This window comes from Coenobita brevimanus, chromosome 73 (assembly GCF_032717465.1).
Source record: "Coenobita brevimanus isolate Jiangsu-jjx chromosome 73, ASM3271746v2, whole genome shotgun sequence".
Classification (NCBI taxonomy): domain Eukaryota; kingdom Metazoa; phylum Arthropoda; class Malacostraca; order Decapoda; family Coenobitidae; genus Coenobita; species Coenobita brevimanus.
The window spans coordinates 2,428,194-2,498,173 of NC_137026.1; the positions used below are offsets into that span (position 1 = coordinate 2,428,194).

A 69,980-nucleotide genomic window follows, 5' to 3' on the forward strand; every position below is an offset into this window, starting at 1 on the left:
GCCCCTCCCTGTAAAACAATTAACTCTAAGCCCTTGGCCACCCTGTTTGGGATACATGGTATCTGGCAATGAATGAATGAAAAATATCACTTTACTGTGACATGATCAATACATCTTTAACCCTTAAAATGTGACATTCCTTCCATGAGTAATCATCAAGTAACTGCTGTATTACTTTTGGAATGTATTCTAAATTTCCTGCCATCTCATTATTGTGCAGCAGAGACATGGATACCATCAATGGTGGCACAGTCTGACAGTAAGCCATAGTATACTGGAAGCATTCCTGTACTGAAAATACACTTTTTACAGAGCCAATAGTGGGACCTTTGGGAAACTTTCTGATTCACTTTTCCCCAATACCAAAAATAAAGGGTGACTCTTAAGCCTCTTTTTGTGCAGATTCCATTTGCACAATGCAAAGTATGACTTGGGAATACTGTACATTAATCATGCAAAACAATGGTTTACAGTACAACACTTTATAAAGGCAGAGCCAGAAACATCAACATGAAGATCTGAGTCTTGGCACAAGCATTACCTTTCAGCTGGGGTCTGCAGAGTCCACATCAGCTCCTCTGATGAACTGACTGCAAGCTGCCTTGTACATGTCCAGCTGCCCTCTCACCACACACCTGAATCACAGATCACTTCATTACATACAGAACAGTAGACTATCTAGTGGACAAGTACTTAATGTTACATCAATGCAACTACAGTATGTAATACTTTTAGAAGTCAGTGGCCTGGAATCAAGAGATTAATGTGTACTTCCTAAGGAAATACAGAAACCAGTAAAGCTTAACCCGCCCCGTCCCGACCACTTTTTCACCACTGGTACCCCCCAATCCCGACCATTTTTCGACCCTTTTTCTTTTTTTGCTAAAACTTTCGCTTTTGGTCAGAAACAATGGTCAGTGACAAGGAAATTGTTCCCCGGGGTCCATAATTACCCTAAACAGGTATGCCTTTGTCCCACCTGGCCCCGTGTTCTCCGTAGGCGGTCTGAGCCTCTAACGTTTTCTATGGTATTATAAGTCTGGGAAACCAATGAAAGTAAGTAGATATGTATTTATTACAAACATAAAAACATGTGATAAAAGAGTATATTGGATTTTATACAAAAATAGAGCAGAAATAAGCATTGTACCATCGTGCGAAACGAGCAAAATCGGGCAACTTGGTCACGATGAATCGCTAACATTCGAAAATCATGATACATATCATTTTTTTTACTTACATAATACTTCTACAATAACATTATACCATTTTACATTTTATTGAACTGTTTTTACGTATTCACAGGCCTTTTGATAACATTTAGCGTAATGTTAGCGCTTATTTGCGTAGTGAGTGAACTCGCTGTGACTGTTGTTTCAACTCGTATTGTGTTTTTTCTACTTACATAATACTTTTCTAATAACATTATACACTTTTCAACTTTATAGAACTGTTTTGAGATAATTTCAGTCCTTATGTAAATATATAGCGTAATAATAGCGCATAATAACACACACGGTGAAGTCGCTATGACTACTATTTCAACTTACAACCTATTTTTGTACTTATATAATAATTCTCCACTAACATTGCACATGTTTACACTTGATATAATTGATATCACATAATTTCAGAACATACGATGCAACTGAGCGTCATATTAGCGCGTACTTACACAGGGAGTGTTATCGCGATATCATTTGTTTCATCTTACACTAGTATTCAACTTATAAAATACCTTACTACTAACATTACAACAAATTCCACTTTATATAATTCCTATCACATACTTACTGACCAGAATGTGGGTGTACTCGTGACATCAATTATTACAACTTACACTATTGTTCAACTTATACGTTTTATTCATGCTAACATTACACCCATTTCCACTTTATATTCTTGCTATCACATATTTACTGACCAGAGTGTTATACTGAGCGTCATATTTTCGCAGATTTACACAGTGGGTGTGCTCATGACATCAATTATTACAACTTACACTATTTTTCAACTTATACGTTTTATTCATGCTAACATTACACCCGTTTTCACTTTATATTCTTGCCATCACATATTTACTGACCAGAGTGTTATACTGAGCGTCATATTTTCGCAGATTTATACAGTGGGTGTAGTTTTCATATCACTTCGTTCAACTTACACTATTTCTCAAATTATACATTACTTTCCTGCAAACATTACACCCGTTTCAAGTTTATATAAGACTTGGCACATACTGACTAGCCTTACCATTATACTGAGCATCATATCGCCATCCCACACAGTTTCAGTAGTGTAGGAAGTTATGGTACTCTCTGAAACATGGCTGAAGGCACAACGCAACATTGGTGGTGGTGGGGGAGGTGGAGAGCGGCGCCTTTCATCACTCGCACTTCTCTTCCCTCTCCCTTTTCCTTTACCCTTTCCCTTCCCTTTCCTTCCTTTCCCCACATCCTGGGGCTGTGTGGAGGAAGTTTGGGAATATTGTATGGCGAAAGACGTGCTGGGGAGTGGCTCCACCTCCTCTCCCCTAGGCCTACGTGCACCACGTGCTCGTGCTGCCTCCCTCACACCACTTCCCTTTCACCCCGCACTCCCACCACACCACTTCCCTTTCACCCCGCACTCCCACCACACCACTTCCCTTTCACCCCGCACTCCCACCACACCACTTCCCTTTCACCCCGCACTCCCACCACACCACTTCCCTTTCACCCCGCACTCCCACCACACCACTTTCGCCTTTCCCAGACAGAACACTAGGCCATACTTTATTTGCCTTCTCGCCCCACCTTCTGATCCTCGGGATGAGATTTTTTTCCTTCCCCAACCACGAGGCAACATCACGTCCTAAGCCGCCGTCATCGTCATCGTCCTCATCCTCGTCCTCATCAGAATCTCTCTCTAGGGGATGAAGAGAGGTCCATGCAGGTGTTTTGGGTGCAGGCTGGCCTTCCCTTGCCTTACGATACGTGACACACCGCTTTTTCCGGGGCGAAGGGACCTCCTCATCACTGCTTGTTATTTCCTCCTCAGGCTGCACATAATCTCGATCCACCACATCATCATCAAGTGGAGAATCACTATCTCCAGTGAAGGCATCCAGGGCGGATTGTATTTCGTCGTCTGAGAGACCTTTACGCGCCATGTCTGACCTGGGTCACTGCTAACAGGTGAGTGACCGAGACAAGGGTGAGCGCAGGTCACGCGGGGTCTGGGACGCTGCCCGCCTGGGGGCAGGTAGGGGAGGCTTGGGTACGTGGGCGAATCGAAAATCTCGCGCGAATTTTGAAAATTGTGGAAATTATGAACCTTGCAATTGCAGGACGTTGAAGTACGTCAACGGGATTGGCAGTGATATAATGTGAGGACGTGGAAGTACGTCGACGGGACGCCGCGGGTTAAATGTAAAGCATGCCTAAAAACAAAGATACATACAGCAACTGTAGTTACATAATTTAAACAATGAAAGTAGTAGGTGGTGGCAACCATCATCCACTCACTTCATGTATGGTAGTACTGAAGTTTTCCCTTCCCCCTTCTCATTTTATTTCTGTGTCTGCCTTCCTCTCATCTTACCTGTCCCTTACCTTTCTGCTACTTTTTATTACTCTTCTTTCCGTATCAGGTGGCTCTATGCTCAGTGACAAACCTACTAGTTTCCTATAACCCTGGAACCCATAACATCTCCGGTTGGTAACAATATAACCAAATTACAGGGTGAAATGAAGCCTGCTATGGTGCCCCTATTAGCTGGGTGGAAAGATGCAGATGTGGCATTCATCCAGGAACCAAACCTCACTATTCCACGCTCCTTGCGTGGGTTAGGCACTGTCAGCCATAAAGGAACATCTGGTCATTACATGGGACAACCCTGTAGTGTTGCTTGTCTGTAGCTGATGGGTCTGCTTGGCAAGACTGTCACGAATTGGCGCGAGTGTGTTTATAAGTTCGTAACATTTTATTCAGAGTGAAAACCGCGAATTCTAGTGAAATTCTCATTGTGTATCGCTCAGTTTAACTGTCCACGTAATCACTCGATTGGGACGGTTTTCAGAACATTTTTCACTGTTTCATAAGTGACCGTCTTTGCGCGCGACATTAGCGTCTTTGCTGAGTGATTTATTGTGAGTGTGTATCGCTCACTTTATTTTCGTTGACCGTTGGAGCAAGTATGGCCATTCCTCGCCCCCTTCCATAATTCGAACTTAGTCAGGCTTGGATCATCGTAAGAGAAGGTTCGTTGTACAGCGAGTTCCTGAAATCTCAACCTAGTGTGAATCGGTGAAGAGCGTTCAGCGTATTGCAGCGTCCGTCCTACGTATCAACACCCAGTCATTCCGCTTAGCCCCCCCACTGACCAGTATTTCTTTTCGTTTTACCTAGGTTTAAGTTTAACTTCTGAGTGAGCGAGTGTACTCTCCTTGTTATTTTGAAGTCATTTTGAGACTTATGTAACGTAAAGTTATTTCATTGTAATTAATAAATTTTACAGTTCTTTTCCTTTGAGCTTAATGTATAGCTAAACTCATGTTTTATTACTCCACATTAAGCTTATTCTAGCTGCCGCTCCTAGTTTGCACAAACACTTTGCATTATTCATAACTGGTACTTAGGCCAGTCATTTTGTATTAAGCTTAAATCAGTTGTGCCAGCCAGGAGTTAATGCACTGGCAAGAACCTGTTTATTACTGTTAGTATTAGTTGTTGATTGTCAGGGATGGAGTCACTTTCTCGAGAGGCTAACAGTACCACAAACAGCACTCGTGAATAATTAGTCTCTGCTGTGTACTGTTGAGAAAGTTTATAAATTCTCGTCCTTAGAGAATCGGCGAAGTAAGCTGACATAAAGTAAACTTACTGCTTGATTTCACAGGTCAATTCATTGTCTATACTTTCAAGCAAAACATTATAACCTTTATTTAATATACCAATTCTCAAAAACCCCTAGACATCTGGCGACCTCATTCCAGGATATTAACTCCTAGCTCTAAAGTTATTAACGAGATAATACTCACTCACTCATATTTAATTATTTATCATTAATGTCTACAGGCACTACAGTATCTTACAGGTGATTAATGATTCATTTCTATTAATTTTATATAATAGTTCCCACAATTTTTTTTTTTTTTTTTCTTTACCAGTTTAACTAGATAAAATTGGTCACCACTAACCTGTGTTTATATTCTTTACTCTTGATTATTGGCTTTTCTCTGCAAAATAGCAGTCAGTACTTAGTCTTTAGTTCATTCAGACTGAGTTAGCATCATGGCTGCCAACGTCTATGTACAGGAAGCTAGAGATATGGGGCTTAGCGACCCCGAAAAAATCCAAGACTACGTCCTCTCACGGTTTAGTTATGAGCAACAACTTGAGAAAGATGCTCGTGAAGAACGCGAAAGAGAATGTGAACACGAGCGAAAACAATGCAAGGAATGCGAAAGAGAACGTGAACATGAGTGAAAACAATGCAAGGAACGTGAGAACGTGAACACGAGCGAAAACAACATGAACTCGAGTTAGAACAAGAGCGAGAACAATGCAAATACGAGCAAAAACAACACGAACTCGAGTTAGAACAAGAGCGAGAACAACTTGAGAGAGAACATCAACTCGAGTTAGAACAACGAGAAAGAACGTGAATACGAGCGAGAACAACGAGAACACGAACGTGCCGAGCATGAGGCACGTGAAAAACATGAACTTGAGACGCTGAGGCTCAAGCGAGACTCCTTGGCTTCAGACACATCTGGTGCAGCTTACCCAAGCTCCACAAGCACTCTCTCTCCCTGCACATGTTTTGGCGACCCCACACATCAAGCTTCCTCCATACAAGGAAGGCGACCGAATCGAGCCATTCATAGCTCGTTTCGAAGACATGGCTCAGCTGTACCAGGTGGATGATGCAGCTAAGCAGCTCCACTTCCTCAGCTTGTTTGAGGGCCCTGCTCTCGCTATTCTCCACAGAATTTGTGAAGACAATCGAGCGTATGAGATGACGAAGGCCGCACTCGTCAAAGCGTACGGTCTCACAGTTGACGACATTAAGAGTCAGTTTATGAGGGCGCGTTTACAAGAAAAAGAGACTGCCGTTCAGTTTCTTGATCAGCTTACTGCTTACTTAGATGAGTGGATGGAGAAAAATGAAACTCCTTCCACGCGTGAGGGGATAATTGACCTTATGCTGAACATGCAGCTAGAAAAGTTGTGGCCTGCTGAACTTATGGCTCAGCTTACGATCTGCCAGGTAAGGGATGCCAGCCAAATGGTGGAGAAGGTTGATGCATTCTTCACTGCATATGAGTATCAAACTTGTAAGCAGCACACCTGGAACAGGAAAGCTGACAAATCTGGGAAACCGTCTCAGACTGAACCCCAGCAACAAGGCCATTCTCAGAATAATGGCCAAGGTCCAAACAAGAAGGATCAGGGGCAAAACACTCAGCAACCTGTCTGGCAGATGTACAAGAAGTACCCTAACCAGCAGCAGTATCAGCCACGCAACCAACCGTCGGGACTGTCCTTTTCAGCACCAGCCCCAGTGTATCGGAGGCAGGAGGCAAACGCAGCCTTCATTCCTCAGCAGCAGCACGGTGGTGTCATCCCTAGAAGTATGGGTACTTTCCCACAGTTCACTAGTCCCACGGTGACAGTGAACCCTCCGCCACAGATGGTCAGTGCTCCATCTCCCCAGACAGTGAGTACGACCCCTCAAGTATCTAGTTCTCAGGGCACCATGTTTGCCGCATCATTTATTCAGCAGCCTCAACAGTGGCTGGCTGCTTCCTCCACAGGCCCTCCCACAGTTGTTCAGTCAGGGTTTGTGGGAGGCATTCCTGTGAATGTCCTGAGAGACAACGGTTCCTCAGGTTGCTCTGTCAGGCAGTCTAGTTCGGCCTGAGGAGTACACAGGTCAACAGATCCAAGCTAGCCTTATTGATGGATCAGTGAGATTGTTCCCTGAGGCACGTATCCAGGTGGCATCTCCATTTTACACTGGTACGACAGTCGCGGTTGCCATGTCAGAACCTTTGTTTGACCTTATCATAGGCAATATTCCAGGTGCCAAGCATAGTTGCACTGAAGATGACACTATTCAGACTTCGGCTGCAGAAACACGAGCCATGCCTGAGGCTCCAAACTGTGTCACCCTGGTGACCATTGAATCGCCACAAGATCTGATGTGTAGCCAAGTTGTTGTTCAAGAACAACACTCTGACCCGACACTTGATGCCGTGCGGAAGAAACAAAAGGGTAGAGTGATAAAGTATTCACAGGGAGGTCAAGCCAAGTTCCCTCCTAAACAAGGACGGCTCTACCATAAGTCACGAACACCCCAGGGCGAGGTTCAACTGCAGTTTGTCGTTCCTGCTAAGTACCGCCAAGCAGTGTTAGAATGGGGTCATTGTTCAGCCTCAGGAAGTTACATGGGCAAGAGGAAGACCCAGGGCCGTATCCGTGCTGACTTTTTCTGGCCAGGGATGGGACCGGAAATAGTTAGTTTTGTACGTTCCTGCAATGTGTGTCCACGTACCACTAATCAGGGACGTCCTTCCTGCGCCGTTTGAATCCACACCCATAATCTCAGAAGCAGTTGAGAGACAGGGCAGTGGTAATCTGGATGCAGACCTGATGTCTTGCCCGTTGGCCCCACAGGACACATCATGTCCAGGGTCTGTACATACATGTATACCATAGGTTAAGGGGAAATTTGAGACCCCTGTAAGGACAATCCGAGGCTGTGTATGAATTACCTTGTGGAACGTCTCAAGCTGTGGGCCTCTCTGAGGATTCCCAGAGAATGCACATTATCCACATGAGTGTTCACACCCACGCTGGATGTTAAAATGTGACCTGCCAGAGATTGCGTAGGGATTCTCAGCTTCCTGCCATTAATTGTAAGTGTAGAGTTAGGTTAACCAGTAAACTGTCTGTTCTGAGAGATTTGAGCAATTCAAGGACTGGCACATTTCCTGGTTAATAATACTAGGTTAACCAGTAAACTACATAGGTCCTGAGAGATTTGTGAATCCAAAGACTACGGTACGTTTCCTGGTTAATAATAAACATAAGTACTGATTGCTAGGCAGAGTGAGAAATGACACTTTTGATGCTCCACCTTGATTCCTTTCGGAGGTGCAGCTGGCGGGTGCACCATTGTTGTGCAGATCAGCTGGTCGTCCCTGTTGCATGCTGCCGCCTCTTCTCAGCCTCGTCATCATTATTTACTATTGTATTACATAATTCTGCACGTAGGCACAGTTACACCACAACTGTCACACCTACACCATGTATTACATACATCACGCTACATAACAATTAATTGTTATTGTAATTGTAGCAAAATTTCGGGCAGTTTGACCTGAGTACGGGATTTTTCACCGTCGTCTCGGAGTTTTTTCATCAAGCTTGCTTCTGGTAACGTAAATATGAGGTTTTTACGCTCATGGGCGACTGTGATTTTCTCCTGTAGCAGGGTAGGACACACACCACAGTATCAATCTTGTGTGACTGAGTTAGGATTTATATGTATGTATATCGAAAAAAAAAATTGATTTTGATAGGGCGTAATGTCACGAATTGGTGCGAGTGTGTTTATAAGTTCGTAACATTTTATTCAGAGAGAAAACCGCGAATTCTAGTGGAATTCTCATTGTGTATCGCTCAGTTTAACCGTCCACGTATCCACTCGGGACGGTTTTCAGAACATTTTTCACTGTTTCATAAGTGATCGTCATTGAGCGCGACATTAGCGCCTTCGCTGAGTGATTTATTGTGAGTGTGTATCGCTCACTTTATTTTCGTTGACCGTTGGAGCAAGTACGGCCATCCCTCGCCCCCTTCCATAAATCGAACTTTGTCAGGCTTGGATCGTCGTAAGAGAAGGTTCGTTGTACAGCGAGTTCCTGAAGTCTCCACCTAGTGTGAATCGGCGAAGAGCGTTCAGTGTAATGCAGCGTCCGTTCTACATATCAATGCCTAGTCATTCCGCTTAGCCCCTTCACTGACCAGTATTTCTTTTCGTTTTACCTAGGTTTAAGTTCAGCATTTGAGTGAGCGAGTGAGTGTATTCTCCTTGTTATTTTGAAGTCATTTTGAGACTTATGTAATGTAAATTTATTTCATTGTAATTAATAAATTTTACAGTTCTTTTCCTTTGAGCTTAATGTATAAACTCGTGTTTTATTTCTCCACATTAAGCTTATTCTAGTTGCCGCTCCTAGTTTGCATAAACGCTTTGCATTATTCATAACTGGTACTTAGGCCAATCTTTTTGTATTAAGCTTAAATCGGTTGTGCCAACCAGGAGTTAATGCACTGGCAAGAACCTGTGTATTACTATTAGTTATTGATTGTCAGGGGTGGAGTCACTTTCTTGAGAGGCTAACGGTACTACAAACAGCACTCGTGAGTAATTAGTCTCTGCTGTGTACTGTTGAGAAAGTTTATAAATTCTCGTTCTCAGAGAATCGGTGAAGTAAGCCAGAAGAAAGTAAACTTACTGCTTGATTTCACAAGTCAATTCATTGTCTCTATTTTCAAGCAAAACATATAACCTTTATTTAATATACCAATTCTCAAAAACCCCGTGACAAAGACAGTTTGGGGTTGATCAGCTACAAAACACAACCACTGACTGTATCACACACCTGGCAAGTCCTACGTGGTGAGTATGGGTGCCAAGTTACTCCACTTAGTGCCACCTCTGCACCACTAAACAACAGGTAGCTACTAATTGTTCTGACATTTGTTTCTTAATGTAGATTGGATGCTTCCAATACCAGCCTAGTGCTGTTACACTGACTTAGTCTACGTTCTGTCACCACCAAAACCCTCTAGAATCATAGGACTGACATTCTACATTCTGTCACCACCAAATCCCTTTAGAATTACAAGATGTTAAAAATGGTAACTGCACTGGAATCAGTCATACGTGGTGATAACCAAAATTTTCAGGATAGGGATCATGGCACCTAAACAGATTGTAGTAGTGCAATGCACCTCTAGATGGCAGTACTAACATGCACTGCGAGTCAGTGTGCCACGCGGTGAGGAGCTAGGCAGACGTGGGGATTTGTGGCATTCATTTGTTTGCTCGTGCATATGTCGTCAGGTGATTTTCAAGATAGACATGAAAAAGGAACAGTGAATTCCTGATGTCACTAATCAAGGAAAAACTGCCACTCTTTACCAGATTATATAATTTTCGACATCAAAGTCAGTCAACTAAACCCCGTGCATTTTATGTGCCCTCTTTGCCATTGAAAGGAAGGGAGAAAATATAACAACAACGTTTTACTCACCGTTACAAGGAAGAAAGGCTGTAATATAGTCAAATAGAATAAAAAATTGGTGGGCTGAGTCTACCATCTCTGTATTGGGACGGTTATTATTTTTTCCTTCCTTAACTATCGATAAGCTTTATTTTACATTCATTTCAGGTATTTGTTCATCAAAACAAATATAAATACAGTGTTACAAGAAACATGTAACGATTCTTCGTTAAGAAACAGTAGCATGACATGGCTGAAGAACATACGTTACGATCATAAACAATAGCAAACTCACGTGTGTCTACTGCCCCGTTGGACCTGCTGTATAAAGATCATGGAAAACCATTGCATAGGAATACCTTGCTCAGGGTACACAATACCCCAATTGGTTAGACTTTTTGTACAGTATTTTGGAGCCGTCGGCATCGTCGGATATAGGTTGGTGGTCTCGTCTCTGCATTATTTCGGCTTTAAACATTGTAAAAATTTTTGAAAAATTTTGCAGATTTTCTTCAGCATTTTGGGGATGTAGGATTGTTCTTTTAGAGCACTAAATTACATGGTTTTCAAACCAAAGATGCAGCTAGAGACTTGTAAAATATGTAATAAATGCTGCCACTCCCAGTGTGCTTTCACGGCTTCTGTAGTAACATTTTGCTGCATTTATCGCACTAAAGCATCTAGGAAATTACCTAGGAAATTAGTAAAACTACTAAGAATAATATCATGAGGAGCTTATGTACAGTATATCAATAACTATCACGGGTGAGATTTTTAAAGATACAGTATGCGATTTCTGTGGTCTCTGCATGAGTAGCCCAAGTTCCACACTGACCTAGCTGGGGATCAATGGCAACTCTTGAGTTAGTGACGGTGGGAATTTGCATCAAATTTTCTGCAAATCTCAAGAAAAATGCAAAAGAGACCCTGACAATGATTCAACAAGTCTCTGGTGAGCAATCTCTTGGTCGGACACTGGTGTTTCAGTGGCAGGCACGGTTCAAGGCCAGTCGAGTATCAGTTGACGATGACAACCACACAGGGAGGTCCTCAACCCGCATAACTCCTCAGAATGTCGCAAAAATTCAGCAGCTCATCCATGAGGATCGACGTCGGAACATTCACGATATTGGAGAGCAGATGGGAACTGGTTTTGTGACATGTCAGAGGATTCTCACTGAAGAATTGGGCAAGCACCAAATCACAAGCCAAATTTGTCCCCAGGCTCCTGACAGCTGACCACATGCAGCAATGCGTTGATGTCTGCACTGAGCTTCTTGGACTCACCTCAGAAGATGAAACCTTCTTGTCCAGGCCCTCTGTGACTTGTTTCTGTTCCCAAAAATGAAAGTTAGGCTGAGAGAGCATTGTTTTGATATCACTGAGGACATCCAGATGGAACAGCAGGCGGTGCTTGACACTCTCGTCGAAAAAGACTTCCAGGGAGCATTCCAGCAATGGAGGAAGTGCTGGGATCAGTGTATCAATGCGCAAGGGAACTACTTTGAGGGTGATGGTGGCCAATTGGAGCTATGGTGAGTTATCAAATTTATATAGCATTAGTCCAGAAAATATTGGATAGCACCTTGTATATAACCTCTCCAGTTCAGTATATTTTTCCATAAGCTGAATAAATTCGTCCTTAGATATCCAAAATAATTGAAGAGATGTCAATATGAGCCTTGTTCAGTACTCATTATTACAAGCCAAACCTTACAGCACCTATTCAAACATACATTTTACCTTACTTTAATTGTCTATCCTAACAGTATAAACAATCCCAACCAAAAATAACCTAACCTAACTTACCCAAGCCAACCCTAACCTAACCTAACACAGTCTAAACTAACTTTAACCATAAACTGGCCCAATCTAACCAAAACTAACCTATGGTAACTTATCCAAAACAAACTTGAATATCACAAATTAGATTAGGAGGTGGTGGCAACCATCATCTACTCATTTGATGTAGTGCTGCCTACTTCTTCCTTAGCCTTTATCATTCTTGTTTTGTGCCTGCCCTCCTCTGTTCCTATTACTCCCATCTTTCCTCTCAATTCTTCATGCTATTCTTTCCTTTACAGGTGGCTTTACATTGAGTGACAAGCCAAATGGTTTAGTGTAAGCCAAGAAACCATTTACAATGGAACATATTCTATCCATTTCTCCTCTCTCTGAAATCTCCATTCTAGGAGATTTCAATGTTCACCATCACCTTTGGCTCTCCTCTCCTTTCACTGATCCACCTGGTGAACAAGCCTACATCTTTTCTATCCTTAATGGCCAAGAGCAGCTTGTACAGCACCCTACCCGTATCCCAGCCCGTTTTGGAGAGAACTCCAACATACCTGACCTCTTCCTTACAACTAATCCTTCTGCTTACACTGTTAATCTTTTCTCTCTGTTGGGCTCCTCCGATCTCAATCTTATCAACTTAACCTGTCCTATCACTCCGGTACGGCCTGTGGACCCTCCAGAGAAATGTCGTCTGTGGCATTTTGGAGCCGCGGATTGGGAGGCCCTCAGGCAGTACTTCTTTGATTTTCCCTGGAATGATTATTGGTTCCATGACCGGGAGCCATCTGAGTGTGCATTGCGCATTACGGAGGTTATTTTCTCGGGCATGGAAGCATACATTCCTTTCTCATATCCTTTGACTAATCCAAGGAAGCCTTGGTTTAATCACGCTTGTTCTAATGCTATTCACAACAAGAAGAGGGCCTATAAAAGGTACCGGAACCAACCCACTCCTGAATCACATCTTTTATACGTTTCTGCCTGGAATCATGCTAAGTCTGTTCTTTGCTCTGCTAAAAATAATTTCATCTGTACTAAATGCTCTCAACTCTCCAACTCGAATTCTTCCCGCTCCTTCTGGCACCTTGCCAAAAACCTTTCTAACAACTTTACCTCATCATCCTTCCCTCCTCTTTTCTACTCTGATGGCTCTGAAGCTATTTCTTCTACTGATAAAGCAGATCTCTTCACTCAGACCTTCTCCTCCAATTCCACCTTAGACAATTCCGGTGCTGTTCCTCCATCACTTTCCCCCTCTCACTTCCACATGGCTGACATTAAAATTTCTTCAGCTGATGTATTTTCTGCCATCACAGGTCTCAATACTAATAAGGCATATGGGCATGATGGAGTCCCTCCTGTTGTTCTCAAGAACTGTGCCTCTGTGATTACACCCTGCCTAGGCAAACTCTTTAGCCTTTGTCCCCCTCCTGTTGTTCTCAAGAACTGTGCCTCCGTGCTTACACCCTGCCTAGGCAAATTTTTTAGCCTTTGTCTATCAACTTGTACCTTTCCTTCTTGCTAGAAGTTTGCTCTTATTCAGCCAGTCCCAAAGAAGGGTGACCATTCCCAACCCTCCAACTATCGTCCAATTGCTTTAACATCCTATATCTCAATAGTTTTCAAGTCAATTCTGAATAGAAAAATTTTAAAGCATCTTTCCTTTCACAACCTTCTTTCTGATCATCAGTATGGGTTCAGTCAGGGATGATCCAGTGGCGATCTTCTCACCTACCTTTCAGACTCCTGGTCATCCTCCTTTCGGGACTTTGGCGAAAGCTTTGCCATAGCACTTGATATCTGAAAGGCTTTCGATCGAGTCTGGCACAGATCTTTAATTTCCAAACTGCCCTCTTACAGTTTCTATCCTTCTATCTGTGCCTTCATCTCTAGCTTCCTTTCTGGTCGTTTTATAGCCGCTGTTGTAGACGGCCATAGTTCTTCTCTTAGATCTATTAACAGTTGTGTTCCCCAGGGCTCTGTCCTATCACCAACTCTCTTCCTTTTATTCATCAATGACCTTCTAAGCTGTACATCTAACCCTACCCACTCATAAGCTGATGACTCCACTCTTCACCTTTCCATTTGGTTTCCACAACATCCATCTCAGCAGTTACTTCAACAAACAAGGGATGAGGCTATGGCACACCTAAAGTCTGATTTGGCTCATATCTTTGACTGAGGTAAAAATAATCTGGTTGTTTTTAATGCATCAAAGACTCAGTTTTTACACCTATCAACCCGACAAAATCTTCCACAGGTATACCCACTAATGTTTAATAATATTCAGCTTAATCCAGCATCATCCTTGAACATGCTTGGGGTTTCATTTACTCGGGTCTTATCTTGGAAAGATCATATTACATCACTTGTAAAATCTGCTTCCAAGAGATTAGCTGTGCTAAGCCGACTCAGTTCCTTCTTCACCCCTGCACAACTGTTGACTCTACACAGGGGTTTTATCAGCCCCTGTGTGGAGTACAACTCTCATGTGTGGGGAGGCTCCCCACATACAGCTCTTCTCAATAGGGTGGAGTCAAAGGCTTTTCGTCTCATTAACTCTCCTTTTACTGACTCCCTTCAACCTCTGTCTCTTCGCCGCACTGTTGCATCTTTATCTCTTTCTATTGCTACTTCAATGGTCACTGCTCGTCTGAACTGTCTGCAAGCATTGCTCCACCTCTACGACGGGCACGTAGCACCCGTCTAACAGCAAACTCTCATCCCTTTTCCGCCCAACTCTCTAATGCATGAGTTAACCGTTACTCCCAGTCCTTCATTTATGCAACAGGTCAACTCTGGAACTGTCTCCCTCTGTCTGAATTTCCTACTTCCTATGATTTCCAGTCTTTCAAATGCAGTGTGTCCAGGCATCTCGAAATGATCGGATCTTGAATTTGGCTCTCTCTTGTATTTTAATTTTCTCTTGGAAGGAGCAATGTTGTGGGGTCGTGGCCCTTACTTCCTTCTTCCTCACATAAAAAAATAAAATAAAAGCAGGGCTTGCATAATTCATCACTGAATGTACAGTATACAGTGAGTCATTGAAATACAAAAACTTGAAGTACGAATTTCCGATGGTATGAAAGGGATGAATGTAGGACAAATTCCACAATACAAAAGTATCTGTCTCGATGATATGAAAAGCAATACGAGAGGAAATATGAAAAATTCAAAATGGGCGCGCTGCACAGCACCGCGCTTGTTTGCGGCGAGAACACAAACTAACCCCTCTCTGGTAAACACATTTTCGCACGCTTCCCAGTCGAGGCATGTCCGTCCTCTCCTCTCAGCTTTGCTGTACGTTGGGCAGTTTTTTGCTGTTCTTCCTGTTTTCGTACTTTCACCATGCCTCCCAAGCGCCCAGCATCATCTTCAGCATCCGGCGAACCAGCTGCCAAGAAGAAACAACACCGTACTCTGACTTTGGAGAGGAAATTGGAAATTATTAGGGTCCCACCATGTGAGTTAGCACCATATCAACGACATGAATCTCCAGCCGCAGCACAGGTCTATATTTAACTGTACAGTGTGCTAATACTACAAGAATTTGTTATATGTTTTATTTTTTAATGTCTGCATAATAGCGTAGTGCTGTATACATGTATTACATACTTCTAAATAGGAGGGGTAAAGTTTAAGTGGAGGGTCCAATGGGATCCTGGAACGCATCCCCCCCTTTATATGTAAGTAATCCCTCCAATATCCGGAAGCCCATTTTCCGGACATCCCCAATAACCGGACATTTTCATCCCGGGATCCAGCATTCCCAAAATGGGCCAAAAACTGCAAAAAGTTCGAAAAAAATCTGACTTTCTTTTCCCACTCGTAATCTGAAATTGCTGTGTGACGCCAAACAGCTGTTACACCATGGTCCCTTCACCCTTCCTTCCTCCTCCCTCCCGTGTTAGGGTTGCCATTTGGTATTTTTCATTACCAAATGTGGGCCAATTTGGTAATGAAAAATTCGTTTGGTAATGAATCAGAATAATACAATACCAAACTGATTTTTCACATGTAAGAGGATACACGGGATGGAGATGGTGGATTGTTTGCTCTCTCTGATTAATTTGGTAGCCTATATAGCGTGATAATAATCAACATGCTGTTAATTATAAGAAGAGTGATTACATGTATTTCCACTTGTGTATATAATTAGTGTAAAATAGATGCTAGCTTTACAATTTGGTAATGAAAGTTAAAAATGGTAAAGAAAATTGAGGAGTTTGGTAATGTGGCCGTTGCGATCTGGCAACTCTGTTACCCTGCCATCATCAACAGTCACAGCCTAACTCCGATCGAGAGCAGATGCTTATAGCAATGCAAGCCACAGGTGCTTGTTTTTTGTGAATAAACAGTGAATAAACTGCAATACCTCGCCACTAGAACACACGGGAAGTTACAATATTGTGCAGTGTTAAGAAATTAGAATTTAGAGTGCAAATGATTAACTGTGGACTGCAAACTGGCAGTTCAAACCAGTCCAGGAGCCAGGGACTTGTAAGTACCCAGAATGTTTCATATTGTATAAACTCACCTCTAAAACCTCATTTTATGGTTCTTTTGCATTTATTTCAGTCTTTTATGTCCCTTATTGGTGTGATTTGGGTCTTAAATAGGTGCTTTGCATGTCCAGAGGGAGTTGTATAGGTGTTTTTCTGAGTTAGGGTCCATAAGTACAAGTCCAGGGGGCTGGGGCCCAATATCCGGACAGGATCACTATCTGGACATGCATTTAGCTCTATTACATCGGACATTGGAGGGATCACTGTATTTCAATGGGGAAAATTGTTCCGATATACGAAATTTCGGATTACGAAAGTTTTTTGTCCCTATCCTTTTCGTATTTCGAGGACTCACCGTGAGTCCTCGATATACGAAATGGATAGGGAGCAAAAAAAAAAAACTTTCATAATTCGAAATTTCGTATATCGGAACGATTTTCCCCGTTGAAATACACATATAAATGGAAGGATGCATCCCAGGACCCCCTCAGACCCCCCACCTAAACTTTACCCCCTCCCCATTTTGAAGTAAGCAATACTTGTATACAGTTGTAGAGAAGTACATCTTGTACATCTCCTTTCTCTTTGTCACAGTCCCAATGGTGGAAACTGCAAGGCCTAAAGCAGGCCCAATCTCCGAGATTCCCTGCCCCTCCTCATGGGGTCTTATAATTTCCAATTTCCTTTCCAAAGTTACTGTGCTGCTTCTTCTTTGCAGCGGGCTCCCCCAATGCTGGAGATGATGCACAGTGCTTGGGAGGCATGGCGAAACAATACGAAAAGGTGAAGAGCTGCGAAAATATCCTCACATACAGCGAAGCTGCAAGGAGAGGAGGGACGTGGACTCAACTGAGAAGCGCGCGAAAATTTGTTTACCAGAGAGGGGTTAGTTCATTTTCTCTCGGCAAGCGAGCACGACGCTGTGCACCACACTCATTTAGAATTTTTCATACAGTATTCCATTAAACCCTGCATAGCTGCCGGCCATGAACAACAGTTTACTGTTTCGGTGTCAGTGATGTTGAATTGGGGCGTCCTATAAAAAACTGCGAACAATTACGGGAAGGGAATGAAGGTCACTGGTGCGTTTACATGACCCTACTCTACCATCCCAAGCAGTCAGGAGTATGTATTCGCAAATGTTTACACGCTTATGTTACATGCACCGTAATTTTGAGTAAGTTTCTTTCAGCAAGAGAACATAATTTACCACTTTCAAAATAGTGTATGTAGGTGAGGTGGAGGGAGGGAGAGGGAGGGGTAGACCGAGGATGAGGTGGAGGGATGGAGTTGAGAGGCATATGAGGGAGGGGGGGGTGAGTTGGGGGGAGGGGAGTCAAATGGTGGGTGACAGAGTGACTTGGAGGTGTTTTGTCTGCGGCCACCCTTTGCGGGATTAGGGCGTCGGGCTATAGATAGATAGATAGAAAATAGTCAGAAAAATATATAAGACAAACTAGAGGAATATGAACTGAATTGGTAAGGTCTTTAGGCTGTATGCTTACACGAAAGATTATGGGTTTTACAATTTTAAGAGACGATATAGAACAAAAATGTTTGCTAATCAGAAAAAAAATTACTTTTTCATCCCATATGTTCTCCTAGGTTAGAATTCAGTTCCATATTCTTCGTTTGGTATCGATCTTCCCAATTTATTTCAGACCGACTGAGAACAGTTATTTCTGCTCCTTAACCCGCCCCGTCCCGTCGAAGTATGGGTACATTGCAACATTTTGCATTTGCCAGTCCCGACGACGTACTGGTACGTCGTGCAATTGCAAGGTCACTAATTTGCACAATTTTCAATTTCCACGTGATTTTTCGTACGTATACACGGGACACCTTCCTCTGTTCCTCTACAAGATGCCAAGCAGGGACAATGCCTTACACCGCATAACCTCCCTCCCCCTCCCACACGCCATTATCTCAGCAATTCACCTGTTACCAGTGACCTGGCCAGTAAAGACATTCAGGGCCAGAGTGATTCCCCAATCGATGACAATGTGGAGGGCAAAGTTTACATAGCATTAGAGGAAGAAACAGTCAGAAATGATGATCAGGTAATGTGGTGAAAGAAGGTCAGGTATGGTGATGAGTTAATGAGTGAAACAATGCTTATAATGCCTATATTACTGTTTGAAAATCAATATGCTCTCGTACTACATATAAATTCGTACCAAGTAAATAAATAAATACCGTTTATGAGTGGTGTGAAATAGTTACCCTCCCATAGAACTCGTTTTCTTTGGTGCCTGCCTGTTAGAAAACCCAGTCAGGTAAGGAGGTACTGGTACCTGGATCGAGTATTTTAAACCTCAGGTGAGCGATTTTTCTATGAAATTTCGATGTTTCTCACCAAAAGTGGAGGTTTTAGCCGAAAAAAAAAAAAAAAAAAAAATTGAAAATACCTCAGGATTGGGGGGTGTCGGAGGTGCGAAATAGCTCGGGACGTGACAGGTTAAAGTTAGCGTACATTTACTGCTCATTCTTTTGTTTGTTCTTATATATATGTGTGAGACAGGACTGATACAAACAACAATGTATTCCATTATCACTTTCATAGATGCTGACCTTGAACAACGCCTTACTGTACTGGTGTCAGTGACATTGAGTTAGGGTGAGCTATAAAAAACTGTAAGCAATTATGGGAAGGAAACGAAGGTCACTGGTGTGTTAACACGACCCTACTCTACCATCCCAAGCAGTCAAGTCGTTCACAGTTCACTTCATTCCAGATGTTTTTGCCGATGTTGACATGTTTATGTAACACGCATCCTAATTTTATTAACCCTCTTGTGCACGATAAGTTTCAGTAAGTTTTCCGGTACACGATTTTTTCTGCGAGGCCGCCTGGCCCGGCTGCCCACGCACGGCAAATAACAATTATTCGCTCCTTATTTTCGTCACCCAAACATCAATATTCTCCCATGAAACCTATGTCATCTTATTCGTCGATCTTTGTTCTAGTTGATAAGCACCACGGAAAAACAGGAAAACACAAATAAAACGACATTAGGCGGCCGTGAATAAACATTTCGCTACGTCACGTTCACTTCCCAACATCACCCTTCGAATGTTTTCCATCATACAGGAAAATGTTATTAGAAGTTTTGATAGAGAATTTCATCAGCTTTCTAAACAGACAAATCCGGTTGTGATAAGATTTGTAGTTTCTGAGAAAATAGCCAAAAACTGAAAGACATTTTTTTAAAAATTCAAGGAGCTCTAATACTGAACTCTTCTCACACGTTATGTTTTTATTGCATAATATTATGCAGAATTTCACGAGCTTTCTAATGACCTAAAAATGGTTTCGATACGCCTCATAGTTTTCGAGTAAATCGACAAAAACAACTGGGAACTCATGTCCGTACGTCACTTTCGTGATGTGCACACAGCATAAGCAATATTCCCACCTCCGTAACAACGAATTCTTATCATAGATATTACATTGTTATATCTTGTACATACGTAGAATTTACTGCTCTTTGATCATGGTTCTTACAGAAAATCGATACGTCCAATAGTTTTTGAGTAATTGGCCAACAAAGCGAGGTTACTCCTCCGAGCGCTTTCGACTTTGCCAAAACAGTCTGTTCCTCCAACTTTTCCAACAGAAAATGCTCCCAAAGGCTTATACTCTGCACATGAACATACGTTGAATTTAATGCTCTTTATCATGGTTCTTACGGGAAATCGATACATCCAATAGTTTTGCAGTAATTAGACGACAAACAAATAGAATACTCACCCGCACGCGATAAAAAACATTCTTTCCCTGCCTCACCATGGCTACATATTTTCGCTTGTTACGTTTTATTATTTTCTTATATGGTCAAAGTATACACGAACAATATCATAAGGTTTTTGATAGTGCTGTCAGAAACTCGACATGACCAATAGTCTTTTTGCGAGGTTCTGATACTGAAGCTGAACTTTCTTCCATCTCATATGTGTGTATGTAAAAAAACATTACTTATTTGTGTAAAAAATATTGAACTATAGAAATAGGTCAATATACAAATCAACAAAATGTGGATAACTCACTTCCTCCAGAGGTGTTGAGATGCTGGCAGTAGCCTGAAGATGAGGAGTTATGTAGTGTTTGAGCGTGTGTGGGTGAGTGTGTGTGCGTGTCTGTGGCTGTGGCGTATCTTCTTCTCTCCTTCCGATACATTTGCCTAAAACACATGCGATGCACACAATAGATTTCTCCACAAACATTTGCTGCACGACATACGTATGTACGGTGTATGTGGCTGTGGCATATTTCTTGTCTCTTACACTTGTGCTATGTTTTAGCTAAGTCAGTCAATGCAAGAAATATTTCTCTGTGAACACTCACTGCACTATTTGTGTAAAAAATATTGAACTATAGAAATAGGTCAATATACAAATCAACAAAATGTGGATAACTCACTTCCTCCAGAGGTGTTGAGATGCTGGCAGTAGCCTGAAGATGAGGAGTTATGTAGTGTTTGAGCGTGTGTGGGTGAGTGTGTGTGCGTGTCTGTGGCTGTGGCGTATCTTCTTCTCTCCTTCCGATACATTTGCCTAAAACACATGCGATGCACACAATAGATTTCTCCACAAACATTTGCTGCACGACATACGTATGTACGGTGTATGTGGCTGTGGCATATTTCTTGTCTCTTACACTTGTGCTATGTTTTAGCTAAGTCAGTCAATGCATGAAATATTTCTCTGTGAACACTCACTGCACTATTTTATATGTACTGTATATTTCACACTAAACCATACGCAATATAAAACACTATCACATGATTCCATCCCAACCTCATCTATTATTCCCGACTCTATGGCATACGTGACCGCCTGTTTCCTTAGCGACTGTTGCATATCTCTATGGTGTGCATAATGCCTGCTATGCAAGGTCAGTTATTTCACCAATCCAGGCACAATATGTTTCACAAATATAAGTATTGGCTTCACTATATACAGGCAAAATACTCACATCGTTTATGGGCAGGGTGAAGCAGAGTGGACACCCCGTTATAACAAATCACACTCCTGCCTGTAGGCTTAACGGCTGATAACGGGCCCCAATGATTTACACAAAATATATCTATGTTCCATAGACACAATCACTTCACATTATAGTAAAAACCACGGTACAATCACAATATTTCAATAATGGCTTCTGCCTCGAGTGGGAGGGGGAAAATGGCGGGTTTAAAGGGATGCTGACAGCTGTGCTACTCTCCTGCCCGGCTGGTCGTGAGATACTGAGATATTTCTGCTACACATTGTCCCGTCAGAGCAGTCACAGTGTTGCCAAATGCTTACCTTGGAAAAGAGATGCACACACTGGAACGCACCAATTTTTTACGCAAATCCACCTTAAAACTTTTCTTTTGACGGCGTTTTTTCTGCTTAGGAACGCGATTTGAGTGACTGAACATTTTTAGAACAATCCACATGAAATGCGAATCGCGTGAGTGACTCTCAGAGGGTTAATTCTTACATGAATCATAGCAAATCACAGGATGGGTTTGGGGGGGGGGGAAAGCCAGGTGTGCCAGATGAGTCTTTCCACACATGTAAGAAAAAAAAATGATTTTTGAACATTGAAAAAATGGTCGTAAGGCCGACCATAGAAGCACGCAAATTTCTGAACCCACAGCCACTGAGGGGGTTAAACATATGATTTACTTTAAGTAGTAAAAGCACCTTTCCAAATCAGTTCTTCCTGATAGTCTGTTATATTTTTCAGATTATATCTGGGTTGGTAAATACAGTAAATGTTTCTTGTTAAATCTGTTTCCCCTTCGTTTTTAGTTGTTCTGGTGTGACAACTCTTGTTTATTTTCTTAACATAATGGCGGAAAGGACTGTTCTTCCTTAAGTATTTAAACCTGGCCTAACCGAGCTTATCTGTACCTAATAATTTAACCTATCTTAACCTCCAGTTTGGATATTGGGAAATGATATCCACTTCAGAGCACACTGAGTTTCTTCCACTGCACTGGAAACGATTGTAGGGGAAAGTGACGATAACAACAGGGAGGAAAATTTTCAGCAAGAAAAAGTAATTTACCAAACTGGAAGTTGTCAGAAAATTACAGAAACATGCTGGAGGATTATAAATCGAACTGGTAAGGTCTTTCTGCTGCTTCAAGTGTACAATGAAAAACATTTATCTTTCCAAAGTCTGACGAATATAGGGTGGAAAAATCGAACCATTTGAAACATGCACTAGTAGAAACAGGGTTTTCATTATATTTCGCCTGGTGTAAATTTTCTTCAGACGGAACTGGGACGATAGTCGTGTCTTACATTGTACATTTACCAGTAAATACATCAATCTAACAGCACTTGTGCTTTGTTTCCGCCGGATTAATCGTGATTTCAGACTATTCAGGCACTTCTTCACACCATATAGTCTGGATACTAGGGCTATCTCTGTATTTCCTTTCATATCGATTTTTGTATCATCGAAAAAAGATATTTTCGTATTGTGGAATTTGTCCTATATTCATTGCTTTCAAACCACTGAAAATTCGTACTTCAGGTTTTCGTATTTCGAAGACTTACTGTATATTGTTTGTATACTGTTGTGGTGGTTTCCTTGTTGTGTCCAAATGTTGTGTGGGGAAGTGACCTCAAGGTGCTGAGTCTTGGTGTTAATTTATCTTTCATGTTTGTGATGTGTTGTTTAAATGACATTGATGTACAGTACCGGTATTGTATGTTACACCAAGGATTTTGGGGGGGGGGTAGGGGAATGTTGTTTATGGTGAGGTGTGGAATGTGACTGTGTTCTGCTGTCCAGTTTGTGAAAAGGGTCACTGGAGATTTGGCTGGGACTATTTTGAGCCTGTCTGTGAACCATTCGTGTAGTATGTTGAGGTAAGGTTGGAGGATGTGTGCAGCTGTGTTTGCATTTTGGTGTGTACACGGTGTTATGTTATCCACATAGGAAGCTATGTGTATTTGTGGTGGGTGGGGTGTGGGTATGTCATGCATGTATTGGTTAAAGAGAGTAGGGGACAAATCAGATCCTTGGGGGAAGCCATTTGTGAAGTTTCTATGTTCGAACTGACCGGCAAATGTTACATGTGTACATCTGCCTGCTAAATAGTTTGCCAGCCATCTTCTTGTGTTATCTGCACAATAACAAAAGTCTACCTATCTATAGCCCGACGCCCTAATCCTGCAAAGGGTGGGCGCAGACAAGACACCTCCAAGTCGCTCTGTCACCCACCATTTGACTAACCTCCCCCCAACTCACCCCCCCTCCCTCATATACCTCTCAACTCCATCCCTCCACCTCATCCTCGGTCTACCCCTCCCTCTCCCTCCCTCCACCTCACCTACATACACCCTAACAAAAGTCAGTTTTGAATAATGGTAAACATACGCTTTATCTGAAGCAGTAAAAGCATCTTACAATACCAGTTCTTCTTCCTGATTGTCTGTTACATATATATTTCAGATTATTTCTAGGGTGGTACATAGGCATTTCATGCAAAATCTGTTTCCCTGTTGTTTTTAGCTATGTTCTGCTGTGTCAACTCGATTTGTGTGCTGTAATGGCGGAAGAGACTGTCCTAACCTAACCTAGCTTAATTGTACCTAATAATTTAATTTAATCTAACCTAACCTAACCTAGCCTCCAGTTGGAATACTGGGAAACGAAAACCACCTCTGAGAGCATAGAGTATTTTTTTTTTAAATAATACATGGAGGAAGGAAAAACAAAGGGAAAAAAAAAAAGTCCATGTGCCTAAAGGCATCCTCCATGCATAAAATATTTATAACAACTGGATTTGAATTGAAATGGATTAAATGTTTGTTGGAAACAACTCCTAGGAAGTGAATTCCAGAGAGCAGTAGTTCTGGGGATAAATGAATTTTGATACGTAGAGGCTCTGCATTGTGGGGGATAGAGTGTGAATTCATGGCCGCTCCCAGCTGCCCCAGTATTTCGGGAGAAAATGTGAAGGAGAGGCACAATTGAAGCCAGTTCGTCAGAACACTTACGGTAAAAATATCAATAAAATAATGCTAAAGAAGCAAAACAATTGGAGGTACGGCTTCAGGAACATGATGATAAAAAGTGGGAACTTTTTCAGCAGTAAAAGGTAATTTACCACCCTGAAAACAGTCATAATAATACAGAAAACAAACTGGAAGAATATGAATTGAATTGGTAAGGTCCTACTGGTTCAAGTAAAGCGTACGTTTAACTGGATAATTACCACACCACACAAAAATTGACATCAGCTTAAAAATTCTTTGAAAGGGAATGAAACTTAAAAACAGACCAGATCCAAACAAGCATACAGGGTAATTCCTTACCAAACGGGCGCGGAGATTCCACCTGCATTATAACAAACTCACGATCTCAAGGTAAGTAATTTTGGTATATATGCAACACTTATGGTTAACTAATGAATTATCTGCATGAAGTGATTGGAAAAAGACAAAACAAACCTATTTTTGGGTAGTTAAGGAAGCGGCCAGGCCACACACGGCAGTTTACCGACGGTCTTTCCGACTGCCGGCGTTGTTTACCAACCATCTCTCTGACTGGAAACATCAGTGTATCCAGTGTCAAAGCAATGGCAAACTTTATGATTTAACCAAACCTAACCTAATCCAACCTAACCTCACTTGCATCTGACAGCCAGCTTTCAAATCTAAAAATACACATCATGAATGTTAAATATGGCCGGCTACTGGCAGACATCATGTTTACATTCTAAATCTTCATTTAGATCTTTCAGAAGTAAGTTTATAAAAATTCAACTGTAGTTTTCCTGGAATAACAAGTAACCTGCGAAACATTCAGCAGAAAATATGGCAAGGCCGCGCCCGTTTGGAAAAGAATTAATCAGTTGTGTATACCGGTACATTTCTAATTTAGCATATCAGACATGGATAACACAGTAACTTACTGGTGGTGTCTATCCTTGAATGACGCAGTGAACACAGGGTTGCCAGATTCTTGTGACCGAAAGTAGCGCAAAAAGGCCTCAAAAGTAGCGAATTTCGGTATAAAGTAGCCCAACATAATTATGTACAGTATATATGTGTATCTATTAATCTACAGTCTCTCTCTCTCTATCCACGTGTATATACATACAGACGCAGACAATTTAACTTTGCACAGCTTACCAGTTGAATGCTGCTCCAGTGCTCCTGTAAGGTTGTTCGACGTGATGTAAGCCTGATGTTAACACAGAACTCCTTAATTACTGCATTAACTATATTTACTTCTCTTTTCCTCAAATTATTTCCTTTCCTTTACATTCGCGGAACTAAACTGTTTTTTTTAACAAAACATAACTCATATTGTCATTTTTTCAACTTAACGAAACTTTTTTTTGGATCTAAAGGAAAGTATTTTCTTGCACAGCTCATTATAATTGCATATTTAAATCATTCAGTAAGTCTCCACGACCACGTCTTCACAGTTGAAGATTATCAGAAAAGTCTTCTTCTACTGCATCCACGACCCGTGGATGCAGAAGACACGGCTGACTGGGGTGGTAATCTCACACGTTCAGTTCGAATTCAATAGCCAATCAGGGATTTATACGAGAGTGCGAGAAATTTAAAGAGGGTGGATATGATAAATTATGAATCATTACCTTTGGGTGTCTTCAAAAGGTAATTATATTATATTTTAAGTGAAACATAATCACTAATCAATCTTTGACTTTCGCCTCATTAGCATACACGTAGCCACTGGGGCGGGCAGGGGGGGCAGTTTTTCCCCCCTGGGATAATTTTTGGGAAATGCTGAGATTTTTGGCATAGTTCTTGTATGACAATACAGTTTTCCTAATTTTACCACTTGTATGTTAAACAGTAATATCTACTTCGAAAAATATTTGTTTAGGAGCAATAATTTCCTTTGAAATTGTAAGCTAGACTAAATATTAGAAAACCCTTGAGAAAAAATGACCAGTTATAACTTAGCAACTTCCCCTATCACCTTAGATTATGTGGTTAATATTAGAGCTCTAATGATGTTTTGCACTTGATTCCTGATGAGGTGAAAAAATGGCCTTCCCGTCCCCTCAGCCACATCTTCTCACCTGGCAGCCAGTTGCAAACAAGCACTACACAATTATTGTTACAAGCAACTGAAACAAGCAGAATTTTTGAAGACTGCATGAAGCCATTTTGATCACCTCAGACTACATTTTAGAAGGTATGCAGATATAAATGTGTTTGCCAGGGGCCTTGTTCGGGTGGGGGACAGGGGGACGTGTCTCCCCCACTTTTTGGAGCCTGGGAGACAGAGTATCTTTTGTTCCCCCTCCCCACACACACTTTTCAAGGTGAAAATTTTTCAGGATGAATAGCTTTATCCCGTTTTTCTTGTTTTTCCTTAATGGAAAAATCCTTTCTATACAGTACAGTACAGTTCAGGTGATATGAAAATCATTCCCTGCTGAGCTGGGCAGGTCGAGTAGTCACCTGAGTCAAGGATGCCTGAGCCAATGAGAATCAACTAAAAGAATAAGTAGTGGAAAATAGAATTTCTATTGGCTACCACCACAGCAGTAGTACAAAACAGAATACCAGACTGGGGGTGGGTGCGGCAGCGAATTTTGAAACAGAATACCAGACTGGGGGTGGGTGCGGCAGCGAATTTTAATTTACGCATATGTCCTAAGTGGAGAGAGAGAGAGAGAGAGAGAGAGAGAGAGAGAGAGAGAGAGAGAAATACAAAACCGCAAAGGAAAGTAGAAAAAAAGCGATAGTATCACATATGTGGGAAAGTGTGTGTGTGTGTTTGGGACACTCAAGCCAGTGTAGTGTCATATTTGGGGAAAATATTTGAAGTGTTTGATCCCCGTGGCAAAAATCCTGGATACGCCACTGTCATTAGTAGCCCAAGTTAGCCCAACTCATTTTTAAAGTAGCCCAAAAAGTCGCAAGTAGCGAAATTCAAAATTTAGTAGCACACGGCTTCCAAAAGTAGCCCAATTCGCTACTTGTAGCCCAATCTGGCAACCCTGAGTGAACACCCTCCACACGATCGTCCTGATGGGGAAATGATCAAATACACTTCACCAACACATACAGCTGACGCCACAAGACTGACAACAATCACACATCACTGATGCCAACTACGCCTTCTTGCCACTCAGTTTATTACTTGTGTTTTATTGGTTGACTATCAGAACCTGGCAAAGTTCCATATATTTATAAATGCCATGAAATATTTTTGAACGTATACTTTAAAATATTTAGATTTCAAGTGCTCATATCCGCGATCTCTTAGGTGGCTAACATGCGAGCCATTTGTGCGAGCCAAAACGGCTAGCAAAGTCGAGTGTCCGTCACACTCGTGTGTTTTTTTCTGAGCCGAAACGGCTAAGAGTGCCGTCTGCCTTGGCGCCTGGTGGTCATTTACCAAACCACCACGGAGTACCCGCTCGCTTTTCCTCAGTTTCTACAAGCTCCTAACGTACTTAAGCAACTCCAGAGCCACAAAGCAGTCTACTAGAGTTTTCCTTGCCGCAGGATCTATATAGAAATCTGATTTCTACTTGTTGATTGGAGACAAAACTGACAGCCTCCGTGGGTTGGTCACCCGATTGTCTGAATATTTATTTCGTTACAATAAATAAATCTATCTATCTATCTATATATCTATAGCCCGACGCCCTAATCCCGCAAAGGGTGGCCGCAGACAAAACGCCTCCAAGTCGCTCTGTCACCCACCATTTGACTACCCTCCCCCCAACTCACTCCCCCCCTCCCTCATATACCTCTCAACTCCATCCCTCCACCTCATCCTCGGTCTACCTCTCCCTCTCCCTCCCTCCACCACACCTGCATGCACCCTCTTAGTCAGTCTTTCATTCTCCATAAAAAGCACAAGAATTAAATTGTATTTCTTAACAATTTTAGTTAAAGTTTCCTTCTGTGAATAACAGAATATTTTCTCACCAATTACAAAATTAATATAGGCTCATTTGAGTTCTAATCCCACCAAGCTGTGAGTGAGAGTTGTTATCCATTTCGCCTCCCAAGCGAAATCTCGCTCACCGTGAGTCAGTTTGGCTAGCGGGTCGCAAAACTGGCTCGCATGTCAGTCACTTTTGTCCCAGTGTGACGCTGCCTTCAGCTGTATAACATGGAGGGCTATCTCCTCAGCGAGTGTGTGACTTACGTCCGCCATATTGAATCACCTGCATTCTTCACCTCCACCATGTTAATCTGTGCTTGGTCTCTGTTTCCCTGCTTATTCTATGTATACTGAACATCATCATCATCATTATCATCATCACCATCATCCGGACCTTCTTTCTCACCCCAGGGCAGGGTGAGGAGCAGCAACTTCCAGACAGCCTGGACACGCTTCTATTCACTCATCATTCAAGCTCACGGAATCCTGGCCCCATCAGAGAGGTAAAAAAAACTTTCACCACATTCTGTAGCTTCACATATACCTATCTGTACCATAATACAAAATATATATAGATTATGATTTTTTTTTCTGCCTAGCTCTACGAATTATTTGATACATTTAGCCAAGAGTATAAATAAAACAACGTATAGGTTGCTGCAGTGTACATCATTTTTGTGTGTGTCCCTCTTTCTGACGGCCTTAACCTAATGTCTGTTTCATTATGACAGTTTAAATCCCCGGGACTCCAGCCCAGACGGAACAGTACACCACAGTGCCGGCTCCAACTACCACCACAAACCACCACCCGGTATATTCCCTAACTTGGCCTAAAATTGCCATCTCTCCATCTTTAATGCGGAGCTTGTAGCAGTAGATCAACACTTCAACATGATGCTAGTCACGAAGAAGTGCAATGGAAAAGATGTAGAGCCGTAGTACTGTCTTAGCTGCCAGTGAGCTACGTGAAATAAGCTGCATAAGGAGGAAAATCTGGGCCAAGAGAGCGTAAAAGAGATCTAGCTGACGTAGGAGTGTCCGCACCAGAAGGACACAAAGAGGAGGGGGAAAGAGGGAGGTTTTAGAGAACAGAGAGGATGAGAAATGGAACAGACTTGGGAAGGGATTAGGGAGGGAGAAGGAAAAAAAAGAGGAGCGAGATAGAGGGAAGGTTGGAGAAGAGTGAGGGAGAGAGGAAAGGAAGACTATGGGAGGGATCAGTTATGTAGAGGGGGGAAAGGGAGAAGGGAGAGAGAGGGACGATTTAGGTAAGGCAGGAAGAGAGAAGAGGAAGACATTGGAAAGGGTTAGAGAGAGAGAGAGAGAGGAGGAAATTTGGTGAAAAGAGAGGAAGAAAGAAGAAGACCTTGAAAGGGTTTAGATATGGCGTTCATTCACCCTTCACATTCAGACTGCATCGTCAGCTGAGTAAAATCATCTGGTGTAGTACCTTCACATTAACTTGGCCTGGATTTATGTCGTTTGGCAGCTTATAACATAGCTCAGTGGCAGAAAGAGGCAATGCTACAGCTGTACATCCCGTGCATAGTATTTCCCTGTGACTACCATTATATTCCCATATTAACTGTTACACCTCAGGAGTCAAGAGGGAAGTATGGCAGCTCTTGGCCAAATTAGTTTTAACTCACTGACTTCCAAACCTCTCTTCCTCACACATTTCCACCATATCCCTCCACCTTCTCCTTGGCCTACCTCGCCTCCTCCCTCCTTCAAATTCGCTCAGTATAACAGAATGAATAGTATAAAAATGGCGTGCTGTGGCTAAGAAGTAACCTGTCTTTGTAGAGGATTGTTATGTTTTGTTACAGAATACGGTCATTAGGTCAGGGAGAAGATAAGATACGCGTTGGATTGACCCTGGCTGATAAGATGGTATGAAGCGCCTAAGCCTGGATGTTTGTGCCCGTGGGATGGAGTCAGGATTCCGGGGGCTGGAATGGTGAGTGAAGGAGAGTGTGACCCGTTTAACTTAGTAAAATGCCCGCCATGCCCGCCACAGGACCTCCCACCTCACCACCCCCCACACCACCGCCGAGCCGCCACCCCACCACCACCCCAGGAGGACACACCGGTGAGGTTAGTGACCTCGGGCAAGAGGGTCATCGGAGCATCCCAACCCTGAGCCCCTATTCCCCTCAAGTGCCCCAACCCCAGGCGTTCAGGCAAACTGAACTACTGTGCAGGCGGGGTAGTGACCGTCAGACCAGGGGTGGGACTGAAAAGAGGTCAGTCCCAGGTAACACCGTCTTGACGGTCTTGTTACACCCTCTAGGGCAGGAAGAGGCCCAAGGGCAGGAAGAGGCCCAAGGCTACGGCCATAAGAGAGGAAGAGAAATAGACACAGGCTACGGCCTGACAGAGTGTGTAAAGGGGAAGGTGACCCCAGGCTCTGGCCTTAACACGCTGAGGAGAGAGAGTTGCCTGTGTGCATCCCTCTCCAGTTGTACTTTGGCTACGGCCAGAATACGGTCCAGGGTAGAGAGACCCTGCTACCGTACGTGTAGTGCTACCCAATTACGGAAGCGGCGACTCGGGGCCGGCCTCTCGCCGGAGCAGACGGGTGATCCCGTTTCTCCGTTAGTCGTTTCCCGTACGGGCAGACACTCAGCTCCGGCTGGGGCACGTACCAGGGTGAAGAATTCCCTGACGGTAGGATCTGTCTGTATTGGAGAGAGTGCGGCTCTTGAGCCCCTCACTCCGGCTTGTCTCCTACTGCGGGAGGAACATCACGTTGACGGCCTCTTGCCTCGGCGAAAGGGCGACCTCGATCACCCTATAGATGTCCCTCGCACGCCGGGCAAGTTCACGGCTCCAGCCAAAGTCCACACTAGGGGAAGTAGAGCCGCAACTCAGTCCTATGAACACACTCAGGGAACCACGAAGAGCGTGAGTCTCCCTTTAGCCTCTTTCCCTTCGGGGAGCCCTTCATCGCCATCCAGGCTTCTTGGCCAAGAGGAGGCGTTAGAGTGGTGGCAAGGTCCGATAGCGGACTTACCGCCCACACCCGGGCGTTCCTTAGCCCTGTCGGAGCCCTACAGGAGACGCTGCCACAGCCCAGCCCTAACGGCGCCTCTCCCCCTGAGCACCCGCAGTCCCAGGACGCCCAGGCCTTCCACCGCAGTCCACGACGATGGAGACCCAGGCTCCCTCACTCCCCGGAAGCAGAGGAAGCAGGCCCGAATCCTCCAGCTGTTCGGCCCTAGCCCTGAGGGCCCCCGATCAGGTCGAGGCCCCCAGACCACGGGGCCTCCCTGCACCCCACCAGCGCGGCCCTAGGAAGGAGCCGCCCCTCAGGTCGAGGCCCCAAACAAGGGAGCCTCCCTGACAGTAAGTACCAGTGACTTAACCACCCAAGAAACAAGGGTAAAACAGTGACAGTGACAGTGACCCCGAATACAGTGACAGTGATCCAATGCACAGTGGCAGTGTCTAATAGAAGATATATTAAACAGTGGTATCATAGAAATTCGTGTGCAAGCATTAAACAGTTCAGTCCCCCTCTATAGGAAGGAAACGGGGAGTTTTCTGTGGAACTAGAGGTAGGTGCGTGAGTGAGCCGAAAGGCAAGTGAAGTGTTCCCCCGCGACTTGGTGACAGTGTCGAATGTCGCCATCCGCACCCTACCTCTATTATAGTAATATCTCCGCCACAGACTCCCGATCACAGTGAACCAAAGTGAGACTCCCCCATTTATTATTATCCACCAGTGACACGATAATTAATCCAAACTGACAACCACAGTGAAGTGATATCTCATCTAAGTAACAGTAAAACATATCCACGACTGCCCTGTGCCACGTATTAATATATATTGGATCAGGCTATGTAAACGAGTGTAATATTGTATCTCTGTTCTATTATGTGCCAAATATTGTTGTATGTACACTGTAATGAGTAGAACTTAAGCAATAGATGTGATTCGGTGTACTGTCTCTTTTTATGCCCTGTTCCTTTGTTAGTGCATTACATCCGGTCTAGTAAAAGGACCCCGTTCCAGTGCTCGTGTTTTTACGACGAGAAGTCGCCTTAAAAACACAGCATTACACTGGTGGCAAGCGGTGGTTCTAGATCCGAGTAACGCACGGAGGAACACGAAAGGGAACTTACAATGGCAGCTAAACCGCATATCCAATTGCCGAGGTTCAACCCGGACCAGTGCGACATAGACGTATATTTGGACATGGTCAAACCCCTCCTGGACATAGGGTTCGACTCAGACAGAGAAAAGATCGCTGTCACTCTACCTAACTTGGGTAAAATAATCACTAGTGTCGCACCAAAAATCGTCCCAGAACTGTCATGGGACCAATTCTCACAAATAGTGAGACAGGCTTTCACACCATCAATAGGCCGAGTTGTTGCTCTCTCTCAACTCGACGCCCTCACCTACGACGGAAACCTGGATGACACATTCACCCGGGCTAGGCGCCTCGTCAGCGCCGCCTATCCTGAGGCACCACCAAATGCCCGGGATATCCATACATTCAATGCACTATTGAGAATCCTTCCCAGCATAGTCAGGGAGCATTTCTCAATCTACGACCCGTCAGGGGACATGGAAAATGACCTACAACTCGTCCGACATCTGCTCGCCGCCCGCCCCACACCACAGCCACTCCACGCGGTGACACGTTTTCCTACAAGGCAACAACCCCCTTCCAAACCTAAACTGCCGCCTCATCAGCCAGCTGCTGAGCCGCCCCCCACAGTCCCTAGAGCTTACCCCCAAAAGAAGCGCTCAAACCCCAGGGAACAAGGAAACCTCATCACCATTAACCCCTGGGAATTCACGGCTTGCAGCCGCACCTGCCCTGTACACGACATTAGGGAACAGCTCAAAGCTAGCAGGCGCAGAAGCTTTCAACAAGGGCGCAAGAAAGTCTCCTCCTTAGACGACGACGCCCAGGAAGACGACACACCGATGCACGCCCTCTCGGGAACAGACGACGACGACCAAGAGGACACCACTCCACAGCAGATGGATTTTTAAGCCCGCCCCCGCACCTCCCCACGGTGGCGGGGGCCACCTCACACAACTACAGACCCCCTGTTTATGACAAGATCTGGCTAAACGGGGTCAAGGCACGTCTACTAGTGGATACGGGAGCAGCCAGATCGTGCCTCTACTCCCACTTCTACTCCCGCCACATGGGTGCATTCAGCCCCCTCTTCCCCACCTCAGCCAACCTCGTCGACGCAGGGGACGGCCCCCTGCCTATCCGTGGGGAAACTCGGGCCCTTCAGACCTACACCCATCAACAAATATCCACTAGCCACCCATTCATCATATTCGACTCAACATGCAGTCAATACGATGGATATTTAGGGCTGGACCTCCTCCAGAAATTACATGCCACCATTGACTGCCATCAACGCCGCCTCCACTTCAATCCAGCCCATCACAACCAACCAGCAGTCAAGAATAAGGAAGAAAAAAAAAAAAAAAAACAAATATCGAAGGCACACCAAGAACACCCACCCCCACACACTACCATCAGACACTCACCTGTCCCATACCACAGACACACCTAAACCCAACCCAGCCCCTCACACCACTACTGTAGACTCCCATCACCACCACCCACCACTCATCATCTGCATCCCTCCCCATCTTTTCCAGCCACTGTCGCCTCCTCTATCACCATTCCACCACACCATGAAGCTTGGGTAAAACTTAACAAACCTTCCCATACCTCCGTTCTCTTCTCACCATCCATCCCCACCGGACCACTCTCTTCCTGTCTAGTAAGCCCTACCTTCCTCCCCCCACATGCCCAAGAAATCCGTGTCGCCAACCTCGCTACCACACCACTGACCTTACCAAGAGGACTCATCATCGGCGACACTGAAGAAGCCGAACCATGCCAAACGCCGCCCCCAGACCCACCCACTCTCCCCACCCTACCATCACACCTATCCCCAGCCCAAACCAACAGCCTCCGACAACTCCTCCTGGATTTTCAAGATCTATTCTCCTCAGGCCCGACCGACCTTGGCCATACCACCTATCTCAGCCATGAGATACACACGACAGGACCTCCAATTCGCCAACCATCACGACGGAAAAATCCTAAGCAACGAGAGGAAGAAGACCGGCAGGTCCAGGACATGCTAGATGCCGGCGTAATCTCCAACTCTACTAGCCCATGGTCCTCTCTGGTGGTACTCGTAAGAAAAAAAGACGGGACAATGCGCTTCTGCGTTGACTACCGCCGAGTAAATGATGTCACAACACAGACGCCACTCCCCTGCCACGCATCGACGACTCACTGGACTCCTTACATGGCTCGACATGGTTCTCCACCTTAGACCTGCAGTCGGGGTACTGGCAAATCCCTGTGCATCCCGACGACAAACACAAAACCGCCTTCTCCACATCCAATGGCAAACATTACGAGTTCAATGTCTTCCCTTTCGGACTCTGCAACGCCCCTGCCACATTCTCCCGTTTAATGGAGTCCGTCCTTAGTGATTTAACTTGGGAGACTTGCTTAGCATACCTCGACGACTTCATTGTTTTCAGTCGCACATGGACCGACCACCTTCACCGCCTCAAGCAAGTGTTTCACCGCATACGCCAAGCAGGACTTAAACTGAAACCTACGAAATGTGTATTAGCAGAAAGATCAGTTTCTTTTTTGGGACATCTAATTAATGCCGAGGGCATCTCACCAGACCCAGATAAGCTTCGAGCCATCGCAGACATCCCACTACCCCGTGACGTGCACGAAGTCAAAGCATTCCTGGGGTTAACATCGTATTACAGGCGATTCGTCAAAGGATTCGCTGACATCGCAAAACCCCTTCACGAACTAACAAAAAAAGGTGAGCCTTTTCTATGGACCGAGACAAGACAAACAGCCTTTACCACCCTCAAATCAAAATTAACCACCGCGCCAGTAGTCGCGTTCCCAGACTACAATCTCCCATTCCGCCTGTATACCGATGTGTCCCTCATCGCCATAGGAGCTGTCCTTACGCATGTACAAAATGGGAGAGAACACATCATCGCCTGTGCCAGTTGCACCCTTAACACGGCAGAGCGGAACTACGCGGCCACAAAGCGTGAGTGCCTAGGGATCATCTGGTCCCTAGAATATTTCAAGTCCTACATCTCGGGCACCCATGTAGTAGTCATTACCGATCACCAATCCCTACAGTGGCTACGACAGTCAAATACAAACAATGCCCAACTGATACGCTGGCGAGAAACCCTCGAAGAATATGACTTCGAAATCGCATACCGACCAGGCAAGCTACACACCAACGCCGATGCCCTATCCCGTCTCCCAATCAACGCCATCAAAGAAGAACCCGACCTGGTTAAAATGTGGATTAACAAACAACGCCCAACTTGGATTCCACAGACCACATTCAACAAACTCCACCCACATGGCGAACATCTCTTTGACCCGAACGGACACATTGTCCTCAGCCCAGCCACGGCCCACGACACCATGCTCCACCTCCATGCCCACAACGGCATCCACCTAGGAACTAAGAAGCTGCTACAGATCTTTAACGATATGTACTGGACCTCTAACCCATCCACCATTGCAGAGAAGATCATACAATCATGCCGAGCATGCGCTCTTGGCAAAGACATCACCCGAACACCAGGCCCTACAGGAAAAGTCACAGCACAAAAACCGTGGCAACTACTCTCCCTAGACGTCGTCGGCCCCCTTACACCAAAATCAGGCTACAAGTACATAATTACCTTCGTGGATGTGTACTCTAAGTTCATCATCGCCTGCCCCGCCAAGGACCACACCGCACCGTCAGTCGCCGACGCCCTCACCCGACATGTTTTCCCTTATTTCGGGATTCCACAGGCCATCCATTCGGATAATGCCCCAGAATTTACGGGGAAAATCTGGGAAGAACTAGCCAACATATTTGGATACAACATCTCCCACTCATCTCCCTACTGGCCCCAAGGCAACAGCGTATGCGAAAGAAGCCATCGCTCCCTGATGAACCAAGTCCGCACGCGCATTACGCAAACGGGAAATGAAGACTGGCCTGCACACATAAAGATCATACAATGGGGGTTAAATACGTGCCCAAGAGAAGGTGGAATAACCCCGCACGAGAGAGTGTTCGGGGAACCACCCCTACTCCTACCCCTCTGCCACCACCTACAACCGCCCACTCCACCCTCCAACACCGACCCTCTCCACCACCTCAAACGCCGCCTCCACCACCTACACTCAAAGCAAGATCTAGCACCTGACACAATCCACTCCAACCCATACACACCTGGCCAATCTGTGGTGGTTGCAAACCTCCCTACCCCACCGAAGACCTCCCCCCGATTCAATGGACCTTACAAAATTGTGCGAGTGCCTAATCCATATCAAGTCACCGTGGATCAACAGGGGCAACACCGCACATACGGAAACCGCCACGTGCGCCCCTTCAACCCACCCGACACCGCCCACCCCCGCACTAAGCCTACCTCCACCCAGGCCCGCACACCTGGCCACCCTGACCTTCCTCAACTTCACCCCCCAGACTCCTACTACTACTCCTTCTCACCCCCCTCCTCAAACTCTCTGCCTACCAGCCCTCCCCCCAACACACCATCACCGCAACCACATACCACCACCCCTACTTCACAACCAGACACTCACCCACCGAACACCCATCCACCCACCACCCCACAATCCACCCCACCCACGCCGCCCTCGCCACCACAGCCACCCACCTCCCCCGAGAATCACGCCAACCCCACACCCACCACCGCCCTCCCCCATGACCACTCCCATTATACACGTCACACCGCACCACCAACCATCCCCCCACCTCACCACCGTACACCCTCACCGCCACCACGCACTCAACCAGCCTCGCCACCCACACCCACCATAACCACGACCACCACCAGATCGGGACGACTCTCACGCCTACCCACAAGATACACCCCGACACCTCCACCCAGCACACACCTACCCCAAAATCCACCATCCCCACCCACCCCCAACACCTCCCCCATAACCCTACCCCTCCACCAAGCACGTTGGAACTTTCCCAACTCCCAATTCCCCAAAGGACAACGCTCCTCCCACCACATTAGTCCAAATAAAAGCACCAACCTCCCATCACTCTCCAGCATTCAAATTTCATCTCCCCACCAGGCACCATTCCCCGAGATGAAGGTAACAAGGGTCCGATGGCAACCTCACAACCACCCACCAACCAGAATCAGAGGCACTGACCACCTGCTACGCCTCCTACGCCAGACCAACCAGCCGTCCTCCCTCCACTTCACGCTCTGCCCCCACCAGGAGCCCAACCAATTCACCATGCACTGGGTCAGCTTCACCCAACACCTTACCCCGGCCTACCAGACAGCCACCTCCACCACCTACCACCTCCAGTCATGGGGCCGTGACTTCAACGACGCAGAGGGTGGTAAAATGCCCGCCATGCCCGCCACAGGACCTCCCACCTCACCACCCCCCACACCACCGCCGAGCCGCCACCCCACCACCACCCCAGGAGGACACACCGGTGAGGTTAGTGACCTCGGGCAAGAGGGTCATCGGGGCATCCCGACCCTGAGCCCCTATTCCCCGCAAGTGCCCCAACTCCAGGCATTCAGGCAAACTGAACTACTGTGCAGGCGGGGTAGTGACCGTCAGACCAGGGATGGGACTGAAAAGAGGTCAGTCCCAGGTAACACCGTCTTGACGGTCTTGTTACACCCTCTAGGGCAGGAAGAGGCCCAAGGGCAGGAAGAGGCCCAAGGCTACGGCCATAAGAGAGGAAGAGAAATAGACACAGGCTACGGCCTGACAGAGTGTGTAAAGGGGAAGGTGACCCCAGGCTCTGGCCTTAACACGCTGAGGAGAGAGAGTTGCCTGTGTGCATCCCTCTCCAGTTGTACTTTGGCTACGGCCAGAATACGGTCCAGGGTAGAGAGACCCTGCTACTGTACGTGTAGCGCTACCCAATTACGGAAGCGGCGACTTGGGGCCGGCCTCTCGCCGGAGTAGACAGGTGATCCCGTTTCTCCGTTAGTCGTTTCCCGTATGGGCAGACACTCAGCTCCGGCTGGGGCACGTACCAGGGTGGAGAATTCCCTGATGGTAGGATCTGTCCGTATTGGAGAGAGTGCGGCTCTTGAGCCCCTCACTCCGGCTTGTCTCCTACTGCGGGAGGAACACCACGTCGATGGCCTTTTGCCTCAGCGAAAGGGCGACCTCGATCACCCTATAGGTGTCCCTCGCACGCCGGGCAAGTTCACGGCTCCAGCCAAAGTCCACACTAGGGGAAGCAGAGCCCCAACTCAGCCCTATGAACACACTCAGGGAACCACGAAGAGCGTGAGTCTCCCTTTAGCCTCTTTTCCTTCGGGGAGCCCTTCGTCGCCATCCAGGCTTCTTGGCCAAGAGGAGGCGTTAGAGTGGTGGCAAGGTCCGATAGCTGACTTACCGCCCACACCCGGGCATTCCTTAGCCCTGTCGGAGCCCTACAGGAGACGCTGCCGCAGCCCAGCCCTGACGGCGCCTCTCCCCCTGAGCACCCGCAGTCCCAGGACGCCCAGGCCTTCCACCGCAGTCCACGACGACGGAGACCCAGGCTCCCTCACTCCCCGGAAGCAGAGGAAGCAGGCCCGAATCCTCCGGCTGTTCGGCCCTAGCCCCGAGGGCCCCCGATCAGGTCGAGGCCCCCAGACCACAGGGCCTCCCTGCACCCCACCAGCGCGGCCCTAGGAAGGAGCCGCCCCTCAGGTCGAGGCCCCAAACAAGGGAGCCTCCCTGACAGTAAGTACCAGTGATTTAACCACCCAAGAAACAAGGGTAAAACAGTGACAGTGACAGTGACCCCGAATACAGTGACAGTGATCCAATGCACAGTGGCAGTGTCTAATAGAAGATATATTAAACAGTGGTATCATAGAAATTCGTGTGCAAGCATTAAACAGTTCAGTCCCCCTCTATAGGAAGGAAACGGGGAGTTTTCTGTGGAACTAGAGATAGGTGCGTGAGTGAGCCGAAAGGCAAGTGAAGTGTTCCCCCGCGACTTGGTGACAGTGTCGAATGTCGCCATCCGCACCCTACCTCTATTATAGTAATATCTCCGCCACAGACTCCCGATCACAGTGAACCAAAGTGAGACTCCCCCATTTATTATTATCCACCAGTGACACGATAATTAATCCAAACTGACAACCACAGTGAAGTGATATCTCATCTAAGTAACAGTAAAACATATCCACGACTGCCCTGTACCACGTATTAATATATATTGGATCAGGCTATGTAAACGAGTGTAATATTGTATCTCTGTTCTATTATGTGCCAAATATTGTTGTATGTACACTGTAATGAGTAGAACTCAAGCAATAGATGTGATTCGGTGTACTGTCTCTTTTTATGCCCTGTTCCTTTGTTAGTGCATTACATCCGGTCTAGTAAAAGGACCCCGTTCCAGTGCTCGTGTTCTTACGACGAGAAGTCGCCCTAAAAACACAGCATTACACTGAGCAATCTTTTAGTTGGTTTCTCCTTTTCTTAATTGTTTTCTTTTTCTTGCTCTCTGGACCCTACCTCACCCCGTCTCGGGGTGAGAGAGAGAGAGAGAGTAAAATGAGAAAAAACTTAGTAAGATGGGAGAGGAACCCGATAACGTAAAATGGTCAGAAAAAAGACATTGTTAAGAAAAAGAGATAATTAAATTGAGAGAGTTTTGACGGGATGAAGAGAGGCTGAGAGAAAAACAAAGAAAAGAGGGAGAGGAGTGAATGAAGGAGAAAGAAGGAAGCAGAGTAAGGGAAGGAGAGGTGTATAGGGAAATAATAAAGGAATGGGATTTATTAAAGATATAAAATAACAGCAGACAAGGAAGAGACAAGGGAGAACCATGAATGAAAGAGGAGATAGGACGAAAGCGGGAAGACATAGGGATGATGACAAAGACTGGCACAAGAGGAGAGAGAGAGAGAGATCTGAATGAAGAGAAAAGTAAGAAGAAAGATGGAAGAAGGAAAAGAGAAAGACAAAAGTACCGGTGAACGAGAAAATCCTGTACATTGCTAAGCCTGTCACCACTCCGGCTGCTCTGCCTCCCTCAGCTGAGTAAAATCGTGTGATATTGAGTGGAATGGAATATCAGAGAACAGGAGACCATGAGTGTAAATCCCTTCAGTCCCAGTGTGTCACATACAGGGTGGGCGTAGATAGCGCTGCACTAGAAACACTTGGTAGGCTCAGTCTGCTGGTGTGGGGGGGTGTCACACAGGGGGGCGTAGATAGCGCTGCACTAGAAACACTTGATGGGCTCAGTCTGCTGGTGTGGGGGTGTGTCATATACAGGGGGGCCATAGGTAGCGCTACACTAGAAACACTTGGTAGGATGTGTTGCTGGCACGGCTCAATCTGCTGGTGTGGGGATGTGTCATACACAGGGGGCTGTAGATAGCGCTACACTAGAAACACTTGGTAGGATGTGTTGCTGGCACAGCTCAATCTGCTGGTGTGGGGGTGTGGGGGGGTGTCATATACAGGGGGCCGTAGATAGCGCTACACTAGAAACACTTGGTAGGATCTTGTGTGTTGCTGGCACGCTCAGTCTGCTGGTGTGGGGGTATGGATGTGACAGTGGGTGTAAGGGATGACCAGATAGTGCAAGACAGACACCATCAGACGATTCTCCTTTCACTTTCGGCAGGCCTGTCTTAACGAAGGGGTTAATGAAGGAAAATTATAAAGAAGATTAGCCTTGTCAGCTGGAGAGCACAATTGATATTAAAAACTTGGTGATGTACTCTTTTCACCTTAACTTGACCTGCATATCCTATTTTGCAGTTTATTTCACGTAGCTCAGTGGCAGAAACAGGCAGTGCTGCAGCTTTACAACCTTCCCATAGCACTTTGTTTTATGCAAGGAAGAAGGAACCAAAGGCCAGGAGCCCGCAAACCGTTCTTTCTAAGAAAAAACAAAAACAATACAACAAGAGCCAAATTCAAGATGCGATCATTTCGAGATGCCTGGACACACTGCGTTTGAAAGACTGGAGGTCACATGAAGTAGGAAATACAGACAGAGGGAGACAGCTCCAGAGTTGACCTGTTGCATACATGAAGGACTGGGAGTAATGGTTAAGTCTTGCATTAGAGAGTTGGACAGAAAAGGGATGAGAGTTTGTTGCTAAACGGGCCTGATACTCTAGTGTTTGTCTCTTGTTACAACTAAGGATCCAAGATGGAGAGGTAGCAATTTTTAGGCCAAGTTACTGTAAAGAGCGTATACCAGACTCTTGATATATTATTTATTATATTTCTGTTATGAGTATCAGGGAAACTTCTTGTAATACAGTGGTTAAATGAAGCTGTATCTGCTAATGGTGTGAAGACAGGGAGGATTGGACTGGTTGACGGTCGTGTACAAGTTACATAAAGTAATAGAATGGTCACTTGTAATCATCGGAATATCATTATTTTTTCTCTCTGATTTAATATTTATGAAAAAGAGAGGTAAATAAAAGATGGAGATTATCGTACCTCACGCGAAACATGCACCCTCGCTGTGACGTCACAATTAAACCATCTGACCGCTGCCGCTCACAACAATGTCTGGGAATCATACTCCAGTAAAGGAGAGATTTTCGTGATATTCAACTGTTGTTATTATGATAGGTATGTAAGACTTAGTGTGATAGCTCTCGTAAAGGTGAAGTATGCAATGTTTGTGCTTTAGTGAAGAGTTTTGTTGGGTTTAGAGACAAGTAGTGATGGCAAACCTTGTAAGAACCAGTACCTGTAGGAGAGCCCGGTAGCACAAACATTAGATTTGATAAAGTCGTAAGGAAGTGATTCATGAACTGAATCAATATAAGTATTGTTAGGTCCTGGCTCCAGGGGGATATAGCCCTGAAACTGGGCAGTAATACATAGGGAAGATGTCACGAGGACTAAGGTATTTCAATGTTTCTTCCTCCTAGATAGGCCAGACCGTGAACAACTAGACCTCTGTGGAATATTTGGTTATCTAATTTCTTGGTCTTTATACTGGCGATGTTTGAACATCTTTTAACCCCTTAACCGCGGGGCGTCACTTTCATGATGCTCGGCCACAATGGATCATACCGCGGGGCGTCACTTTTGTGATTCTGTGTTATTTTGAATTATCCCGGGCTCTCAAGTGGTGGCTTGTATCATCTATCAGTACTGCCAATGTCCAACACTAGTCAGCACTCCAAATCTCATCTGTACTCCCATCCATTGTTGACATTTTAGCGATTTTACCCCCTTCATGACTCCCCTCCCTACCTGCCCTCCATTACCCTCTCCTCTCACCTTCCACGCCACGCTGCGCTACGGAAATTTCCCCCTGATTTTTCCACAGATTTCATCCATTGAAATAAGCCCTATGCCCTATACTTATACCAAATAATATATACCAAAAAAAAAAAAACAGGTAAGTGATAGTGTTATACACCAGAAATTGGCTAATTATCACCTGACAAAACCTCACGTGCATTCATTCGCTACATTACCACGGTAACTTCCCCTTTGATTTATGCCTTGTAATCGATGTCTGTAATAAAAATATATATCAGAAAGGAAGGGAGAATCCTAACTGACATTTATATTTACCTGGAACTACCTATTTCTTTATTTATTGCCGAGATTTTCTACCTATAAAAAATTAGCCTGTAAGTTAGCAGCAGTCAGCCTCAGTGTCATTGTCAACCCTTCCCTTCTCAGATAAGCCGCGCCATTTAGTTCCTTATCCTCCGCTGTAGAGAAACCATGTCGCGCCCCGCCATTCCTGCAGCTTCTGCGCCCATTGCAAAGGGCCCCGTGACCTCTACTCCTAAGAAAAGTGGTGAGGCAAGCAGGAAAGGCCTTAGTGACTCTGCAGCGGCACGTGAACTGGCAGAACTGTCCATGATAATGATGGACAGTGACTATGACGATTCGGGTGAATCATGTGATGAGCTGGGTGAGGTTATCGCGCCAGAAACAGCAACAACGAGTGCTACAGTAAGTGAATCAGTGTCTAGCTCCAAGGGAAAGGAGCCTTTATTGCAGCAAGGACAAGAATTTGGGAAGGGAGTGAAAAGGCGGCGTGTTAGCCCCAGAACAATGCCCTCACGTGACCCAGCCCGCCATGAGTCACGAGTGCATTCACCTCCCCATTCCCCAAGCCCCGCTTTACTCATCTCTTCATCATCGTCGGCTGAGTTATCTCCGGAGTCTTCGTCGTCGGAGTCACCACCAGCATCAACAGTGAAGGCAGGCCGTAGAGGTAGAGGTAAATCAAGGAGAGTGAAAAGTAGTGTAGCTAGTAGGGTAAGGGCTGCTAGTGCTGTATGGCAACCTAGGGCCAGTGAGACTGACCTTGACAGAGATAAACCTCCCTCACAGCCAACCTCCACCACCACCACCACCACCCGCCCTACACCGCCACGACGGGGAATCCTGGACGCCTTCGCGTGGACGGAAGGGTCAGATTTTGTCCCCGAAAATCTTGTTTTTGATGAGAGCTCCTCAGGAGTTCAGCCTGCCTTCACTATGGACGAAAATGCTGAGTGTGTCGACTACCTTTTGGCCTTCCTAGATGATGAAGTCATGCAGCACATATGTGATGAGACCAACAGGTATGAATCACAACGTGCTGCAAGTGGTACAGGTGCAGCAAGATGCAACAGTGGTCCATGCTGGGAGTGCAGGAACTGTATGTGTTCTTTGCCCTCATGCTTCTCATGCCACACTCCAAGAAGCATGAGTTGGAAGAATACTGGTCCATGGACCCCTTACTACCCTCACCCACCTTCAATATGTACATGGCCAGAGATCGCTTCCGGAACATCATGGGAAACCTGCACTTTGCCGACAACGATGTACCTTCCCAAACCGACCCACTCTGGAAGATCCGGGAGATTCTGAGCAGAATGAAGGATAAGTTCATGTCATTCTTCCACCCCTTTCAGAAGGTTCTTATTGATGAATCCTTGGTTTTGTTCAGAGGACGTCTTCGGTTTGTTCAGTACATTCCAAGCAAACGCCATCGCTTTGGAATTAAGTTCTTTGTACTGTGCGACTGTAAGACGGGGTACATCCTTGACTTCGTCATATATTCAGCCAGCACTGTCGATCTCAATAAAACACACCCCCTTGGCTTCTCAGGCTGTGTAGTGAAAGTGCTCCTAGAAAAGTATTTTGGTGGGAATCATGTGCTGTATACAGACAACTACTATACAGCACCGAAACTTGCCAAATACCTTTCTGAGCACGGCATTGGCTCCTGCGGCACTGTGAAAAGTAATCGTGCCAACTTCCCCAAATTCCCAGAGGCGGGAACCTCGCAGCGAGGAGACGTGCACCTACGCAAGTGTGAGAAGATGCTGGCAATACGGTGGCATGACAAGAGGGTCGTGCACATGCTCACCACTGTACATAAGGGGGAGATGAGAGACAGTGGGAAGGTCGACCGTAGGATAGGCGAACCTGTGATGAAACCTGATGCTGTGTTGGACTATAATATCAACATGCGGCTGGTGGACAAGTCCGACATGATGATTGGTGAGATCGACTGCCTCAGGAAGAATACTAGGTGGTACAGGAAAGTTTTTCTGCATCTCATAGATATGACGATGCTGAACGCCTTCATCCTGTACAAGATGAAGGTCAAGCCACCCAAGTCCTTCTCCCTGAGGTTGTTCGCCAGGACTTGTGTCCAGCAGCTGCTGGAAAGATATGGTAGGGTGCAAGCAGCAACTCCAAGGCGCCATCCAGTAACACTTCCCGACCGACTTGAGCAGAGGGCGTATATGGATCGGCACAGACTTGAGCTAATGCCTGCCACAGGGAAAAGGAAGGCTGCGATTCGCAGGTGTCAGGTATGTGCGCATACCACACGCCGCACACCTGAGCATAAACGCACCTCTTGGCAGTGCGCTGAGTGCCAGGTTCCCCTCTGTGTTACCTGCTTCTTCGATTACCACAACCAGAAGCAGTTCTAACAGTGCAAGTGTGGAAGCAGAATTATTTGGAAATAATGTGTAAATAATGTGTAAATAGCAGGTGAAAGCAATGGATGTTCAGTTCATATGATTGAACAGTGTATTATAGTTTTATCTTACTGAAAGTGACAGTGAATAACATAGTGTAAGTAAAATAGCAGGGTAAATATTGAAAATAGAATAGAAAATGTAAATAGTAATGTAAGTAATTAGTAATATAAGAATATGAGTACAAATAATTTATGTTATAACAGTGAAAGTGAATCCGTGGCTCTCTACGTATTTTACTGAATGAAAAATTGAATGACTTCAGTGACAATAAACTAATACGACTGAAGGAAACTTATGGAGAAAGACTCCAGATATATATAAGTGTGATATAGTAATAGAAATATAAAGTGTGAGGGGTTTTATGAATAATAAATGACAGAGTGCCTAGAGCGAACTAGCGTAAGTGCGACGATCAGACGCGCTCGTAATTTCCATTGCTTTCACAGTGTTTTTTTTTTTTAGTATGGATCCCAAACTACTTGAAAATTGTAGAATAGTGTTTCTAGTGTTTGTATCTGGCTGTGGTAATCATATTATGGGTTGTCGGGAAGTGTAAAGTGGAGACTTCGTTACCCTACTTCAGAGGTCTCCACAAGTCCTACGGTAACCGACGAAGGCTCAACAATCATTCCAGGAGAAAGCTGAAGGTATGTGCCATAAGCATATTTAATTTTATTATTCTAGGACTAATAACTGATTTTTGGCAAATATTTTTTGAGAGTCTGTCGGAGCCCAAATAACCCCGCGGGACACGCAAGTCATTGGTAAACAAGCCCGCGGTGTAGGGGTTAAGAAAAAAAAAAAGGTCATTAGGCTGTCTGCTCACCTGGCCTACCTTTAATTAAAAAATGATGATATGACATTGAGATAAGTGAGCAGGAGTTTGTTTATTCAGGTGTATATCTACTTAGTCATTATCATCATCATCATCATTATCCTCCTGGCCTCTCATACCCACCTGAGGATGGAGAGAGAGAGAGAGAGAGAGAGAGAGAGAGGCCAGAAACTCATTCACTCATCAGTCAAGCCCCCGGAATCCTGGCTCTTTCTCACGTTATGTTTTGTGGTGGTAATTTTTCCTTATAAATTGGCTTCGTATTACCTACCAATTACTATTATACTTTATCTATGCCTTAATGACACCCATACACCAAATAGGCATTAATCTAAGGCTTCTTCTTCTCGACTAGTAGTAGTAGCAGTAGTAGTAGTAGAGGTTGCAGTAGTGGTGGTGGTGGTAGTAGCTGTAATAGTAGTAGCAGTAGTTGTAGCTGTAGTACTGGGACTATTATTATTATTATTATTACTATTACTGTTATTATTATTATTATTATTATTATTATTATTATTATTATTATTGTTGTTGTTGTTATTGTTATTATTACTATTATTATTATCGTCATCATCCCTTGTGTGATCTAAGCTTTCTCCTCGCCACCAGAGTCTGCTCCTCAGCTGCGGTACATGCCCATAGAGCAGACAGTGACCCCCGGGGATCCTGTGACCCTCAAATGTTCCTCCGTGGGGTCACCTGTACCTGTAATTACCTGGACACGCGACCACCAGCCCCTCCTGCCATCACACAGGTACACTAGTAAATAAATAAACAAAAAGTATATCCACAATGTACGAAGCAGTAAGGTACAGTGAACGAAGCATACTGAGACACGCATAACAACCCTACCGAGACCATAGGCGGTGCTTCGTTCAGTACCGAAACAGCGCCACTCATCCTGGCAGATCCTTAGAGGTGTCATGAATTCTGGAAAAGCGGTTATGATATGAACGATAAGAAAATGGAAATGTTCAGAACTGTTCATCATTTCCCCCCTATCTTCCGAACATGAGGGAGCGGTTTTCACGCAGCCCTGGAAACGGAATGGGGTCAAAATTTCATGATTAGGATGGTTTTAATATCTTCCTTCTCCAGCCAACTTCAGGGAACTTGATTCAGCTGAGAGTGAGTTATGAGAGATACAGAGTGTTTAGAAAGTATTAAATGCACTCTACTTTCTACCCGTATTCAGGACAAGTGTGCAGCTAATATTTTCGTGGTTAGGACAGTTATAATATTTTTCTTTTCCAACTGCGAGTGAGCCATAGGAGCGGCAGAGTGTTTACAAAGTGTTAAGGTGTACTGTGCTTTCTCTCCGTGTTTAGGACGACGGTGGGCAGCTTCCGCATGGCCCTGGGGGAGGTAGTGAGCCACATGAACTTGAGCGCCGTGACGGTACGTGAAGGTGGCACGTACACCTGCACGGCACACAACACGCACGGCTCCCAGGCGCACTCAGCCAGACTCAATGTTTACGGTGAGTTAGCTTGTGTTTCTTGAGTCCATTATTGTCATCATCATAGTCATCACTACCACACCCACCATCATCATCACCATCATCCCAGCCTAACTTATCCTACCCTGAGCCACGTGTGTGTATTCTGGGGAAGACATTTCTAACCCTTTTCTGTCTATCCATCCATCTATCTATCTATCTATCTACCTGTCTATCTATTTGTCTGTCTGTCTGTCTGTCTATTTATCTGTCTTTCTATCTATCTATCTATCTGTCTTTGTATCTATCACTGTCTGTCTAGCCATTTATCTGTCTATCTATCTACCTATCTGTCTTTGTGTCTACCTATCTATCTATCGTTCTTTGTGTCTGCCCATCGATCCGTCTATATCTATCCATTCATCTTTCTGTGTTTCTATCTACTTATCTATGGCCAGACGTCTGAAATTCGGAAAGGGTGGCCACAAACAAATCGCCTCCTCAAGACCATGACATTGTGATTCCACGCTTTACCCTGGTGTACACAAATGTTTTTTTTTTTTTTTTTTTCATACAATAGCAGTATAAAGGAAGGAAAAAAAATCCATACACCTAATTACGGGTGACCTCCTTTCATAAAAAAAAAATTGCTCCAACATAACCGATTCCCACCTCACTGTGAAGGGGTCAATGTAGTCAGCCACGATCCCTCTCTCGTCACTACGTCAAGCCAGCAGCGTGGCAGTATCTCTAAAATTACAATCCTTCTTTCATTGGTCAGCCTTCTGTCTCCAAGGACGGTACGTGACAGTAAATGTTCATGGTTAAGTTAAATACACGGGTCATCAAGCTGCCCTGCCCCATGTATTTTCCACGACCGATCTACATGTTTATCGGTGAAAATTTGATAAAGCGAGTGATGATAGTAACGGAAGCTGATGAGGAAGTTTTCTGGCTATAATTCGTTCACTTTAACTTGGCCCAAATTTTAACTTTTTTGCAGCGTATTTCACGTAGCTCAGTGGCAGGGAAAGACAATACAGTGCCTCTTGACACTTCCTGTAGCACTTCTTCGTGACTAGCACCATGTAATCTAGGGTTAATCTGTTGCTATAACCCAACGTTCAAGACAAGGTGGTAGCAGTTTTAGGCCAAGGTAAAGTGAACGGAGTATAGTGTATAGGTCTAGCTGTCAAAGACCATACATCTGTTGCAATGAACTTAATCAGCTCATCTTTTTCCAGTCAGTCAGTCGCTCTAGGACAGACATACAGTACATCTTCTCTGTCCTTCAGCTGCCATGTTCTCCTCCCACATAATCCATTTCTCATATTATCTCATTTCACATCATCTCCCCAACTGAATCTCTTCACCAAACGACTCATTTCCCTTCCTTCCCCCCCTCAGGGCCCCCCTTCGTACGCGCCATGCCAAACGTGACCTCCGTGGCGGGTGAGGACGTGCATCTGTGGTGTCCCGCAGGGGGTTATCCCGCCCCCACCATTACCTGGCGACGAGGCGGCGATCCCCTACCGTCATCACTCAGGTAATTTTCAACCACCACTTCTATAACCTCCAGAATTTTGTAGAAATAGAGGCTTATTTCTTATAGATGCCATCAACATAGATACAATGATATAGTCACAAGGTGAGAAATTACGTGCAATTGCAATGACAAGGTAGCGACTCTCTCTCATCACTGAGTTCACATTGCAACAGTAGGCCACGGGAGGGATTCATAAACATACAGTTAAGAGATTTTTTTTTTTTTTTAGATGCCATCGACATAGGCACAACGATACAGTCACAAGGAGAGAAATTATATACAGCAGTTATGACGAGGCGGTGACGTTCTCTCATCATCACCGACTTAACTTTCCAATAAGAGGCCACGAGAGGGATTCACAGATAAATTTATGTTTACTCCCTGTCATAACCAAGATTTTAAAAAGAAGAGTACGAGACAAGGGAAGATTCCACATTACCCCTTTCCTTGTCTTTCCTGAATAATAAAATAGGTGATAATTTCTCTCCTGCAAGCAACATATATTTCGGTACAGGCAACAAGGGACACAGCAAGATTCTACCTCTTACTTCTGCTTCCTGAAAAAAAAAAAAAAAAAAAAAAGCCACAGAAAGTTCATCCTAATTTGTATGTATGTGTGAGTGGTAGGTGGGGGCACTCCCCATTCCTCTCTTCCTGCTTCCTCTTCTGTCTGTCTTTCCTTGCTTCTTTCCTCTCCCTTCTGCCTACGAGTTATTTTGCATTCCCTCTTCTGTTTTTTTTTTTTTCCTTCATTCATTCCTCTTCCTTCTGCCTATGGGTGACTACATTGAGTGACAAGCCAAATGGTTTCCTGTACACCAGGAAACTATTTACTACGCTAGGTGGTAACCATATAACCATATTATGGCGCCTGGTGGTTTAGTGGGTAAGTACGGCGCTCCAATCGGATTATGCCGGTGAAGGTTTATATCCAAGGGGTGGTCGGGGTTTATTGTTCACGTAATGCCACTCAGGGATGAGTGAGGCTGGTCACTCTCATCGTAAATGTCAGGACCAACTTGCCTAGCCCCGGGCTCCTACGTTCCTCATGGGGCAACATAGGATTGGATGGATGATGTATGTATGTGTGTGTGTGTGTGTGTGTGTGTGTGTGTGTGTGTGTGTGTGTGTGTGTGTGTGTGTGTGTGTGTGTGCCTTATTTTTGGACCCTACCACATTCCATTCTGAAGTGGGAAAAAGGTCAAAATGATGATGATGATGATGATGGTGATGATGGTAATGGTGATGATGATGATGATGGTGTTGGTGGTAATGGTGATGATGATGGTGATGGTGATGATGATGATGGTGATGATGATGATGATGATGATGATGATGATGATGGTGGTAATGGTGATGATGATGGTGATGGTGATGATGATGATGGTGATGATGATGATGATGATGATGATGATGATGATGATGATGATGGTGGTAATGGTGATGATGATGGTGATGGTGATGATGATGATGGTGATGATGATGGTGATGATGATGATGATGTTGATGATGATGTACCTGCATAATGCTTGTTTTCATGAAGCGTTTGTTAAATTTTTCAAAAATTTAACTAAAATCACACAAACAATGAATTATCCTTCGTTTACCTTAATTGGACACATATTGCTGTCCTTCTGTATTTTTTTTTTCTGTGACTCTGTGGCTAAATATGACAATACTAAGGCATCACATCCTTATATTGCACTTCTTCGTGACTAGCATCATATTCTAGTACCTCTTGTTACACTGCGGAGTTCAAGTTACGTGATGTGGTATGTAAGCCAAGTTAGTGTGAGTGGAGTATAGTAACGTGGGTGTGTTGCAGGCAGGAGATGTTGGGTAACGGGACGCTGGTGGTGAGAAACGCAGGCCACGAGGATGCTGGTCGCTACTCCTGTGTTGGGACCGGCAGACAGGGGCAGACGGCAGCCTCACACACCTTCCTGCACGTCCTCAGTCAGTGTGGCGTTTGCTCTCTCTCTCTCTCTCTCTCTCTCTCTCTCTCTCTCTCTCTCTCTCAGCTGCATTTGAGTAGAAGGGAAGGGAAGTTCTTAGAAGTTCCCTCCCTCAAGTCTTAAGCCTACAGTGGTTATCTGTTTTAAGGATCTGTATGCAGTCAGCAGGGATAAAGTATAATTAATTTCTCTAAGTAATTTATCTACCTAATTTATGTTACTAAACTCGCCAAATTGTTTCATCTTCTTGGACATATTGCAGTGTATCAAGAGGCTTCTTGGAATACAGCGAAATCTGACTGAGGCTTCACGGTCGGTCCACTCTCTCACTGTTACTGCAGACTCTGGGAACATTTATGTTGATAGGAATTTCCCTTTTAATGATAGACTATTTTCATGATTTTATGTAGGGCTTTACACACCATGTAGGAAATGGTTAGACAAATGAAGACTTAAGACGTGCTGTATAGGAAGTACAGTAGGCAGTTACTCCATGCTAGGCAGCTCCTCTATGTGTGTGACTACTGTACTAGACTAAGACAAGGATAGTAAAGAAAGTTCTTTCCGTGCAACCACATACCTGGAGGCTTTAGATAAGAAGTATTGATTTGCCTTCCAGTAGTTTTTCTCAAGCTGGCCATACACACGCAGGCAAGCCCGTCCGGTTGCCTGAAGAGGCCGGCCCTTTCAGGCAAACCTGGGCGTGTGTGGGTAGGGAACATTCGCCTGCGCAGGCCGCCTCAACGGTCGTCCTGGGATCTGTCGCGGACAGATTTTCGTGGTTAGGCTCCGGTCAGGTTCAGGCAAACTGAGCGTGTGGGGGGTACTGCAGGTTTTCAGGTGTCAGTCTCGTGTCAGTTGTGCGGGAGTGAAGACGTTCAACAGAGTCAGATGGGACAATTTACTCCTTCTCATCAAACAATCTTTTGCCCATTTAGTCCGTTTTTTCCTCTTCTTTCTATTAATTGCAATAAAGGCCGCGGCAACGGCCCCAATAGCATACAGCTCCAGGTCATCTGTGGGCAGCGGAGTGTCCACGGCCACCCTCACGCCACGGCGTTTCGCTTGCAACTGAGCTGGAGACGTGAGGCCGACTGAATCGTGTGTGGACACAGCATTGTTCGTTGAGGCCGGCCTCTTCAGGCCACCAGAGGGGCTCGTCTGTGTGTGTATGGCTCGCTTTAAAGTTGTACGCTACCAGGTATAGTAATCTTAACCTTCAGTGGTACGAATTAAAGGTGTCCTTCTGTTTTGCCCCACATCATGCCCCAGAACCCCCTGTGATTGATAACTTCATCCTACGCCGGAGTCTGGAGGAGGGACAGAGGACTCAGCTGTCTTGCTCCGTGACGGAGGGGGATCTGCCCATCACCATCAACTGGCTTAAGGACGGTCGCCATCTCCAACATGACCCGGACGTGGAGAGCAAACAAACCAGCGAGTTCTCTATGGTGGGTCTGCTGGCCATCTCTGCCTGTCCATACCCAGATGCCTACAAAAAATTTGCCTCCATGTCTTTTTACCCCCGCCATCAAGCTGCCATCCTTCCAACACGTACCATCATCCATATACCTCTCCACCCCATCCCTGCTCCTCCTCCTCCTCTGTCTCCCACTCCCTCCCTCCCCAATATAGGGGGGCGCGGTAGCACAGTGGTAGCGCGCTGGACTTGTGATCGGGGGATTGCAAGTTCGAGCCTCGCCCGGGCTGCCGTGCCAGGAGGGGTAGCTCCCTCCTGTAACCCTAGCGGGGCCATATAGTCCACTACAGGGCTTAGCTCGGGGGAACTCCAATTTTTTTTTTCCCTCCCCGATACGTCACTCGCATACTCTCCTAGTCAACCTCCTCGTTTTCTGCGAACAATTTTACTGCTGCATCACTTGTCAGAATGGTTGCACTGTAGGTGAGAAAGACAGCTTCCCACAGAAGAAAATAGTTGAGGTGATGAAAATAAATCTAATCTTCCTTTGCTGCCATTCTTACTCACAAGTCATTTCAGGTTGCATTATTTTTATTTTTTATTTATAGAGTCCCGGAGGATTGGAAGTCAGGTATAATTATTCCCTTGTACAAAGGAAAAGGGGAAAAAGAAGTGTGTGGTAATCATAGGGGCATTTGTCTCCTTAGTATAATAGGAAAAGTGTATGGTAGGATACTTATAGACAGAGTTAGAGAAAGAACAGAGAAATTAGTTGGAGAAGAACAGGGAGGCTTTAGGAAGGGAAGAGGTTGTGTAGATCAGATATTCATTCTTAGATCTTTAGTGGAAAAGTTTCTAGAGAAGGGAAAGAAGTTGTATGCGGCTTTCATGGATTTGGAGAAAGCACATGACAGGGTGGATAGACAAAGATTGTGGAAAGTGTTAAGAATATATGGAGTAGATGGTAATTGTTGAATGCTGTGAAGAGTATGTACGATGGTGCGAAGGCTGCAGTGCGTGTGGATTGTGAACTAAGTGAATTTTTCTCTTTGAAAGTTGGTTTGAAACAGGGATGTGTCATGTCTCCATGGTTGTTCAATCTGTACATGGATGGGGTAATAAAAGAGGTACAAGGTAGGGTAGTGGATGTTGGAGTGGCCCTGGTGAGAGAGGATAGTGTTTGGAAACTCCCTGTACTGTTGTTTGCAGATGATACTGTGTTGTTGAGTGAAGACGAAGGGGAGCTGCAAGGCTTGATGGATGAGTTTGAGAGAGTGTGTAAGAAACGGAATCTAAAGGTGAATGTAGGGAGGAGTAAAGTGATGGTCTTTGAGAGAGGTGAAGTTAGTGAATGTACAGCGAGGTTGGATGGTGAGGAATTGGAAAATGTGAGTACGTTTAAGTACTTGGGTAGTGTGATGAGTAAGGATGGAGGTTTGGAGGGTGAAGTGCTTGAAAGGGTACAACAGGGAAGAAAGGTTGCTGGTTCCTTGAAAGCAGTGATAAGAAACAGGGAAGTGAGCATGGAAGTGAAAAAGTTACTACATGACAGTATTGTGATACCAACTCTAACGTACGGAAGTGAAGCTTGGACATTGTTGGAAGGACACAAGTCAAGAGTGAGAGCAGTGGAAATGAGTTATTTAAGAGGAGCCTGTGGAGTCACGTGGAGAGACAGGCTGACGAATGAGGATATAAAGGAGCGTTGTGGTGTTGATGTGGATGTGATAGGAAGCGTTGTGAGGAACACACTGAGGTGGTTTGGCCATGTGGAGAGGATGGAGGGTGAAAGACTGACGAAGAGAGTGTATGTGAGTGAGGTGGAGGGGGGAAGAGGGAGGGGGAGGCCGAGGATGAGATGGAGGGATGGGGTGGAGAGGTATATGAGAGAGGGGGATGTGAGTTGGGAGCAGGGCAGTGAAATGGCGGGGGACAGGGCTACTTGGAGGCGATTTGTTTGTGGCCACCCCAAACGGGATTGAGGCGTCTGGCAATAGATAGATAGATAGATAGATAGGATAATATGGTGGATTGCACAACCAGGTAAGAGATTTAAATTATACTTAGTGACGCCAGGAAACCATATACTACGCTGGGTAGTAACCATATAACCAAGAAGTGACACCTGGAGGTTTAGTGGGTAATTAAGGTGCTCCAACCAGATTGAGCCTGTGTAGGTTTATATCCAAGGGATGGTTAGGGTTTATTGCCCACGTAATGCCACTCAGGGATGTGTGAGGCTGGTCACTCTCATCTTAAATGTCAGGACCAACTTGCCTAGCCCCAGGCTCCTACGCTTCTCAGGGGGCGACACAGGAATAGATTATGTAAGTATATATGTATGCTAGTGACATGACAGTCTGAAAAGTAACCTGCTTCTTTAATGCTCTCTGTCAGAGTGGCACAGTAAATCATCCAAAAATTACGTCCCGAACAATGAAACTGCTTTTTCTGTGGTGTCATCGACAAGAAATATATACACAACGTGATGAGTTAATTTTTACTTTGTTTTTATATTCATCACCGTATCACAGGTAGTGATGCAGCCTGGGTGGGTGTGGGATGTGTGGTGTATAAAAGAACAGACGGAATTAGAAAAAAATCACCACTAGTCAAATCACAGACGGATATAGACAGAACACTTTTTTAAAGTAAAGATAACAGATGAAGAACTCACTCCTGGTAACAGTTTAACAGAGCTGCAGCCCAGACATGGAGTGATGGAAAAAGATAGGCAGAGAATATGATGTAGAATAGGAACTGGTAAATATGACGAGCTAGGATGGAACAAACTGACAATATTTAGGTCAGAATAAGTATAGTTGTAAGCCATTGCCCTGAGGTAATATTGTCGTTATTGTTATTGATGTTGTGGCTTCAGGCTCATCTGAATTTGAACCCAGTGGACTGTAGGCTCAAGTTACCCTTCAGCAGCGCACCATCCTCCTTTTGGGGGATGGGGAAGGAGGTAAGGGACGCTTGTATAACCGGACAAATGAGCCACCCGGTGAAATCGGTTCCATCACGGGAAGGCGTCCCTCTCCGACATTAAGAGATTAAGATGGAGAGGTGAAATTGGTAACTGTATGGATCTGGGATGGAAGAGGCTGGGAGGAGTTAAGTCAGAGGGATAAGCTGTAAGAGGTCCTTGTCGTGGAGTGAAGTAGAATAACTGTATTGCAGGTGCTGGTGTTGAAGAGGCTACAGGAGCACCACTCAGGCGCCTATACTTGTGAAGCTGCCAACGCCGCTGCTGCCGTCAACAAAACAGCCAACATCAGGGTCAAGGTGAGCACACACACACACACACACACACACACACACACACACACACACACACACACCAGCTATAAGGCACTGAACTGTACGTATTGTCTCGGCCGTGCCACTGTACTCACTGTTTTTTCTCAGCAATAATTAACATCTGCAAATCTTCACCCCAGAAAGTCTTAAATTGATTGACAGTATGGATCTCTTTCGTCAGTTTCACAGATATTGTAGCTTATGGTATGTGGAATTGTGGACCTCGAGCTATTTTTATGCAATTCTGTATCACCACCAGACGAGTAGAACTGTGTGTGTGTCAGCCGTACTAATAAAGTATCATTAAATAAAACCGTTCTGGAATTACGTCTGGAAACTTTGCTTGGTAATAGTATGGTAATTTGGTTTTGAGTTGGTTCACGATAATTGTACTGGAGTTGACAAAAAATTCACCTAACCTATCTAAACGATAACGTTCGTTTCAGTGTTACCAATGCAATAACTTTATCTGGGTACAAAGCATTGCAGAGATGATGCAGTAAGCAGCTCACTGGCTCTGAAGCAGTGGTGTACAAGCCATGTTTTTCATCAGTGTACAGTGACGTTCAGGGACTAAATTTTGCATACCTTCCTACTGTGTCTGCTTCACAGTTATGTCCATCACTTCCCTCTCTGACACATCATATTAGAAAGAATCAGCTATAGATAGAGAAACTGACCAGCCTTCCTTCATCTTAGGATATCTGCTACCAGAGGAGAGGTATAGGGGGATAAGGTAAAATATTAGTCAGATATTTGTCCCTATCCGTATACAGGGCGTCCAGTACTTGCCATAGTATCCTCAGGCGATGATTCCTGGCCTGATATTGAGGAAAAATTGCCATATAAACCTGTGTCCTGCATTCATCCCTTATGGAGCTACAGTTACCGATGACCATATGGACGTAAACATTCTCCCTCATAATTCACACAGAAGGTCATTAATAACCAGCTGTGTAACCACTGAAAATAGGACCAGTGTTGATAGAGCATTCGTTTTACTCAATATCAGCCCTTGAATCATCTCATGAAGTTAGTACGTCTATTCCCGGGACACCCTGTATACAAAAAGGAGATATGAGATGTTCACTGGCACAGCACCACGAAACAGTATACCATATCTTGTACTTGTTCTCCATACTAAAGCAGCTGATATGGGACTAAAACTGATGCATTATAGACTTGCTTCACGACTCCGTGCCTAGATGTAGGAGTTATGTAGAAGAAAACTACTCTCGTTTCACCTTAACTTGGCCCAGATTTTCGTCTACCAGAAGCTTATTTCATGTCAGTGGTTGAAAAGACAATGCTACGACTCTACATCCTTTCCCTAGAACTCTTCGTGACTAGCGCTATGTCCTTGTGCTGATCCCATCTTATAGCTCAGGGTTCAAGGTATAAAGCGGTCAGTATTAGAGAAGGTAAAATAAAAGGAGCATTGCAGTTATAATATAATGTTCATAATGCGTGTTCGTTGGACAGGTGTCTCCTAAGTGGGTGGTGGAGCTCTCAGGTGGTACAGCCTTGGTGGGGTCCACTGTGGTGATGGACTGCAATGCCCGTGGATACCCTCAGCCTGTTATCACCTGGATGAAAGCTCCAGGTAGGAGAATATATGTATTAACAAGAAGACAATAACAGCTTCTATCCTTCGTTATTTGGACTGAAATGCCACGTGGATTAATTCATGATTTTTGTGTTTGAGTTATCTTGATCTGATAAACAACGTTTTCTTTATTGCACTGGTGAAAAAGAATATTGCTAATGTCTGTTGTACTTCTCAGAGTCAACAAATCTGTCCATCTATTGCCAGACGCCTTAATCCCGTAAAGGAAACCACAAACAAATCGCCTCCACATCGCCCCGTCCCCCTCCATTTCACTGCCTTGCTCCCAGCTCACACCTCCCTCTCTCATATACCTCTCCACTCCATCCCTCCATCTCATCCTCGGCCTCCCCCTCCCTCTCCCTCCAACAAATGCTATAAATACCTACTCCCATTTTCACACAGCCTGGTGAGACAAGTAATATGAAGGTTTGGTGTATTAGGTGAGGCTGCCAGGGACTTCCAGCCTCTGGTGGTGGATGGGGTGAGGTCCTCGCAGGCACCAAACGGCTCCCTCATCCTGCAGGAGACCAAGGCGTCGGATGCTGGCTGGTATCTGTGCCGGGCGGCAAACTCTGTCGGCAAACCCATTTCCAAGGTGGTTCAGCTGACTGTGCACGGTGGGTGGAACGCCAGTCTTCAATTGCCCTCGCCATATATTTTATTGATGCTCACATAAGGGAAATAATTTGTGAAAACTGTGGTCCATTAATTTTTATTAAGAGGAGATTTTCGTCCTATTGCAGATTTATTCCCGTAGCCCAGTGGCAGAATAAGGCAATACTACGGCCCAATATCCTCCTCCATAGATCTTCTTCGTGACTATCACCATATTCTAATGTTAATGTGTTATTACAGCTTAACACAAGATGGAGAGGTGGCAATCTTACTCCTAGTGAAAGTGAATACAGTATAGCTAAAATGAAAGCAGTCAGTCAGTGTGAAACTGAGAACGTGAGAAAGAACTTAGAGTAAGTGACTGATTTATTGTTGTAGTTGAATAGCTCTGGTCTGTCTGGCCGAGCTCACCCATCAACCACAGGCAAGCAACCGCAACTGGAGAACCGCCCCATGCAGGGAACCGATGTTACCTTGCAGTAGACAGCACCTCGCCTCATCGAAGTGCGAGGTAGAGGATCTGTTTGATTCCTGGATGGATGCCGCATTTGCGTCTCTTCATCCATTTTTATTTATTTATTTTTTTTTTATGTGTCCGAATCTGGGCATAGGATTCAAAGCCTGCTCTCAAGGCCCAGTAGTCCTCCTACATACCATACACCTCTCTACATGTCACCACTTCGGCGCTAACACCCACCGTCCATATTGAATACATGCTAGGGCTGTCTCATACAGGACTGGTGTATTGGTATTACCGGGGGTACTTTTATGACATGTCGGAGGGTCATCTGGTAGATCAGGAAAGTCTGCTTTTTTTTATGAAATTCAAATCCTTAAACTGTTCCCTGCCCTAGCCGGGATTCGAACCTGGGTCCATCAGGACTGCAGGCCGCCTCTCTACCGATTCAGCCACCTCCTCCCGCAAGCAGGGACACCATAGTAGGCTCCACATCTCGCTGTGTGGCTATTTGAGTACCACTCAGCGTTGTAAATGGTTTCCTGGATTATATGAAGCCATTAGGATTGCCACTCAGTGTAATGGCATCTGAAGTGGAAAGAAGAGTAATAAAAAGTGACAGGGAGGATGGGAGAAATAGGAAGAAAGGAGGGCAGACATAGAAAATGAATGATGAAGGTAAAGGAGGAAGTAGGCAGCACTACATTAAGTGAAGGAGAACGTAGCCTGGAGACAGTTCACTTTATCTCACCAGCCTCATCTCCCATCACCATCACACCATCTTATCTCAGCCATCTCCTTGACAGCACCATCTCACCTCAGCCATCTCCCTGACAGCTCCGGCGCGCGTGGTGACGGAGGGTGGACGTGTGACGGGCCACGCTGGGCAGGTGGTGACGGTGACGTGTGAGGCCACAGGTGACGACCCCCTCACCCTTACCTGGCTCCGACACCATGACCCCGTCTCACCTGGACACACGTAAGAACACATATTACTTACCTGATACACCTGTGCTGGAGGGGGACGCCTTCACGTGGTGGCAATGATATAACCAGGCGGATCAACTGCTTGGGTATAGAAGCGTCCCTCAGTTCTTTCCCTATCCCCCAACAGGAGGATGGTGACTGCAGAATGGCACTTCAAGCCTATAGTCCACTGGGTTAACTTTTCAGATGAACCTGGGGCTGCTACTACTACTACAACTACTATTACTATTACCACCACTACTACTACTAGTACTACTACTACTGCTACTACTTCTGCTACTACTGTTGCTGCCACTACTACTACTACTACTACTACAACTACCACTACTGCTGCCATTGCTACTACTACCACTGCTACTACGACGACTACTACTGCTGTTGCTGTTGCCACCACTACTACTGCTACTACTACTACAACTACAACTACTAATGCTACTACTACCACTACTATTACTACTACTGCTACTGCTATTGCTACTACAACTACTACTGCTGTTGATGCTGCCACTACTACTACTTCTACTACTACTACTACTAACATTATCAGTTGTCACAGTACCGCTATCGGCCCTCACACTTGGGCTCGTATTCTCGTCGGAGAAGGAAGCTCCCTAACACCTCTTCCTTGGTGATTTATTTTTGGATATGGTTGATGTTATCCTCTTGCATATTATCTGTGCAGAATACAGCGATATTAGAATGATTTATATAACATGGAGATGGACAGTAAGGTGTAATAAGGAAAGAAGTAGCTTAGGAAATGGCGTTAGGGAGCTTCCTTAACCGATGAGAATACCCCCGTTGGTCTTCAAATCATTCTCCCAACATAATCAGTTCCGTAATCTTTATCCCCTTCATTCTCAGTCCTGTTTAATTTAGCCCTGCTGTCTCCACACGATTATATACCGGTAAGCCCAGAGAAAGCGTCTTGAATCTATCTGTCTATCTATAGCCAAACGCCATAATCCAGTAAGGGGTGGCCGTTTGTCTTTGAATTAGTTGTTTTACGGGGAGGGGCACTAACCCTCCACCAACCCACATGCTGTCACGTTGGGAACACGTATGGGTTGGTTATATGGTTACCACCCAGTGCTGTAACTGGTTTCCTGGCTTACAGGAGAGGAGGGCAAACACAAGAGAATGATAAATGTGACGGAAGAAGTAGGCAATACTACATCAAGTGAGTGGATGATGTATATATTCTTTAACTACTCTCACCAAAAATTTTATGAAGATTAGAGAGAATTTTCGAACCAGAAGAGATAGTTGATTTTAACGTACGTATTCCACCTTCTTCCTCACACACACACACACACACACACACACACACACACACACACACACAGGGTAAGGATTCGGCAGAGTGAGGGAGGAGGTGTGGTGAGGGCAGTGTTGGAAATGGTGTCAGTGACTGCTGCCGACGCGGGGCCATACACCTGCCGTGCCACCAACCCACACGGCGCCCACTCCCAGGTGTTCCACGTGGCTGTTATAGGTAAGCACACTGTTCCTATTAACACTGTACCTATTATCATTAAACCTATTATCACTGTTTCTATTATCACTATATCTATTACCACTATACCTGTTATCACTGTTTCTGTTATCACTATACTTATTAACATTGTACCTATCACTACACCTATTATCACTATACCTATTATCATTATACCTATTATCATTAAACATTTTATCATTATACCTACTGTATTATCACTGAATCTATTATCTGTTATCACCATACCTATTATCACTCCACTTATCATTATACCTATTATCACTATACCTATTATCACCATACCTATTATCACTATACCTATTATCATTAAACATTTTATCATTATACCTACTGTATTATCACTGAATCTATTATCACTATACCAATTATCACTCTACTTATTATCATTATACCTATTATCACTCTACCTAGTATCATTATACCTATGATCACTAAACATTTTATCATTATACCTATTATCACTGAATCTATTATCACCGTACCTATTGTCACTACACTATTAAATACTATTCTGGATTCCACTTTACTTTTTTTTTTTTGTTATGGAAGGAAAAAGGAACCAAAGGCCAGAAGCCCATAAGATTGTTCCCGCCAAGAAAAAACAAAAACAAGATAACACAGAGCCAAATCCAACGTCTGTATACAAAATAACACTATACCATTTAACACCATACCAAATAGCACTATACCCATACCACCTCACGTTCCTATCACCCCTGCTAGAGCCGCCCACTGCCCCTTCTGGCGTGACGGTCAGCGAGGTCACCAGCAGGTCAGCGGTGGTGTCGTGGACTCTGCCTCAGCCCGCCGCGGTCACCATACAGTATAAGGGTATGAGGGGTCGTTCTGAGCATAAGGATAAGGGGGTCGTTCTAAGTATAAGGGTAAGGGTTGGTTGTTTTGAGTATAAGGGTCAGGATGGGTCATTTTTAATATAAGGACAAGGGGGTTTGTTTTGAGAATAAGGAGGGGTAGTTCTGAGTATACTGATAAGGGTGGGTTGTTTTGAGTATGAAGGTAAGGGTGGTTGTATGCTATGTAATCCTATGGTATGCTATGCTATGTTATTTTATGCTATGCTGTGCTATGCTATGCTATGTTTAACGTGCTGGGTAAATACTATGCTCGCCTCCCCATGCTGCAGGGGTGAAGGAGGAGTCGTGGTCTGGCCACGGTCGCAATGTGAGTGTAGGGCAGTGGACGGCATCCCACGTGCTGACAGGCCTGGCCCCACACCACACCTATATGGTCAGACTAATGGCACACAACGACCTCGGAGTATCACAGCCATCACCCACACGGATCTTCACCACCACAGAGGAAGGTGAGGCCATCATTTGACTTAGCCCTTCCCATTCAGACACCACAATTCCAGGCTGTATTAATTTTTATTGTTTTTTTTGTTTTTTTTTCGTTTAACTCTCTCATCACCGACACGCATCTCCACCACCACAAAGGAAGGTGAGGGGATCATTTTACTTGGCCGTTCCTTTCAGACACTATACAATTTCAGGGCGTATTCATTTTTACTGTCATTTTTTTTTTTCCTGGAACTCTCTCACAATCATCACCCACGTGCATCTTTGTCACCACCAACGAGGAAAATTAGTGCAGGATTTTACTATACCCATTTTACTCTAACTTGGCCTATAATTTACCACCTCTCCATCTTGACTGCTGGGTTGCAACAATAGTGTAACACTAGGACAGGCTGCTAGTCACGAAGAAGTGTTACAGAAAGGATGTGCAGCTGCAGTACTGTCTTTTTCTATCACTGAGCTACATGAGGCACAAAATGACATAAATCTGGGCCATGTTAATGTAAAAGTAGCATATTTCTATCATCAGTATATAATGGAAGGGGTGCATTCGTCTTTTATTTATTCATTTATTCTATCTATCTATCTATTGCCAGACGCCTTAATCCCGTAAGGGATGGCCACAAACAAATCGCCTCAATGTCCCCCTGCCCCTAGCCATTTCACTTCCCTCCCCCAGCCCCCCCCCCTCTCTTATACTCGTACCTCTCCATTCCATCCCTCCATCTCATCCTCGGCCTCCCCCTCCCTCTCCTCTCCTCCACGTCACTCACATACACTCTCCTCGTTAGTCTTTCACTCTCCAGAGGAGGCGGTGGGTCAATCGGTAGAGAGGTGGCCTGCAGTCGTACCGGACCCAGGTTCAAATCCCCGCTGGGGCAGGGAACAGTTTATGGATTTGAATTTCATAAAATCAGACTTTACTGATCTACCAGAAGACCCGTCGACATGTAAAAATACCCCCGCTAATACCAATACATCAGTCCTGTATGAGACAGCCCAAGCATGTATTCAATATGGACGGTGGGTGTTAGCGCCTTTTCCTTCCCTTCTTCCTCCTTCCTCCATCCATCTTATTTCTCCCTCTGTGCACATCTAATCTTTCTTCCATACTTCCTCTCCAGTCATTCCTTTCTCCCTCTCTCCTCACTTCCCTCACTTCCTTCCTTCCATTCCTCCCTCCTTCCCTCCCTCCGTACAGTGATCTATTTAGTCTTTCCTCCCGCTTCTTCTCCCCTTACCTATCTCTCTCTCTTCCCTCCCTTCCTCCCTCTTCTAATATACTATAGCAGTAGCTGTGTGTGTGTGTGTGTGTGTGTTTTGGGCAGCCGAAACTACACATTGAAATCGCACCAAAATTGGCACAAAAATCGCAAAAAATTCGCTGATGTGAAAAAACTTGGTCCCATCACGATTGAAAAACTTTTACTATATTTAATGAGCGATCACATTTTGACCCAATAACGCCGCTCCCGAAGCCCGGCATAGGATCTCTGTAGAATTTTTTGCCCACAGGTACAACTAAAATAAACTGGGTTCCATTCCCGAAGCTGCAAATAACACGATCAGTTGGTTGGCTGCAAAAAATCCAAGTGACAGCTTTACCCTAGAACAGCACATAAACGCGAAAGCCCTCCGCAGGAGCAAGTGCGAGGGGCCCGATGGTCCCACGAGCACTTGTGGTATCCCATGCCCATTCTCTCATCGGTAATGGAAGCTCTCGAATAACTTTTTCTAAGCAACTTATTTTATCTAGTACACTCACTGTCCTATTTATTTTATCTATTACACTTACTATGCTATTTATTTTATTTATTACACTTACTATCCTATTTATTTTATCTATTACACTTACTATGCTATTTATTTTATCTATTACACTTACTATCCTATTTATTTTATTTATTACACTTACTATCCTATTTATTTTATCTATTACACTTACTATCCTATTTATTTTATCTATTACACTTACTATCCTATTTATTTTATCTATTACACTTACTATCCTATTTATTTTATCTATTACACTTACTATCCTATTTATTTTATCTATTACACTTACTATCCTATTTATTTTATCTATTACACTTACTATCCTATCCTGAGTTACCTAGACTCATCGCTAATCGTCACTGCATAAACAATGTACAAAAGGACATTCACCACCCTAACCTAAAAATAAATCACTATGGAAGAGGTGCTAAGGAGCCTCTTTCATCGGCGGGAATATAGGGCCTGTGCCTCAGTGCCAGAGACAAGACAAATACCATGCAGCATAACTCAGTCTGCTGGGGAGGAGGGGATGCCAAACAGCCAGTGTTTGGCAAGTGTTTGAGGCAGCACTTGAGTGTTTGGGTTATTGTTGGGGTGGAACACTTTTCGTCTGATCCCTCACAGTGGACCTGCCTAGTATGGTTGCACCTGACTAGTATAGCTCCGCTGATCACTGGGATGCACAAGCTTCTTCGCCACGCCAAGGCAGTGTTCCGTAGAAGAAGGTGCACCCAACCCACACCCCATCTCTTTGACAAGAGGTGGAGTTTGAGTTGGGTACACCCCCCACCCCACAGGGAGGGGTGGGGGAATTTAACCACACCTCATAAGAGGTGTGGCTGTAGACACCTCCACCCCATAAGGAAGTGGAGTGTCTACCGTCTGTCCCTACCCCATGAAGAGGCAGGGACTAGACGACCCCCACCCCATCAAGAGGTGGAGGGCGTCAACCCTCCACCTCTTTAAAGGGTGGAGGGTCTATGCCCTCCACCTCTTTAAAGGGTGGAGGGTCTATGCCGTCCACCTCTTTAAAGGGTGGAGGGTCTGTGCCCTCCACCTCTTTAAAGGGTGGAGGGTCTATGCCGTCCACCTCTTTAAAGGGTGGAGGGTCTATGCCGTCCACCTCTTCAAAGGGTGGAGGGTCTATGCCGTCCACCTCTTCAAAGGGTGGAGGGCTTCAACCCTTCACCTCTTTAAAGGGTGGAGGGCGTAGACCCCTCACCCCATAAAGGGGTGGAGGGGGACAACAACCCCTCACCCCATGAAGAGGTGGAGAGCCCTGTAGGTGTCCTGAGGGGGACTGGACACCCATTCAGCCCACCTATTCACTGTGGGAAGGGGATGTGACGGGACATGCAACGGGAGGCGTGGTGATCTCTTCAATGGGAGCTGCGTGGCCCCTCAATGATGCCCTGCCCCGATACCCCATCCCCGGGCACTGGGGGGGTGGAGGGGGCAGAGGGGGCGGCGGAGGGGGATGAAGATCTCACTCTACGTGTTTTACGTCGGTCTTTGGTCAATTTTGCCCTTACCCTGGGTGCTGCGATATATTCTTTTTGTGTCCCGGTAGACGGTTCAAAATTTGGGGTGACATTAACTTCTGGTGATGCGGAAGAGGAAGTTGAGTTGGTGGGGGAGCCTCTTGATGAACATGGGAGACGGAATGTAGCGGGTGAGAGGGGTGGGGAAGGAGAGGAGGAGGAGAAGGAGAAGGTGGGGAGGGGGGAAAGTGTCGTGCGAGGAAAGTAAAAGGAAGAAGAATAGAAAGAGGAGGAGGAAGAAGAGGAGGGAGAGGAGAAGGGTGAAGGACAGGATGAAGAGGAGGAGGGTGAGGGATAGCAGGATGAAGAGGAGCGTGACATATAGTAGCCGAGATGGAAGGGTGGGGAAGGCGAAGATGAGGAAGAGAATGTATAAACTGGGGAGGGACAGGGGGAGCTGTTGGGAGAAAGGGGCCATGCTGCCCTGCGAATCCGACGTTAGGGCCTGGCAGGTTTTGTCGTCTTTGGGGGTTCGGGGGAGGGGGGTGGGGTGGGTGAACTTTGAGGACGGCCTTGTGTTGGGGCGCCACGGAATGATCTTTTGAACTTGGGCTTTTTGAACAGCTCCTTCCCACCCCACTCATCGGTTCCCCACCACCCGCGTGGCCGGGCTGGGGGTGGTGAGGGTGTAGTTGGGGGTGTTTTTGTATGTCTGGGTGATAGGGGTTTGTCCTTATGTTGGGGTGATAGGGGTGTGTTCGTATGTTGGGGTGATAGGGGCGTGTTCGTATGTTGGGGTGATAGGGGTGTGTTCGTATGTTGGGGTGATAGGGGCGTTTCTATATGTTGGGGTGATAGGGGTGTGTTCGTATGTTGGGGTGATAGGGGCGTTTCTATATGTTGGGGTGATAGGGGTGTGGGTGTTTGTGGGGGTGATAGGGGTGTGGGTGTTTTGGGGGGTGATTGGGGTTAATGTGTTCGTGGGGGTGATTGGGGTGAGTCCTTATGTAGGGGTGTGTGTGTTCGTGCAGCCCTCTTGATGCACCACGCAGCTGTCATGAGGGTCGTCGTGTGGGCCAGACACATTAAGAACAGCATGTACGGAGCTGTCCCGGCGGCCATCTTGGACCACCCCTCCCCCTCCAAAAGGCATGTGAGGTGAGTAGCCAGGACGTGGGGGAAGTTGGACCCCATTAGGACATCGCAGGGGTCCACCGCCCCCCGCCCCATCACCCTGGCCCACCACCCCATCACCCTGCCCCACCACCCCATCTGCTCCCTCCTCATGGCCGCCGCCCCACGCAAGTACCCGATCCAGACTCGGATCACCCCCTCCCACCCCACCACCGCCGCCAGTACCCCCACCACCATCACCAGCCCCCACCCCAGCCCCTGCACGCGCCGCACCCTCTCCCTCACCTCCCCCACCAACTCCCGCCACCCCGCCTCCACCACCGCCTCCTGCACGCGCCGCACCCACTCCCTCACCTCCCCCACCCCACTCCTCACCCACTCCCCCACCCCGCTCCTCACCTTCCTCTCCCCACTCCTCACCTCCTCCACCCCGCTCCTCACCTCCCCATCCCCACTCCTCACCTCCCCCACCCCGCTCCTCACCTTCCTCTCCCCACTCCTCACCTCCTCCACCCCGCTCCTCACCTCCCCATCCCCACTCCTCACCTCCCCCACCCCGCTCCTCACCTCCCCATCCCCGCTCCTCACCTCCCCATCCCCGCTCCTCACCTTCCTCTCCCCACTCCTCGCCTACTCCTCCACCCCGCTCCTCACCTCCTCCACGCCACTCCTCGCACACTCCACGCCACTCCTCGCACACTCCACGCCACTCCTCGCTACGCTCAACGCATTGTTCAGCGCCATTTTGTAAGTTTTTTAAGATTCCTTGAGTCTTGGGTAATATTTTGTGAAGTTTAAGACTCTCGAAGATAATATGGTGATTGCTATGGGTATATAGTGGATTTTGAGGGGAAGGGGGATGGTGTGTTGATGTGATGCGGTGTGATGTTGATGTGTGATGTGATGTTGTTGTGGTATGTTGTTATGTTATGTGATGTAGTATGATATGTGTGTGATGTGATGTATATGTATGTATGTGTATGTGTGTATGAGATATGACGTGAAGTGTGTATGTATGTATGTGTGTGTGAGATATGACGTGAAGTGTGTATGTATCTATGTGTGTGTGTGAGATATGACGTGAAGTGCTGTGTGTGTGTGTGTGTGTGTGTGTGTGTGTGTGTGTGTGTGTGTGTGTGTGTGTGTGTAGATGAAAGAGAAAGACACAGCTCTGCACCTTGAATGCTGAGCTATAAGGAGATTAACCCTACAGTACGATGCTAGTCACGAAGAAGTGCTGTGGAAACGAGGAAGGGCAGTAGTGTTGTTGTATAGGCTGGAACAGGGCTATAATCTCTCTCTCTCTCTCTCTCTCTCTCTCTCTCTCTCTCTCTCTCTCTCTCTCTCTCTCTCTCTCTCTCTCTCTCTCTTCAGTTTCTCTATCTTTTTATCCGTCTATCTATCTAGCTATCTATCTGTCTATCTATCTCCTTGTTAATCTTTTACCATCTCTCTTCCTTCATAACTCTGCCTTGCTTTTGTCTATCTATCTATCTATCTATATCCTCAGTTTATCTCTTTATCCATCTATCTATCTATCTATCTATCCATCTACTTATTGACCTGCTATCTTTCTTCCATCATAACTGCATTGCAAAATACCTGGGAAGTAACTCCATATTGCTTCTCCCTCTACATAATGATATATCTAGTCATTTCTCCTTCCTACTCTCCCCTCACCCGTCTCTTCCTTCTCTCCTCCTCCCTCCTTTCCTCCCACCCGTCTCTCTCTTCTCTCCCTCCCTCCTTTCCTCCCACCCATCTCTCTCTTCTCTCCCCCCCTCCTTTCCTCCTCCATACAAAATTATTAACTTTATTGATGAGTTGCTTTGCGGGTCTGAGCTCCGTACACTGATCTATTTAGTCTTTCCTCCCTCCTCCTCTCCCCTCCCTCCCTTCCTCCCTCTTCCTCTCCCCTCCCTCCCTCCTTTCCTCCCTCCCTCCCTCTCCCATACACCTCCTGACCCACATACCCAGGTCACTGTCACTCTCTTACTCAACCTCGCCTCAAGGATGACCTCAAGGAAGTCCAGGAAACCCTTCACTGTGGCGTGTGTGTGTGTGTCTTAACCCTCTAAGCGGATGACACTTGGACCCTTCTTAACACACTCCAAGATGCGACTTAATGATTACCATAGTTCTGGATTTTGGTATAGTTAGGATTAAAAATAATCATTGAGACAGGAATCAGAGGAGAAAGGTGGATTAATTATTATTGTTGTTATTATTATTATTATCATTATTACTACTACTACTACTACTACTACTGCTACTACTACTACTACTATTACTACTACTATTATTATTATTATTTTATTATTATTATTATTACTGTTGTTACCACTACTACTGCAGTAGCTACTACTACAACTACAACTACTACTACTACTATTATTATTATTATTACAGCTACTACTACTACCACTACTACTACAACTACTACTACTGCTACTACTACTACTACTATTATTATTATTATTGTGTGTGTGTGTGTGTGTGTGTGTGTGTGTGTGTGTGTGTGTGAGAGAGAGAGAGAGAGAGAGAGAGAGAGAGAGAGACGTAGTAGATAGTCAATTAAGATAGAGAGAATTACTTGAGGGTCTCTCTCTCTCTCACACACACACACACACACACACACACACACACCGGGCATGCCTAGGTCTTCCCATAATTGCCACACATCAACTCTAACCCCCCTATTTCCTCTCCTTGTCAGTCTCTGCTCACCTCCATCCATCCACCAACCCACCCACCCCTCAGTCAACCCCTATCCTTCCCTCTCCCCATGATCTCAATTCCAAGATGAATCGCAAATTGAAAAGTGCCAAGAAATCATTGTGGGCAACCGTCTGCATTCCTCTCTCCCTCTCTCTCTCTCAAAATCCCCTTAGAGAGAGGGAGAGAGAGGGGGGGGAAAGAGAGAGAGAGAGAGAGATGCTAGATGCACCTGCATATGAGATTTAAAGAATTGCTTTTCGCTAATGTTGCTAGAGTTTGGTGTCGTTTTTTTTTTGTTTTCTGGGCCTGTTGTGGTTGGTGTCGGGTGTGGTAGGGATGGGTCGGG

At 45.4% G+C, this 69,980-nt stretch overlaps 1 protein-coding gene across 1 annotated transcript; it reads left to right on the forward strand.

Moving 5' to 3' along the window:
• Positions 1-11,624: 11,624 nt before the first annotated feature.
• LOC145407415 (cell adhesion molecule Dscam2-like) lies at positions 11,625-59,683 on the forward strand. The gene is made up of 11 exons (XM_080278344.1): positions 11,625-11,815; positions 40,673-40,830; positions 46,967-47,111; positions 47,686-47,837; positions 49,203-49,341; positions 51,167-51,308; positions 52,520-52,747; positions 55,900-56,004; positions 57,502-57,622; positions 58,069-58,245; positions 59,538-59,683. The coding sequence occupies exons 1-11, from the start codon at positions 11,625-11,627 to the stop codon at positions 59,681-59,683; spliced, it is 1,704 nt and encodes a 567-aa protein (XP_080134470.1).
• The last annotated feature ends 10,297 nt before the right edge of the window (positions 59,684-69,980 follow it).

Excerpts from the sequence above, each read along its gene's own strand:
- LOC145407415 (XM_080278344.1), top strand. The coding sequence starts at position 11,625 with ATGAAAGTTAGGCTGAGAGAGCATTGTTTTGATATCACTGAGGACATC. Across the intron at positions 11,816-40,672 it reads GGTGGCCAATTGGAGCTATG|GGTGGGCGTAGATAGCGCTG; the intron begins GTGAGTTATCAA and ends TGTCACATACAG. Across the intron at positions 40,831-46,966 it reads CATATACAGGGGGGCCATAG|AGTCTGCTCCTCAGCTGCGG; the intron begins GTAGCGCTACAC and ends CCTCGCCACCAG.